Source organism: Peromyscus californicus, unplaced genomic scaffold (genome assembly GCF_007827085.1).
Source record: "Peromyscus californicus insignis strain IS unplaced genomic scaffold, ASM782708v3 Scaffold_11__1_contigs__length_118956290, whole genome shotgun sequence".
In the NCBI taxonomy this organism is placed as follows: domain Eukaryota; kingdom Metazoa; phylum Chordata; class Mammalia; order Rodentia; family Cricetidae; genus Peromyscus; species Peromyscus californicus.
The window spans coordinates 71,528,228-71,600,316 of NW_026294402.1; positions in this window are offsets into that span (position 1 = coordinate 71,528,228).

Below are 72,089 nucleotides of genomic sequence, written 5' to 3' on the forward strand. Positions count from 1 at the left end.
ATAGGAAGCGAGTGGATGCACAAACTGTGAAATGAGACAGCATACACTTCAAAAACCCATTGCCATCTGTAACTATTCTAACTCTGACATTTAAAGCTGTTCAGCCGAGTCAGACTCCATGCAGAAGGGACAGGATGACTTGCATATTCTACCGACTCCGGGACCAGCTGCTCAGAACAGCTGTTAGCGGGAGCTTTTAAAAGGCTCATTTCTGGCAGATTTGTGTGGCTTTTCCCCTTGGAATTGAAAATGTACAAATGAAGAGTTGGATTTTAAATGGCAATCGAATAGATGTCAAATATCAGTATGGGAGAGAGAGAGGGTTGGAGGACTTTGAACTTCTCTTGCCAGTCTGTACTGTCGTTTCACCTGAGAATGCCCTGGGACTGCTTTGTCAAAGAACTCATCTCACCCTTTAAGAAGAGATATGCCAGACAAGCAAGAAATCATTAAAAAGTAAAATGAATGCAGACCATAGGAAAAAATTTCTGTGCCACACACACCTACAGAGGGGGATATTGGGTAAGATTATATCAGCCTTATTAAAACTGATGAAATGTCACAAACTTTGTTATTTTCTAATGTAACTAGGTATCTTATAAAACACAGAAGGTAAATCATATGCAATATACACTAATATTTCAGACAATTACGGTAAATATTTATGAAAGGAAGATAATTCACTGATTGGAATATATATATACAACTGAAGAGAGAATTTTCCAATAGCCTTGAATAACTTAAGGTCAGCAATAATCCAAAGGTAAACACCATTTCAAACACACCTAAAAACACCCCCAAAGGGCCCCCCACTCAAAGGACTCCCTGTGAGTGCTGCTGCCTAGAGACTCCATTGAATGACAACATACAAAGGAGCTGCAGAAAGGTAATTGAAGAGCTTCTTCTGGGAAAGGAGAGTGAATTACAGTGTGTTCCCAAGTTAAACGACTAAACCAGAGCAACAGCAGTGACTTGGAGGGCTAAAGCAGCATTTCTAAGTGCCTTATTTCTAAATAACTAAGTTCCAGTTTTGATAGTGTCCATTTCAGTGCTATAACTACAATAGTCATCAAGCTTCCATTACATATCAAGAACTCTGACAAGCAATAATGTTATAAAAATGACATCACAGAGAGGGAAGAAAGATAAGATTTCAATCACCTTGATAAGAAAACAGTCATCTAATACCTGTATAGGAGGAAATTTTTCTTCAAAACTATGAGTGCAGGTGACATTTTACTTAAGGCCTTAGACAACCTTTGAGATTTTGAAAGAACTGAGAACAGATATTCCAGGGAGGTGAGATAGGGCTTGGTGTATAGACGCATAAATGGAAAGAGATTCTGATTTGTTTTGAGAATGATCCATGATGACCTCAAGATCCTTTTGTAATACGTATGGCCTTGAACTCCTATCTCTGTCTTCCAGGTGCTGGGGACTAGAGCCACGTGGTGCCCTCAAGCTCAATGCACTGTTGAATGCCACGCCTGGGGGAAAGTTTCAATGGTAGTGTGGAGGTACATTGACAGTTTAACTTATTTAAGGAATTACAAGATGAGGCTTGATGACTGAAAGATGATGAAAGCCAAGCATGCTTAGGCTACCTCCAACTCACAGAACTAAAGTATCTGCTTTCAACATTCAAACTCAAACTTAGGTCTCTGTCACCTCTTCTTAGAATAACTTTTGAATTACTTTCTTCTACCATGTGATGTAAACATTTGAAACCCCAAAGGGTATGTTGGGCTTCTTAAGTTATGTTCCTGTTAGTAGTCTAGTCAGGCTGAGTGGGAGAGCACAAATTTTCTGGTCCCCACAATGCTGTAAAGGTCTGATCTGCACATGGAGGCTAAGAATCCCCAGAAATAGGTCACAAACAGATGGAAGACATGTGGCCAGAGCTATTACCTTGGTAACAACTCCCTGGTAATAATTGATACATTTTATAAGATTGAAAAAGAGTCCAGGATGTGAAGACAAATGCAAGGACATTTCAGACAAAATCTAACCATGCAAATCTTCCACACAGCACACTAAAGGGCATAGTGTTTATTCTCCCACCATGAAGGATTATTTGAGGTACCTAGATAGACAACTCAATGATTAGGTCTAAGCTTTGGAAAGAAAATGTTGAAAGCGTGAAGAAAATTTAGTTTGATACTAACATGGAGACTTGATTAAAAAAAAGATAGTGAAAAGGTAAAAACATAGGTCTGAAGGAAAATTGCAGACACAAATGAGAGTTTTAATTGTAAAGGAGAAGTTAAGAGAGTTTTGTTTAAAGAGAGTGAAGAAGATTCTAAGCCCTCACTATGGTGTCTTCTCTCTTGATTATGGAAGGAATGATACCTTTGGATGGGAAATACTGCAAAATTGGAATTTGTCTGAAAGTCAAGGAATAAAAGCATCATATTTAACTATCTCACAGGATTTCCCCATTGATTTAGTGTAGAGAAAGATAATGAAGGAAAAAGAAACATTAGAGAAAAGCAATCCTCTAATACTTTAAAAGGCAATCTGATCACAACTATTTTTAGACTGAGATTTTAGCTAACTGGTCATTTTAATGGATATGCTGTTAAAGCTTTAACTTTATTTTATTTGAAACTAAGGGACTAAATACAGTTAAAGCTTTCCTGACTCTTAGTTAAAAGTATTTTTATTGTTAATTCTAACACCATTGGAAGAGAAAAAATTCTCTGTGATATGGCCCCACTCCGGAGGTAACACTAAGCCCTGCCTATAGATGCATGCCTTAATGAAAAGCAGTTTTCTGATCCAAGGATGGGCAAACTTTATGTAAATGACCAGGTAACAAATATTTTTGGCTTTGTTTCCCATCTAGTTTCTGTTGCAAATACCTATTACTGCTTTTGAGAGGAGAGGCTGTAAGGGAAAGAGTACATCTGTATTTTAATGAAATTTTATTCAAAAGACCATGTGGTCAACTGTCTGTGACCCATAGAGTAGAGTTGCTGACCCTTTCTCTGAGCTGGAAACTTTTTCCATCTATTTCATTGCTAGACATAGCTTTGAGAAGAAAGCATTCATGTAAGAGTATCTAGATTTACACAGTTTAATTTATATATTTTCAGATTAAAGTCTTCCAAAATTGATGGAAAAAACAGGCCATGATTATTTTCCCTTTCTTATGTATTTTTAAATGACTTCACTAAAACTCTTAGATGGACATATTAGACTGAATTTTAATGAGAAATAGAATCTTCTTAAAAGAAATTTCACGAGTGCCAAGAATTTGGGGAGTGACTGCACTTCTGAGAATTCATCAGCTTGTTATTATACTCAAAGCCACCTAGGTATGACACCAATATCTTTCTCATGCCCATTAATGCACACAGGAAACTTGGAATTACTAAAGATGAGTCAAAGGCCATAGAGATTTAGAAACACATAGGTAATGTTTGGTTCCTGACACTCAAATATATCCTCACCTCTTTGCAACAGATGACTGAACTTCTCCAACATCAAACAATGAGGTCTCTGTAAATCAAGACCTGAGATGAACTAATTTTCTACAGTAATATTAAGCTCAAAGGAAAATTGTAATGACAGATATAATCCATGTTTCCCTTGCAAGAGATATTTCTCATTGTGTCTGTAATCTTTACTAAAAGTATCTCTTTGAAAATGCACTCTATGTCTCAAACCAAAGGCAGAGCTGGGGAAGACATTAATGTTTAGTGTTCTAATCCAATCTATATGTTCTCACACAAGCACACTTAGTGTTGGGACTGATAAGTGACATGAACAATTTCACTAGCAATTCTTACTTAATTTCAACAGTCTACTTGCATCCATACTTGAGTGATTTCTGTTTTTGGAGCTTTACATTGAATCAGAATGGCTGTAATGAATCAATATGAAATCATGAGCTTCTCTGTATCCAGTTCAGGTACAAGAAGAAGTACTGCCCTTGATCTGAGATCACAGTGAATTATGTGAGTTATTAAAAAAGAGCGGTTTTCACCCTGTACCGTGAACTATTCTAGACACTCTATATGTTCCAATTCATTCTTTCTCCCGAGAGGAAATTGAGACAAGAAGGGAAGAAAGCAATTCTAAAATTAAAACAAAACAAACAAACAAAAAACAAAAAACAAAATCAAAAGAATCCTTGGGTTCTTTTCTTTAGGAAACAATATCCTATGATTTTTGTTTTTGTTTTGGGTAGGCATCCATTGTCCTGTGACAACATTTTACCATATAGAGCTGGTGAAGTTTATTTTTTAGCCATTCCAGCCAGCTCCAAGGAGTCTCAGCTTTTATGGATACACCTTGCTAACATGCTCTCCTGTTCTTGGCCAGAAACTAAGATTCATTTTTTAATAGTAAAAAGTACCCTTTTGTTAAATGTCAATTTTCCTCATCATAGTCATTTCTGCAATGAGGCAGGATGGATAGGGAACATCAAGCAGGCATGTAGCGGCGAAGATCCCATCTTCCTGTATTCTGATTGATGCCCTCACTGGCTGAGGAGCAAAAGCCCCAGAGCTATCAACAGTGCTGTGAGGCTGATATCATGGAAATAACTCTCCTTTTTTTTATAGGACCTTTTTTTATTGCCATTGTTAGAATAGCAGTGAACCTGGCTTAAGGCCTGAACATATGCGGCCTTGAGCAGGCTGCATTCCTTTTCCTGGATACTTTTGGGGACACTCACACAAGACTAACTTTGTAGAGAAGCCATCCTACCTTTCAGCATAACTGTGTGGTCCTGGCAGGAGCCCCCTCAGAAATCATCTCATTTAGATTCCTTAGCAACCCTTTGAAGGAAAAATCTTCAAAATGGCCAAAATTCTATATATGTACTATAGTAAAGACAATTAAGTGTGTGCCACTTGCTTAGAGAAAGCCCACACTCCTGCTCTGGGGTATGTCATTCTTTCTGAGGGTCTCTTTTCTCTCTTAAGCATCATGCTTAAGCCTGTGTTAAAACATTTTCACTTAAACCCCATTCTGCTACATATTGGTTAATCCTGGAATACTTTTGTGTGTGGAAGCTCCGAATTCTGTTTTGACCTTAGTCGAGATCTCTAGAAGATTAAGGGAATTCTTCAGGCTGTTGAGGGTGACAACGCAGAGCTGAGCCTCCTTCCCTTCTCCCTCTTGACAAATGACAAATTTCTCAGAGGGGAGAAATACAGGAAATGCTTTATCAGTTCATTACAGTGAGATGTTCTCTACTTACAAATGAGGAAATAATCAAGGGCGTTCAGTGCCATTCTTAGTTGTTTACTGACATATATCATTTTCTCTCAAAAAATACGTTAGAAATAATGAGAAAGCTGTACCTATAATCAGGAATAGCTCTATGCTAAGTCAAAGACAAGCAAAATGCCACATCCTTTATCAACCTGGGTTTTCTCAGGATAGCATAAATTTTAGTTCAGAGTCACAATATTTTTTAAGTAATTTCAGATAATAGTAGTCAAAAGAAAGAAACTGTTATGGGTAGAAGGCACATGGAGAAATCAAACTTGCTCCTAAACCTGTTTTATTCTATGAAATTCATGTAAAGATTTGATATGTTTTAAACACTGAATTAGTGAAGTTTAAGGTGACAAAGGACAGATGGCAACTTTGAAGGAAATGATATAGTTATGACATGGATACTATGTTTTGGCTAAATAGTAAGTAAATTAGTAAGTGAGATGATTGCCAAGGACTTGAATAGGCCAGGATTCTCAGTGTAGCAATTGGCTTTCTTCCATCTGGGAAGAAGCCTAAGGCAGTTAGAGGTTCTCAGAGAACCTACTGCCCAGCCCTAGACTCTGAACCAACTTGCAGATGGATAGTCAAGTAAGATCTCATGCTAATACACTTGCTTAGTGTAATTGCCATCTCTGAATGGCGAAAGAGTATAAAGCAATCAAATCAAAGCTCACATGCCCAGGAACAAGCTCCATTGATTTGCTTTCACAATGATGATTTCTAGACCATCAAACATAAGTCCTACCAGCATCTTCCCTTCGTGCCTAGTCTTTTTTGCAAATTACTTAACCCTTATTTCATTCAGCTTTTCTTGTTGTTGTTGAGACAGAGCTAGTTCTGAAAACAAGGAGATTGCAAGACAGTTTAAATATTTTAAAATTATATATATATATATATATATATATATTTAAATATCAAATACAACTTGTAATTTTGATGTAGGTTTGCTCTTGCTTTGTGGTCCAGGCTAGCATTCAACAGTTCATTCAACTGAAAACACCTTTTGAAGTCAGTGACTGTTCTGTTTTTTTTTTTTTTTCTCTTCTTCCTTTTCTTGGTAACATTTTATCCAATCACCTAATGATAGATGCAGGTTGACATCTCCCTAACACACTGATTTCATTTCCTTTTGTTGTGCATTCAGTGGTAGGGATGAAGAGCCATCTGATAGTTCATATTTTCCTGGAAGCCCCATACCTCTTGCCATGTGGCTATTCTAATTTTCCTTCACACCCAAATTTACACTTTTTAAAAACATATTCTCACTAGCTTTTGCCATGATTCATTCTCCTTTTCTCATTCTTTGAAGTAATATTTAACTTCAGTTTTCATCAGAACTTAACAAGGATAGATAGGTTGTAGTTTTACTCAACATTGAGACTGATTCATCTTCAAAATTTTATGAACATAATGACATTATCTTTTAGTTTTTTTGGATTCCTCTTTAGCTACAATTATTTCATGATTAAAATTTATTTTTAACTGAGGTATAAAACATAAATGTTGTATATATTCATGGGGCCTCTTGTGATGCTCTGATAACTGATGTGCTGTTTAAAGTTTGAATCTAATTAACATCCTATAGTATAATTTACCATGTCTTTGTAATGAAGCATTCAAATCAGTTCTTCCAGCTTTTTACAGAACACTATTGATATCTTTAGTGATCTTATTGTAGCTTCAATTATTTAAATATTTTATTATCATTCTACTTCTCCCAAACTTTCACCAATTATGAAATTGATTGATATTCTAGATAAATATCAGAGTGTTCATAATGAAATTATAATGTATAAGTATAATAGTCAAAATTATAATGTCTTTCTCTTACAGACTGTGTGTGGAGATGACAGAAATGCTACTTCCATCCCCAATGCTTGTTACATCTACATTTACATTGTTTTTACAACTACATTTTGTCAATATTCTAGATCTTTTATTTTTCTCTTTTATTGGAAAAAGGTGTAGTCTTAGCCAATTGACTGCATATGTGCATGTGTGTGCACACGTGTGTAATTAGTCTTGGGAATGGCATTGTTAATTTTCTTTCATTTTCTGTTTTAAAACAGTATGTTACAGCCACCTCATATGGTAAATTTCTGGAACTTATCACTGTTATGTGACTGAAGCTTGCATTCTGTGTCTAAAATCCACTGCCCTTAGGAACCATCATTCTATTGTCTAGCTCTAGTCATTGTTTTTAAATGTCACATACAAATAAAATAATGTCTTTACCACTCATTTAGCAACAAATACTCTTCAGAATCATGACATTTCTTTATTCAATTTAACTATTAACTTACTGATAACTGCCATCTGTAATATCCAAATCAAATCATTATATCTACAGAAGGACTTTGAGATTCTCAAACCCTTTGCAAAGTTATTTTCACTCATCTACATGATGCCTATTCAGCTACAGAACTGGTGTTCTGGGAGCAGAAATGTGTCCCTGAGATTGCTAGTTTATTGGCACACACATGTCTCTAAATTCTTTTTTTGACCACAAATAAAAGTCTGGAGAGTTGACAAGAGTAAACGAAGCTTGTATTTTTGAGGAAATTTCCCAGTTGAATAATAAATACATCATTTAGTTTTTAAATTATAATTTTATTTTGCTTACAAAATTATCTATAAACAATGTCAGGCAGTTGTGTATTTAAAATATAAACAGTTATGTATTTTGAATGCTGCTTATTTCCCCTGAGGTTCAGTTTCTTCAATTATTTTAGTGACGGGATGCTGTGGGATGGTCTGTATGTCAAATGTGTTGCTGATTGGTCAATGAATAAATCACTGATTGGTCAGTGGCCAGGCAGGAAGTATAGGCGGGACAAGGAGGAGAATAGAGCTGGGAAGTGGAAGGCTGAGTCAGAGAGACACTGCCAGCCGCCATGATGACAAGCCGCATGTGAAGATGCCGGTAAGCCACGAGCCATGTGGCAAGGTATAGATTAATAGAAATGGATTAATTTAAGCTGTAAGGACAGTTAGCAAGAAGCCTGCCACGGCCATACAGTTTGTAACCAATATAAGTCTCTGTGTTTACTTGATCGGGTTTGAGCGGCTTGGAACTGGTGGGTGAGAGAGATTTGTCCTGACTGTGGGCCAGGCAGGAAAACTCCAGCTACAAATGGCGCCCAACGTGGTGGCAAGAGTTTCCACCTAAAAACTGAGAAAAAAGATTCTAAAACGGAGCTAAAAACAGTTCCTAATTGTCTCTCTCAAATGAGCGGCAGCTGCCGGTTTGAGCTACCGGTGGGTTCCTAGTGTGCGCGCCTGACCTGCAGTATGGCGGGAACGAGGCCTCAGCAAGTGGCACATTAAGCTGCATTGTGGATTTAGCCTTTGCTAGTACAAAACAAAAAAAGAGGTTTCTGGGCTACACGCTGCTTGGATAAAAGCATAGACCCACGATGGCTCCCAGAGCTGGCGGTAAGCATACTGCCGCCATGTTGGGAAGCTGAGGTGGGCGGAGCCAGCAGCCACAGCTGCTGCAGCTTAAAGCAACAGATTCACAATAAGACAGATTCAGATGTAATAGTTTAAAATGTGTGTAAAAGATACGTAGGCTTAAAAGAGACAAAAAAAGGTGATATATACAGTATAGAAACAAATACATAGTTTTAAAAAATAAAGTCTTTAAAGAGACAGTAAAATTAATATAAAAAATAAGCCACGTAGAGATGACTATTACACAGAGAGTCTGGATTGTGTTGTCTTTGGGATTCTTAACTACAGAGAGATATTTGATTGTAAAGGAAGCTGAGTTAAACCAGTATGTATATTTTAAAGATACTTTGACTTCAAAATTTGGATGTAAGGATATGTTGCTTTGGAAAAGAGTCTCTTTTGTTTCCACAGAAAGCAAGAGGCTATGGATTTGTTCCAGATTAAGACACATCAGGTTTGACCAGCCAAGACCACCTGAAGATCTCCGATGACACCATGGCCCAGATGATCCAACATCCAGAACCGTTTCAAGGCAACTGGCTCAGATGATACAGCCTCACGGACTACTCCATGATCCTAAAATTTTCTTTGTTTCCCCAGAAGATACAGCGCCCCCCTCCAGCAGGAAGTAGTAAGAGAAGCTACGCCCAAATTCCCAAATATACCAAGCTGACTTTGGAGATGTGTAAAGGTTAAAACCTTCCTTTTTAAGAAAAGAAAAGGGGAGGTGCTGTGGGATGGTCTGTATGTCAAATGTGTTGCTGATTGGTCAATGAATAAATCACTGATTGGTCAGTGGCCAGGCAGGAAGTATAGGCGGGACAAGGAGGAGAATAGAGCTGGGAAGTGGAAGGCTGAGTCAGGGAGACACTGCCAGCCACCATCAGGATGAGGAAGATGTAAAGTACCGGTAAGCCACGAGCCATGTGGCAAGGTATAGATTAATAGAAATGGATTAATTTAAGCTGTAAGGACAGTTAGCAAGAAGCCTGCCACGGCCATACAGTTTGTAACCAATATAAGTCTCTGTGTTTACTTGATCGGGTTTGAGCGGCTTGGAACTGGCGGGTGAGAGAGATTTGTCCTGACTGTGGGCCAGGCAGGAAAACTCCAGCTACAACGGGACTTTGTTATTTATTTCTAGTAATTAAGTGTTTGATATTTCTTTAGTTTATTTCAGTAAAGAAATCCATTTCTCTTCTTGCCTTGACTTCCTTTCCTTTCCTTCTTCCCTTCCAACTTGTGCCTGGAGGAAAACCCAGAGTTTCACTGTTAGGCAGTCATTTTGCCTCCGTGTGACACGCTCAGTACACCGGGAAGGATTAGATGGAATATCAGAGACCGATTTGTATGAGTGTGTTGTTATTGTTGAGTTTTAGGGTAATAAAAAGACCAAATTAATAAAATAACTACTCATACTGTAATTAAATAGTTCCTACATAAGAAGAAGAATTTATCATAAAAATAACTAAATTACTCATATTTGTAAATATAAGGAAGAAATACTAAAATTTATGGTAGAATTGCAGGCACACCAGGATTTCTTTAGATTTTCATTTCTAAATTGTCTTATGGGAATGACAATGTTTGTAGACCCCACTATTACTTATTTATTCCTGAGATCTCAAAATGTTAACCCCAAACCACAAGTCTCAGTGGTGGGTATAAAGAAAAAGTTCAAACCCAATTTCCATGTGTCTCTGTGTTAGTCCCTCTGTGGACTAACATATGCACTAAAATATTTGATCTTAAGATTATTTTTCTACGTTATATGAGAAACAGCTATTTATTTTTTTTTCAACAGAGAAGATTTTAACAGAGTCACTGTTCTCGGAATTCTCTCAACATCTAAGTGGGATTAACTTCCCTGCATACTGCTTGGCTCATAATGGACTAGTGGATACTATGCCACTGCTTGTCAGGATTCCTGCACCGTATCCCCAGTGTAACCAGCACATCACCTGATTTGCACAAAGGTAGTGTCTAAAAGAATATTACCCCCTGCAAAGTCAGTAATAAGCAAGAAGTTGAAAGACACTTTAAAGTTTGACACATTTGATCTCATTTGAGTCACCCTGTGTACAGTTGGTGTCACTTGGCTCAGTATAGAATTGGAAAATGTGGGATTATGGAAATAAGGTAAAAATTTCCAAGGTCAAATAGGTAGTTGGTAGAAACGCTGATGTTCTTAACCAGTGACTCTCAGTTTTAAGTCCTTTCTAATACAGCAAGGTGTGCTATAATTTAAGTGGGGACACATCCAGCATGGATGTGATTCATATGTTTTTGATCCACCTATTGAAATTGTTTCTATTATTAATTTGTGATTCTCTGTAATTTGGGTAATGTAACGCTTCTTTACCACTCTGTTCAATTCTGCACCCTAGTGTCCAGTCTACTTCTAATTAGGTTGATATTAGCAATGGGAGAATTATCTAGAGGATAGTGTCAAATCTTTTCACTGCTCAGCCAACAGTTTTGACTGATGATACAAAATGTACTTGGCACCCAAAGCTGTGATCGTAATTTGGCATTCCTACCTTATTTCCATTACACAGGTTTTGACACTACCTATTAATTTGTAATCTCAGAATAACATTGTTGCAGTCAAGGATGATTTGAGCACTATGTGCTGTATAAGCCATTTTGGAATGATTATCTATTCTAATTCAATGCTTTTATATTGCAGTTTTCAAAGAGGCTTTGTGTTAAAAATTTACTTAACTATGCAATGTTATCTTATTGTATTGATCTTAATTTTGCATTATTTTGTTACTCTCATAGATTTTTATATTTAATGGTGATATTTTAATTAAAAATGTTCATTGTCTTTTATCTTCACATCAGATGGATGCATCTTGAGTTTTTAAATGTACTTGCTCTACTGTGGGATATTCTGAATATCAACATTGCTTTATGAAAAGGTCTGCATAGAAGCCTGAAGGGGCTGTGTCATTCTTGTAAACAGGTAGGACCTTGATGATTTTGACTTCACTCACTAAATAATTAAGTATATGCCATCATAGACAGGAGATTTGGGGTTTTTGTTGTTGTTGTTGTAGGTTGATTTTTAAAAGAGACATTTTAATTTAGAATAAAAATGGGAAAAATACTAAGTGAGTTAATTAATACAGCAAGAATTCTTAGGGTGAATAGAATGCTCAGTAGTGTTGACTCAGCAAAAGCATAATAATGACATAGAAACTGAGATTAAGAGAGTATTCAGAAATCATGCTTGTGGTCTGTACATGCTTAAAACAAGCAATCAAAACAAACCAAACTGTAAGCAGGCATAGCAGTGCGCATCTATAATCACAGCTGTAAGGAGGCAAAGACACAGGGTTCAGGATTTGTTGTGATACATAATGAATTGCAAGCTAGCTTCAGCTACAGACTGGACCCCTATTTTAAAACAAATAAAAGCCTCAAAGATTCTAGACTGTAGAAAATATTTCCATTACTAGTAAGAATGATTGCAAATTACTTCAAACCCAACTGAAGCTAAAATGTTGAAATAGAGTTTACTCTGAAAAAAGTCAAGGAATGGACATATACAGATGTTACGAATTGATGCCCCAGTGGGTAGCTCCACATCTATGTGACTACGGTCAGTGACAGTTGGATTCAGGGAGTTAATAAAAATATTAAAATGAAGATAGGAGTCAACTGATGAATGGATAATGAAGATAATGTATATACATATACACGCAATGGAATTTTATTCAGCTGCAAAGAAAAATAAATTTTTACGGTAAATGGCTGGGACTGAGAAACATTACTGAGTGATGCGACCTTAACCAAGAAAGACAAATGTCGTCTGTTCTCACTCCTATGTGGATATTCACATCTGAAATTTGGATTTGTGTGTTTAATATGGAGTAACCATAGAATCCAGGAAACTAGAAAGAGACCATGAGTGGAGAGGGGGAAGAAAGACCTCAAGGGAGGAAGATATGATAGAATACAGATAATATAAAGGAGAAAGTGAGGATAATGGAAAGGGATGTTTATGTGGGTCAATGGAAGGTAGAGTAGGGCAGTGAGAGGGTTGGGGGAAGGATAACTAACAGTTTAGAGTGTTTTAAAAAGCTATATGTAAACCTATTATTATTCCATAAGCTTCCTAAGTATATATACATATTCATATCAAACAGTTTAATTAGAATTACCTACACAGGGGATTATGCTCATTCCTGAACCCATACATTGCTAAATAAAAAGCCCAGTGCTAGATATAGGGTACCTTCCTTCAAGTTGTTGGTCATAGGTGTCCCAAAGACTTCTAAAACAATAGAAGATATTGCTGTCATTCTTGGTTCCCCATAAAAGCTATCAAGTAAGACACTCCAGCTGAAGACATCACATATATTGGTCACACAACACAAAGAAATCAAGTTAGTACTTTCCAGGAAGCTTCCTCCTCACTGGATGGCTTTCATAGTACTTGAAGATGTTATACATGACCTTAGATTTGGGGGATTCAACAGTGGTATAACCCATCTTTGAACCCTGTAAACTACAATAATAAATGGCATGGATGTCAGTGGGTGCAATAGTGGCATAAATATTATGTCTTAACTAACCATTTTCTGCTTTGAAATTTATTGCCCTCCCATTGGAAGAAACAAATGCGTGATACTACAAATTTGTTTAAGAACCAATGGTTGGGGAGATCAGGGGCACCTGGGGTGACCTAGCACTACTATTCTGTTAACTAGTCATAGTAACAAACTACTCTCTGGATTTCTATTTCCCTACATGTAGACTGTTGCAAATCTCAGAGAAGTTCTTTGTGCAGAGGATGGTGGTTAATATAGACACTCACAGCTGGTCTAAATTCAGAGAATAAGTAGCTGTCAAGAACTTAGCCTCAAATAGGACATCTGTATCTTCAATACCCAGGGACCTCTGTGGAAAAGGGGCAAAAGATTCTAAGACCCAGAAGTCAGGAAGGACTGGACCAAAATAAAGTCTTTTGAACATGAATGAACCACTGCACTCCTCACAGCAGATACGGTTACCTGCATAGGTCAAGCCACTGAGCATTTTAGTATAGAGTGGGAGGAGCTCATGAGCTCCAACCCTAACTGAATTATGCTGAATGGCTTCTGGAAGAGGGAGAGTCAGTTTTCTTTAAAGATGTGGCTCCTGGTCAGCTGACTAAATTCCAGTGGATGCCTCTGTACCAGAAGTATATGAAAAGACCAAATTGGAGTCCATGGGTTATTAAGTAAAAACATAAACTAAAAGAGGATACAAAGTAGGCTAGGAAGATGGGTTGTGTCTGGGAGGAATAAGGGGAGGAGTTGAGTGACTATGATAAAACTATATCCTTTGAAATTCTCAGAGAATTATAACCTATTTTTAAAAGAAGAAGAAGAAGGAGAGAGAGAGAGATGGGTTGGTGATCCTGGGAGAAGTTGGAGGGAGGTATCCTGTGTGTGAGGGGGGACTGTTGGATATGATCAAAATACATTGTATACATGTACAAAATGTTCAAAGAACAAACAAAAAGTAAACATGAACAAAAATCATCAATATAGTAATAGATAGAGTATATTTTGACCTCAAATTTGTTTATTTATATACGATTCTTTGCAGTGCATTACTATAAGTCTGTCACAAACTCAACTTGCTTCTGAATAAGTGACTAGATGATTCTTATTTTAGAATAGCGAAGAGTATGTTACAAATACTTGCACTCAGAAGTTAACACCGAGACTGTTTAGTTGAAGCCTGCTATCATAGATTGGTTTGAGCTAATAACTGATGGCTGTCACACAACAGAGGCAACAAAAGGAGGAGAGGATGGCTGAGTTTTGCCACATGATCCTTTAACTATTTTAATAATGGACAATTATACAATAGACACAGTTTCTCATAAACCCTAACAAAAAATCAGAGATTATTGGATTATTCATGATGAGTTAGCAGCCCTGAATGTAGTCTTAATTTATTTTGTATAATAGTAATTTGAAACTATGCAATATTTAAAAATTGAAGAACACATATTTTTGTTTTCTAAATCCCAGTCCAATGTACATGTAAATATTGATTCCCTTGCGGATTCACTTATTTTTGCAAAGGACATATAATGATAATGAAATGTGTGTTAACTGCTGTCTTATGTACAAAATTCTCTTCATGCCTTTTGAATTGCTTTGAAAGAATACTTGAAATATGGGTAACAAAAAGAAAACATATATTTTCTTACATTCTGGATGCTGGCAAATTAAAGAACAAGGGCTTGCTATCTGATATATCATCAGAAAAAGCACTGAACTTTCCTTAATAAAGTATTATCTCTTCAATAAGGCAGGATACTCATGTTGGATCATCTTTTAATGGTCCCATCTCTTTAAATTTAATGTTGTCATAGCTATTAAATTTCAAGAAGCATTTTGGAGAAGATAAACATTCAAACCATAGCACTTTGCATTTCTTTAGCTATACTAAACTTTGTTTGTTAAAGTCTTTTAAAAATATATTTGCCTGTGTTCACAGACAGGTATTGTGCAGGGGGTTATCATTCAAGGTCTGAAGTTCTTTTCTATTGAAGAGGAGCTGCTGAACAACTTAAGAGTCTGAAGACAATCAGGACTGGGAGGAGGCTCTGAGGACCACATGTTAGAGGGAAGTTTTAGCATGCTTTGTGAAGTTTACTCTAAAGAAGGGAAGAATTGCAAGCTGCATGACTGCTGTTTTTAAGTCATGAAGATCTCATTATCTTAATTTCATAAGACAGGAAGCAGGAACATGCTATAAGAGATGATGTTTCAGCTTAACATGAGAAAGAACTTCCTGACTCTCTGGTTTGCCCTTTCAATCCTTCCCTACATATTTTCTGTACTGGATAAGTGAACTGATTCCCAAGGCTAGCAGATGGGAACAGAAAGAGGGGAATTCTACATTGATACAATAGCTGGAGTCCTTTCTAATTCTAATACTTTTAACTAGCAAGTTTGAAATATTTGTTCACAATTTATATCAGCAATTTGATACATGGTTGGAATTGTATCAATTCAACTCAGGCTCACCATTGATAATTTTTAGCTCAAAAATCCCACTGGTCTTTTGACACCCAGTTTATTTCACTGGCCTGCCAAGGACACACTGACACCAAGTGAATCAAGCCGCTGTCTCCCACACTCCCTGACAACAATAACTGTTTCTCTCTAAGGAGAAATAATAACTCATATTAAATTCCTTGTATCCAAGAATACACACATTGAATTCTCACAATTAGCATTGCTCCTGTGAGTAATTAATCCTTGTTTTCTTCTTGGTTCCTTTTAAGAAAACTCATTGCTGTCTAGAAAACAATAGAACAAGGAAGGAATGAAAAGTCCTTTCAGAACATCAATATGTACTGAAAGTCTTGTGCCCTCACTCTGTATTTTTTGTTTATAGTGCTGGGGATTTCCTTGGAATTTGACATCTTTCTTCATCTCCATAGGACAATATAATACAAGTTCCTTCAAGAGCAATCTGGAATAGATAATTTAAGCTTCTCCAAGAGGGCCAAATTCTCAGCCCTACTGATAATATAGTAAACATCACAATGGTTTCAGATTTTCTCTTCTTTTTAGCCTAAAGTTCCTGGTTCTAAAGACCTTCAGAAATGTCTCACACTTTTATTTCTTAGGAAGTAGTCTTGAATGCATTGGCACAGGAGACTACTTCCTAAATATAACACCAGCAGCACAGACACTGAGAGCAACAATTAATAAATGGGACCCCTTGAAACTGAGAAGCTTCAGTAAGGCAAAGGACACATAAATAAGACAAAACAACAGCCTACAGAATGGGAAAAGATCTTCACCAACCCTACATCTGACAGAGAGCTGATCTTCAAAATATATAAAGATTCAAGGAACTAGACTTCAAAATACCGGACAACCCAATTTAAAAATGGGCTACAGAGCTAAACAGAGAATTCTCAACTGAAGAATCTCAAATGGCTGAAAAACATTTAAGGAATTGCTCAACATCCTTAGTCATCAGGGAAATGCAAATCAAAATGACTCTGAGATACCATGTTATACCTGTCAGAATGGCTATGATCAAAAACACTGATAACAGCTTATGTTGGAGAAAATGTGGAGCAAGGGGAACACTCCTCCAATGTTGGTGGGAGGGCAAACTTGTACAGCCACTTTGGAAATCAGTATGGCGGTTTCTCGAAAATTGGGAATCAATCTTCCTCAAGACCCAGGTATACCACTCTTGGACACATATCCAAGGTATTCTCAATCATACCACAAGGACACATGCTCAACTATGTTCATAGCAACATTATTTGTAATAAGCAGAACCTGGAAACAACCTAGATGCCCCTCAACTAAAGAATAGATTAAGAAATTGTGGTATATATACACAATGGAGTACTACTCAGCAGTAAAAAAAAAAAAATGACATCATGAAATTTGCAAGCAAATGTCTGGAACTAGAAAATATCATCCTGAGTGAGGTAATCCAGACTCAGAAGGACAAACATGGTATGTACTCACTCATAAGTGGGTACTAGATGTAAAGCAAAGGATAAACAGACTACAGCCCATAGCTCCAAAGAAGCTAGCTAACAAGGAGGACCCTAAGAGGGACACATGGATTGCTTTGGGAAGGGGAAATAGATGAGATCTCCATGAATAAACTGGGGATGGGGGGGTAATGGAGGGTAAGGGGTGGGGGATGAGAACATAAGGGAACTGGATGGTCAAGCTGGAACAGGGATGGAGTGGGAGAGAATAAAAGAGATACCATGATAGAGGGAGACATCATGGAAATAGGGAGAAACCAGGTGCTAAAGAAGTTCACAGGAATCCACAAGGATGACCCCAACTTAGACTACTAGCAGTAGTGGAGAGGGTGCCTGAACTGGCTTACCCCAGTAATCAGATTGGTGAACACCCTAACTGTCATCATAGAGCCTTCATCCAGTAACTGATGGAAGCAGATGCAGAGATCCATAGCCAAGTACAAGGCTGAGCTCCAGGAGTCCAGTCAAAGAGAGAGAAGAGGGATTCTATGAGCAAGGGGCATCAAGATCATTATGGGAAAACCTACAGAGACAACCAAACCAAACTAGTGGGAACTCATGAAATTTAGACTAACACCTCCACGGGACTGTGGAGCCTGCACGGGATTGGACTAGGTCCTCTGCATAAGCAAGACAATTGTGCAGCTTGATCTGCTTAAGCCCCTACCCCCACCACTGGAGCATAACTGGCTTTTTGGAGCCCACTACCTATGATGGGACACCTTGCACAGCCTTGAGGCAGGAGGAGGGGCTTGGGCCTGCCTCTACTGAACGTACCAGGCTCTGCTGACTCCCCATGGGAGGCCTTTCCTTCTTGTAGGAGGGAAAGGGGGTTTGGTTGTGGTGGGAGGCTGGAGGGGCAGGAGGAGGGAAAAGGGGGATCTGTGATTGCTATATAAAATGAATAAAAAATTTCTTAATAAAAAAAGAAAGAAAGAAAATTTCTTAGAAAAAAAATTGTCTTTATTTACTCATTAAGAAAAACCACCCACTTCTCTTCACAAGAACATTTTTAAAAAACTTTTTAAATTTTCATTATATGTGCATGGGTATTTTACCTGCATATATATCTGTGCACCATGTTTATGGCCATCATCATTTCATAATGAATAGGAAAGGGGCTCATCTCTTGTTATAAGCTTATGGAGACCAGAGAATGGAATGTGGTAGTTTGAACATAACTGGCCCCCATAATTTCATAGGAAGTGTGACTATTAGGAAATTTGGCTTTGTTGGAGTAGGTATGGCATTGTTGGAGGAAGGGTGTCACTGTGGGGGTAGACTTTGAGGTTTCCTATGCTCAGGATACCACCCAGTGTTTCAGTCAACTTCCTGCTGCCTGAAAGATGTAGGACTCTCAGCTACTCCAGCATCACATCTCCCTGCAGGCCGCCATGCTCCCCATCATGATGACAGTGGACTGAACCTGTGAAACTGTAAGTGAGCTACCCCAACTAAATGTTTTCTTTGTAAGAGTTGCCATGATCACGGTGTCTCTTCAGAAAGAGAGAGAGAGAGAGAGAGAGAGAGAGAGAGAGAGAGAGAGAGAGAGCCTAGCAGTTGTTCATTAATTTACTTATGTACTGACTCAGTGTTATGGAGAAGGTAGTGGCAGTAAGAATTCTAGGCTAACATCAGTATCAGTACAATGTCTGCTGGGACAGCTAACTTCAGCTACAAACCAAGGATGAATGAAGGGTCCTAAAATGCTTCTCAAACCCATATGTAAGGGGGAAAGTAATGGTGATGACCTGTGAGTGTTCTTGCAATACAGTTTCAGCTTTGCTGAGAGCTTTCCATGCTGGTTCAGTTTGAGGTGGGGTGGGGGGAATAATACCTGGGCGAGGTACACAAGGGAGAACAGGATGATGAAGCAATAGCCACTGAAAGGAGATGGCATTAAAGTTTGCATGAGTTGGATTATTTGTATGTTATATTGTTTTAATGCATTAAAATATTTAATAATTTAATTGACTAGTAATTTGAAACAAAATTATGATCAAATTGTGTCACTTAAGAGAAACTCAATGAATACACATTTGCTTCTCAATATATTATAATTTGATTCTGTGTGAATAAGCTGAAACAGAAAGATAAACAAGTCTATGCAAAGAAGCAAAGCGTGTCAGGTGATCTTAAAGGCAATATACAGGTATGGTTGTGACCTTACTTCTGATATACAGAAAAAGAAAAAAAGAAAAGATCATGATGCATCTATCCTTCATACTTAAACCTCTGGTGTCAATAGACTGATGATCATGATCTCCATCATTAAGAAAGCACCTAACAAAGAGAAACAGCTGTCCTGGGATGTGGATTCACACTACTGTCTTCCTCCTACCCAAGACTGGTATTTTGGGGGGGATCATTATTCTCCAGAATCCTGAATTTCCTGGGGGGAGCCCATGTCATCTCTTGCCTAATCATTATGTCAAAAACTATGTACAGAGCCCAGCAGTTTTAAAAGGCTAGTCAGTACAGGAACTACAAAGAAGAATCCCTTAGTTTGGGGAATGAGGTCATGGCTTAGGGGGCTCTGCCAGCTGTGTAGAGGGAGATGGAAAGAAGTAGAACAACCTTGAGGTCACACAGGCCATCACGCGTAATATGCTTCAGGAGAAAGTACTCAACGGTGGTAACCTTCCACGTCCTTTTTGCAGTGGAAGGACAACCTACTATGGTTCTGCATAATCCTGAAGCAGGTTTATGTAGAGCTGGAAAAGGCTGGAAAAGGCAACACTTACCCAATGAGACTCAAAAGGTCTCAACTAGCTCTATGGCTAGTCCAAGACTGTGCCATTACTAGCCTCATTCATGTGAGATGGTTATTGTGTCCTTATGAGACCTTTCCTAATAAGAAAGGGGAATGGTGTGTTTATACATTACAGCTTTATCTTAATTAAGGATACTTTGGTTGTAGGTAACACCAATTTCCTTCAAATTTGAATAAACAAGGTTACTGAAGAGTAATTGAGCTGTTTCTGAATCCAAGGAGAATATGTGCTAATTCACAGAGAGCGGGGACCTGCAGAGGGAAGCTATGAAAACCAGAAATCTCAGTTTTCTTCTCTTTCTTTACCATACAACTTAATTCCAAGAATTCTCAGCTGAGGTTGCCTGACAACATTCAATTCATCCACCTCCATGGAAGAATAAGTAATCCAATTTAAAAATGAACAAGGGAAATGAATAGACATCTCTCAAAAGAAGGCACAATAATAGCCAAGAGGTACATGAACAAAGCTCAACTTCATTATTAGGGAAATGTAAATTAAAATGAAAATGAGCTATTTATCTCATGGCTACTATAAAAAAATGAAAGAAACAATTTTCAAGAATAAGAATTAAGAACTCTTGAGCCCTTTGGTGGAATGTACATTATTGCAGCCATATGTGGAACGTCCTCAAAAAATCCTTTTTCCTTTGACTTTGTTTGGCAAAGCAACCTCATATAAACTGCATGAACAACACAGCATATTAGCCTCATATACATTATCAACAGTGAATCTGAAACAGAAAAATCAATTTTAAGCCACAAGTTTTTCTGTTTTAGAGAAAGGGGAAGATTTACCGGTTACATCCAAACTGAACAGCTAGGAGTTTATGGGCTGCCATTTGTCATCTCCTTAAGTGTTAATATATGCAGATGCCCAGCTTTAAGCTAAAAATACTGCTGATTGTATTTACAGCATGCTATTCTGTAATACAACATTGAAATCTTTAAATAGAAAACATCTCTAAATTTTTGGTAGATCCAATAAGCATTCAGATTTCAAGCGTCTTAATTTGTCTGATGCACAAAAGAAATCTGAGAAATTAATATTGGAACAGAATTAAATGTCCATGAAGAGAATGCAACTGTTCAAAATCCACTCACAAACTGAGCTTTTTTGCCTTTTCTTTTAGTATTTTAAGGCAAATGTGGCTAAAATAATAGCATCGAAAGTTAATATTCTTTGCTCTTAGCTTCTTTGAAGAATTGGGGGACTCTTCCAAATCACACGTTCTAGTACTGAAGCTAATATTGTAAAAAGTTCCAAAACAATCTATGTTGTGGCTGTCTCTATAGTGTTTGAAGGACAGAAATGAGCAATCTTCAGTGATGCTAGACTTTCAAGCTTGTGTTGAGTAATAGCTCATCCAGAAAAGCTCCTGCTTTTGTTTTTCTGTAAAAGGACTGGGTATCACCCCTATCAGAGCCTTCAGTTTGATGTTGCCACCTTGTACTTATATTGTGCTAACATCTGGTCCCATTAGTAGGATCAAGTAATAAAGTCAATTTTCAACCAGGCCTTCACTGTCTTACAGCTGCTTAGGAAACATTGGGAGCTGCATTAATAGTGTCATAAGAAGCTATCTCATTCTGCATACCCCATTTTTCTACTATCTACACCAGGTGCATTCTCTCTATTGTTATTTATTGAGCCATCTACTATCTCTTTAACATCATAGATTCCTATTACTTTCCCACTATGGCCAAACATATGTGTAAAGCATGAAGGAAAATTTCCACTTCCAGATCCTTTAGCAACCCGTAGTCATTTGTTCCCTGCGTTTTGAACACTTGTGTATTTCTATTAGTTTTTTTTTTTCTTGGTTTTTCAAGACAGGGATTTTCTGTGTAGTTTTCTTGCCTGTCCTGGATCTTGCTCTGGCCTCAAACTCACGGAGATCCGCCTGGCTCTGTCTCCCGAGTGCTGGAATTAAAGGTGTTCATGTCTATAGTCTTTCTACTCTTACTCTTACTCACTCCAATGCAGTGTTTGAAGTCTTACCAAGTGCATTAATGCAAGAAATGGTTTAAAAAATGGTACAACTAGGAAAAGAAAATTCAAAATATCTCTACTTACAAATGACATGATTCTTTAAGAAACCATAAAAACTCAACCAAAAAAACTTAGAGTTGAAAAGTTTAGCAAAGTGGTAGAATCAAAAATTAACACAAAAATCCGTATCTTTCCTATATACCAGTGATAAACATCCTGAAAAAGAAATCAGGGCAACAAACTCACTCATACCAGACAAAACACACATACACACAGGACTAAAAATAACCAAGGGAATGGAAGATCTATACAAATGTAACTTTTAAACACTGAAGAAAGAAATGGAGGAAGACATCAGAAGATGGAAAAACCTCACACATCGTAGAAATTGGTCAGCCTACTACTTAATGACTGACCATTGTAGACTCTGTTCGCTTTTCAAAGACGCTATTTTTAACAGAAAATTTTATTTTCACACTCTTTATTTGGAATCCATTTAACAATTTGCCAATACTTTTTCCAGTTTTCAATACTTCCAAATTTTCCTTCAAGGAGAGTGACATTCTCATGGTTACTCTTATATTATTCAATGGCTCTATGTCCTCATCATGAAGGATCTAGTTCTAGAAACCCATCTCTATTCTTCATTTGAAGATCAGGGCTGCTATGAGAATATGTCTCATATTTTATCTTTGTCGAACACTGTTACATGTTCTCTTAAACCTTCAATGCATTTTCACATCCTTGGGTCCCTACTTATACATCTGCATGTACCTTACTCACAATACCATCCTCTTCCTTTCCCTCTTCCTCCTCTTTCCTACTCCTCCTCCATTTCCTCTTCCTTCACCCCTCTTATGTTTCTTTTTACTAAATGAAACACACAGCTTCCAAAGAAACAGAGACACTAAAGATTCAAGCATTTTGGAGTAAAATATAGTATCTTCTACCTGTAGCTTTTCCTCTTTGTATAAAAGGTACTTGAACAGTTAGGTTTAAATTACTTCCTTATATTTAAAAACATAATGTGTTCTCTAATGTGAAAAAGGTAGAATTTATTTAAAGGATAAAAGACATGCTATATGTCTTAGGTAAATGACATTTAAACAAAGATATACAATATAAACAGAAGGGAGATACCACTGTACTTTTTCTCAAAGTAGATAATTTACACAGGAGAAATATTTGCATAGCTAAGGTATTATATTGCTTTCATATTATATAGATATATAATATATATATATATATATATATATAAACACAACCCTGCTGTCTAAATTTTTAGGGTTGTATTAGTAGAAATTTACAATTCTAATGGGTGAAATAAGTTAGTGTAATCATTTGAAGTGGTTGTCTGCATCCTGGGCAGGACTTAGTTCACCTTCTCATCTTCTTGGCATATGTGAAACATGATATACATTGTCCTTTTTGTAATGAATAGTGCAGTCATTTAGATGTCCACACTGGGAAGTCATCAAGGTTCAATGACTTTAAGGAAAAAGCTGGAGTCCCATACTTTCTTCCTCGTCTTACTTTTTCTTTTGTACTCTTTGACAACTTGACACTTATAATAATACTATTGGAAGCTGAGAGCCCAGAACTTTCCTCACTTTCTTTTGACTAGATTGCTTTTATGAATTTATCATCGTTGCTCTTGATACATAACTCTTCGAAATCACTGTTTTATCTTTTGTTTTGTTTTTGTTTGTTTGTTTTTCCAGAACAATCCCATCCAAGTTTTTTCCCACCTGAGTTGAGTTTATTAGTTTGGCTTTCTCAGAAATTTCCCTTTATCTTCCAGAAATCAGTTCTCAAGAAGGAAACAACATATGCTGATAAGTGGTAGAAGAGTATAATGCATGAAGTATACATCCAATAGTGAGCTAAAGTTATTTCAGGGTCATCAGTGACTTATATCACTGTGCCCTGTCTGATATACACTAACTCAATACACCCCAGCATCTTCTGAGAGTTTTTGTCTTTCTTACTAAGATTATGACATTCTGACTTTCATGTTCTATACTCACCTGACTGCAACCAATCACCTATTTCACTTACACTATCATTCACATCTAGCCTACAGGGATTCTCTTCCAATTCACCATTGCTGATTATTTCAGAACACACCTCCCTAATTATATACAAGGCCAGGCTTCAATCAAATGAAAAAGAAATACTAGCAAATTTATGGTAGTTTCTTTGTAACCAGTTAATCCATGTGAGTTTTCTTCTGTTTCATCAATCTTGGCTTCTAGATGAGGCAGATGGTCTGGAGACCAAATCTGGAGATGGAAACCCTTCAAGCAGCTTTTGTACAGAGTGGTTTTGATCACTCTCACTTTCAAAGTGACTCCTCTTCTCACTCACTGATGTACAGGGTCTCCTATCTCCAGCAGACAGTCCACATTATGTTTCTGCAGATCAACATTTATACTCTCTGGCTTTTTCAGAGAATCTTAACATGACAAACAAATATGGATAGTTTTTTCTTTGTTTTATAATCTTTTAATTGTGATGTCCCAGTCAAGATAAAATGTCTAGATGATAGTACATTAAACCTACATATTTGAACCTCCAATGGATGCTCAAGATATCTTTTTCCCCAATGTGTGTGTTTTGTGCATCAACAGACATTAATAACTTCCAAACATGCTTTTGATATATCCAGGCTGGCCTATTCCAAATCTGCAATAGACATACTCCTGCTGGTGTTGCATGGAGGTTGGAATAAATGTGGAGAATGTGTCTACTTGCTGTTTCCATGGATGCAGCTGATCCACACCCAACCAGGTACTTTCTATTTGCAATGGCAACCACAAAGGGTCTTTCAAGGAACTCTACTTCACTATACTTTATGGCCCAAGCACCGGGGCAATCCAATGCATGGTGTCTGGTTAGGATGGAGGCCCACAGTGGCAAAAGTGCAAAACCTCAGTGAGAAGGGCAGTGATTGCCGCTCAAGTGTAGCTAGAGTTTTCCTGCCTGGCCCACAGTCAGGGCAAATCTCTCTCACCCGCCAGTCCCAAGCTGCTCAAACCCGATCAAGTAAACACAGAGACTTATATTGGTTACAAACTGTATGGCCGTGGCAGGCTTCTTGCTAACTGTTCTTACAGCTTAAATTAATCCATTTCTATTAATCTATACCTTGCCACGTGGCTTGTGGCTTACCGGTACTTTACATCTTCCTTATCCTGATGGCGGCTGGCAGTGTCTCTCCTTCTCAGCCTTCCACTTCCCCGTTTTTTCTCCTCCTTGTCCCGCCTATACTTCCTGCCTGGCCACTGACCAATCAGTGATTTATTTATTGACCAATCAGCAACACATTTGACATACAGACCATCCCACAGCACTCAAGCTCCACTTGCTCATCTGTCTTCTTGTAAACATTGCATGGGCTCCAAAAGGAGCCAGGTCCTTGGAGAGCTCCCCATACCCAGGCCCCAACAACTTCACCTTTCCTATTCTACCCTTTAAGACTGAATTTAGTATCACAGCTCTTTGTAACACCTAGTTTTTCTGAAAAGTGTCCCTTTTCCTGGATTTCAAAACATTGTTTAAATAACATGTACTTCACAGAGTTATTTCGGTAAAATTTTTAAGTCTGGGAAAAACTGCATTTCATCTTTTATCATTAACAGGAGTAATAAATATCTTGCTGTTTGAATGATTCTAGGGGATTGAATATGAGCCCCAGCCCACTTCTTTTACTCAAGCCCTAATACTCAACTGGACAATGTTAAGTAGAGCCTTTAGGAGATAATGATGCCAGGAGGGGAAAGATTTACCTAAGTGACACCAGAGAAGCTCCCACATTTATGTAGTGTGAGGATGCAGGGTGACAAAGGTGAAGCACTCACCAGAAATTGTCCAGGCTTAGGGTACTACCCTGATGTAGATGTCCTCTACCCATTTCATCTCATCATCTGTAAATGTTGGATGTATTGATTGACCCTCAAACATGAGTATAAGCCATTTAATCAACATTGGTTTGACGAGTGCTAAGTGTCCCATAGCCTGAGAACACGCCTATTTTGAAGACAAGAAACAATGCAGACATAATTTTCCATCCATGAATAGCATGACTAATGAACAGAAGGAACAGAACTTCCAGTTTTGTTGTTATTCCATTGATGTACTACAGAGATGGATATTTCATGAGCACAAATGTTCTACATCTTTTCTTTGAAGAAAATTGTTAGGGACATTAAAAATACAAAGCATCAGAGTAATAGCTAGTTTCTGAGCATGGCAGAACTTTAAAAGCATGCTCATCTTTGAGGTTTCAATTAAAAGACTAAAGGAGAAAAATTAAATTTCCTGATTGAATGTATATGCATTATTGATTACACCTGCATCCATTTTTTAATCAAATATTCTAAGAGAATCACAGAACACTTCAAGTCCTGATTGGACTATAATTTAATGCTTCTTCATGCAACAGCAAACGTAATTTTGATTTTAAAATGTTATACAAATTATGTGTTTAAGATCTCAAAGAGCTATCTAAATGTTATCTTCTCCACTGAAGTTAAGAGAGAGAATACAAAAATTAACTTTTCATATTTTGGTGTGTACGTGCTTAATTTGGAAATGGACTTCTGTCCTAAAACTTTCTGATTATGCAATTCTTTAAATTTCTCTTTTATTGCCTGAACACGCAGAGTCTGCAGAAATTTCAACTTAGTTGCACTGTATGTTTGCTACAGAATTACATTGGCTTCATGAAGCAGGAAAAGGACTGTAATGGCTTAACTGAGTTTTTGTATGCAGTCTGCCTGCCTGCCTATCTGTCTCTCTGTCTGTCTCATGTGTGTGTGTACTTTTCAAGTAACACAAATTCACAATGATACACAGGTAAGACCTTGCTCTAAATTCCAATGAGGGACTAGTCTTTAGCTCCCACCTTTCATACACAGCTTTCATGTTCATGGCATCCGTACACATTACCCTTGGGGAAAAGGAAGTCATCAAATGAATGGGAGTCTCTTGTGGGGCGGTTGTTTTTTTTGGTCTTTTAATGGGTTTTGGGTCTGGGATAATTTTCATTGATTAGGGGGGTTGGTTACAAGTTGTTGTCAAGGGTTAGGAAAAAGGCTAAGCAAAGGAGATTAGATTTAAGGTTCTTATAAAAAAAAAAGAAAGAAAGAAAAGAAAAATGTAAATACTTTACATTGGATTGGATTGTTTTATATTGTATACAAATTATATATATTGAAATTGATATTGTTAGAAAATGTTATATATATTTTTCTAATTGTACCGTTCATCTAACAATGTAATGCAATTTTCTGATCCTTGAATGTTATTACCAACTATTAGGATATAAAGAAATGAAAGTTAGTAGTTAGATATTATAATAGAACTTGTAGTTATATTAGGTATGTTTTCAAGATTGAGTAGATATATTTTAGATAGACAGGTTATCTTCAAACCCTTCAGAGATCTACAGAATATGGCATTTAAAATGTTTTAATAACTTAGAAAATTTTTCTTTTTTGTTATGACTATGAGACATGTCGGCTCCTGGCAGTACCAATCTACTTCAGAGAAAATATGGGCACTGAAGAAACTGCATATGGAGTTAATTTTCATTGTGGCAAAAGTTAGCCACTGGACAACAAAGTATCCTCGAATCAACAGGACAAAATGGACAGACAGGACATAAAACAAAGGATTACTGATTCTTGCCAAAACAAGTGTGGTTATGGCTTTATCAAAAGGCATCTTCAGAGGCCAGGACAATATGGCACCATCCCTGAAGTGGCCTTCGCAATTCGAAAAAGGTACAGTGCCCTTTTCTTCGAAGGCAGCTGAACAGGCAGTGGGCCGATGGCCTCTGATGTGCAATGGAACAGCAGCTGAAACAGTTATTCTTGAACAGTAACTAAGCTCACGCCTCTCAATAGTAGACTGGCATTTGATAGAGGGATATGGAGAAGAATGGGATGCTGAGATGAAGCCATATATACACAGCCAAGAAGAATGGACAGCTGAATTAAAAAACCATCAACAATTTCCAGAATTTAAAATCCTGAATCATGACATGACACTAGTGGAATTCAGGTGTTTCTGGTACATGGACTACTCTCACTCAATGTGAGGTTGAACTGTTGACCTTGTGTACATCCTACTTCACAAATGAGTCTGTCAGATATGCTAAGCCTATAGGCTGAAGATGATGCCCCAGCACTTCGGAGAAACCTCAGGTGACTGTCCAGACAGCTGTCTGTTTCTGTCAACTCACAAATTTTTTGGAAGTTGCTTATGTGCACTTCCTGTTTTTATTTTTGTTAGCTAATATTATTTCCTTCTTGGGTCTCTGAGGGAGTTGAAGATTAGTTAGTTATAGTTGAAGGTTAGTTAGTTATAGTTGAAAATTAATTAGGATACATTTTGGACTTACCAAAATAGGATAGATAATGAAATTATTTTCTCTGAATTTGTCAAATACAAATGGACTAGACATTGTTTAGGTATTTATTACTTGTATATATTGTATATAGTTATTGTCCTTTTGTATATAGTTTTTCTTATATTAGTTATAAGCTTTTTCTTTTTTTTCCTTTTTATTAAAATAGAAAAGGGGAAATATGGTGATATTTTATTTGTATTAAAATGTTATTTGTATGTTAATAAATAAAGTTGCCCGGGGGTCAGAGCTATTAGCAAGCCATAGGAAACCAGGGCAGTGGTAGCGTACGCTTGTAATTCCAGCACTTAGTAGGCAGAGCTGGGTAAGTCTCTGTGTGTTCAGGGATACAGCCATTATTGGATACACATGCCTTTAATCTTAATACCAATCATGGAAAACCTGGAGGCCTATACAGACAGGCCGTGAGGAGGCAGTCATGTGGTTGGGTTTACAACCAATGAGAAGGCAGGACAGGAACTCTATATAAAGACTTTAACACAGGGGTAGCTCTGTTTTGGAGAGGTAGGACCACCGCAGGAGGAAGGGTAAGGTTTTAGCTCTTAGCTCTGACCTCTTGGCTTTCTTCTTTGCATTGGTTCTGTGTTTATTATTTAATAAGAAGGTTGGATACATCTACATTTGGCGCCCAACGTGACAAGAATTCATTAAAAACCGCTTGGCTTGGCTTGGCAGCAGGTCCGGTTTCCAGCCTGGGCGGCCCGGCTGCCTAGCTTGGGCCCAGGCCTGACTGACCCACAGCTGGAGCTACTTGCAACTGCTATAAACAACTCAGACCTGCCCTGCTGAACAGGGCCCCTGCCTGTAAAGCCAAGGCTTGACTCGGCTACACTTTCTCTCTCTCTCTCTCTCTCTCTCTCTCTCTCTCTCTCTCTCTCTCTCGCTGGATTCACACCTCGAACACCAGGTGGCTGTGAAATTCCCTGGGATTCTACTGTTCTACCCAGACTTGGTAAGTCAATTAACATATCTATTTAAAAGAGAATTTTTTTCTACATTAAAAAAAAAAATGGGCTTTATGTGTACATTGGAAGAAAATTGGGCTTTGTTTGAAATTTTAGGCACTCTGACAATGGAACAACTATATGAAAAGATTAATATTGATCGAATTATTCAGTTTATTACTTTTCTTATCCTCATTTTACTATTTAAAAAGATCGTCAACTTAAGTGCCAGGATAACAGTCTTAGAAAAACTTGTTAAACCGGTAAAAATGAATTATAGAGAAATTCAAATTCAGACAGAAGAAATAAATAGTGAAGTTGTTTCAAAATTGGATCGTAAGGTTACAGAAAGAAAGCCAGTTTTCACACAATCACCCTTAATTTATCCAGTAGCCGTACAGCAGCTACCTGATGAAGAGAATGAACAAAATACTTGGGTTCCAGTTGAAATGTTAGACTTACGAAGATTTAAGGAGGCAACAGCATCTTATGGCATGCACTCCCCATATGTAAAGCAAATGTTAAACACCTGGTCAACTTGTAATAGGATTATACCAAAGGACTGGCGGGAATTGGCACAGGCTGTTCTTGAACCCGGACAAAATCTCCAGTGGAAAATGTGGTTCAGTAATGAGGCTAAACATATAGAAAGACAATGGAGGGATAGCGGAATACAAGTCTGCCAGGATCAGCTTATTGGCGAAGGCCAATATGCTTCAGTACAAACACAATGTTCATAAGATGTCCAAACCCTACTTCTATGTAAAACGGCAGCTTTGAATGCATGGGACAGAGTTGAAGAACCAGGAAAAAAAACTGAGTCATTTACAAAGGTTATACAGGGCCCCAAAGAATCTTTCACAGATTTCTTACAAAGATTGACTTCAGCAGTACAAAAAATGGTCCCGAATTCAGAGGCTAGTCAGATAATAATTGAATCTTTAGCCTTTGAGAATGCAAATGCAGCGTGCAAAAGAATAATTAGGCCGTTAAAGGCAAGATCTGCACCTTTGGAAGATTGGATTAGAGATACAGTTAATGTAGAGGCTTATGACCATGATGATATGTGGGTAGGAAAAGCAATTTCAAAAGGTTTGAGCAATGTTAGATGTTTTGGATGTGGAAAGCAAGGACATTTGAAAAGGGATTGTAAACAGGTCATTCCTAGAAATAATGTTTATTCAAGGAACACTGGCAACAGAATACCCCTTCCTTCTGGAGTATGCAGAAGGTGTGGTAAGGGAAAACACTGGACCAACGAATGTAGATCAACAAGGGACAGACAGGGTAACCCTCTGCCTCGAGCTTCGGGAAACTCCCAGAGGGGCCTCAGGCAGGCCCCCACAGTAAATCCAGTTCAAACCTTTCCTGCAGTTGTAGAGGAAACCCCTACTCAAAGCAACTAAATAACCAAATGTCTATTGGAATAAATCATGTTAGTCGAGATGATGAAACAGAGAAAATAGGAAATACAGGAAAAAACATAAAGAAAATTTTTTGGCAAACTTCTATTAATGAACAAAGACCAAAACTAACAATAAAAATAAATGGTGTTTTGTTGTCTGGTCTGGTAGACACAGGTGCTAACATTACCATAATTGCACCAGAATTTTGGCATCCAACTTGGCCTCTTCAGGAGGTAAACATTCAACTCTTAGGAATTGGGACATTATCTAGAGTGAAACAAAGTGTAAGATGGCTTGAATGTATAGGTCCAGAAGGACAGAAAGGAAAATTAAAACCATATATGGCTAACATAGCTATGAACCTGTGGGGTCGAGACTTGTTACAACAATGGAATACTCAGATTAATATCCCTCCAATCTCAGAAACAAATCATAAATTAGTACATGTTTCTGAGAGAAATATTAAAAGATATTATTCTAATGAGTGCTCACCAGCCATCCATGTCATACAAGAACAGGGCACAACAACTGATAATCTTCCAAAAACATTAACAGCTCTACCTTTAAAATGGTCAACAGACAAGCCTGTATGGGTTCAGCAATGGCCTTTAACAACAGAGAAACTCCAGGCTTTACAAGAGCTGGTGGAAGAACAGTTAAATGCTCATCATATTGAAGAATCAACCAGCCCTTGGAATTCTCCTGTATTTGTTATAAAAAAAAAATCTGGTAAATGGAGAATGGTAACAGACCTTAGAGCAATTAACAAAGTAATTCAGCCAATGGGCTCTTTACAATCTGGAATTCCTTTACCTACTCTGTTACCAAAAGGCTGGCCTCTCATAGTTATTGATTTAAAAGACTGTTTCTTTTCAATACCCTTACAAGAAAAAGACAGAGAAAGATTTGCTTTCACAGTGCCTACTTATAATAATTCTCAACCGGTTAAAAGATTTCAATGGAGGGTTCTCCCACAGGGAATGTTGAATAGCCCAACTTTGTGCCAATATTTTGTAAAACAGCCATTAGAAGTGGTATGTAAAAAATTTCCTAAATCTATAATTTATCATTATATGGATGACATTTTATTAGCTGATTCAAATGCAGATACTTTAGAAAGAATGTTTGAAAAAGTAAAGAAAATTTTGCCTTGCTGGGGATTACAAATTGCTTTAGAAAAGGTACAAAGAGGAGATTCTATTAATTATTTAGGATATAAAATAGAACTTCAAAAAATTAGACCTCAAAAAGTGCAAATTAGGAGAGATCGACTACAGACTCTTAATGTCTTTCAAAGATTATTTGGAGACATTTCTCATTTAAGAACTATTGTTGGGGTAAAAAATGATGAACTGAATAATTTGTTTAAAACCTTAGAAGGTGATAAGGACTTAAATAGTCCAAGAGAATTATCACCTGAAGCTGAGAAAGAATTGGCCTTGGTAGAAAAGAAAGTACATGAAGGGCACGTAGATCGTATTGATCCAAAGCTGGATTGCATTTTGGTTATTTTACCTTCTAGGCATTCCCCAACAGGAATATTAATGCAAAGGGAAGATATTATATTGGAATGGATATTTTTACCAAATAAACCAAATAAAAAATTAAAAACTTATGTGGAAAAAATCTCTGACTTGATTTGGAAAGGAAAATTGAGACTTCGTCAATTAGCAGGAATAGACCCAGCAGAAATTGTCGTACCTTTAACTAAGGAGGACATTGAAAAATTATGGATAGAAAATGAAGCTTGGCAAAAAGCTTGTAGTAATTTTTTGGGAGAAATTAACAGCAAATATCCCAAAAGCAATAGAATTGATCTTATAAAGAGAGCTGATTGGATCTTGCCTCGAATTGTGAGGAAAAAACCCATATCTGGAGTTTGTACATTTTATACAGATGCCAACAAACAAGGAAAGGCAGGATACAAATCAGAAAATTTAAGTAAAGTGGTTCAAAGTCCTTATAATTCAGTTCAAAAATCAGAATTGTATGCTATTCTGTTGGTATTAATGGATTTTTCAGAACCTCTCAATATAGTAACTGACTCTCAGTATACTGAAAGAGTAGTATTACATATTGAGACTGCAGAATTTATCCACGATGCTTCAGAATTAACTTCATTATTTATTCAATTACAAGATACAATCAGAAAAAGGAGTCATCCTTTATATATAACTCACATCCGATCCCATACTGGTCTGCCAGGCCCTCTAGCACAAGGCAATGATGAGATTGATAAATTATTGATAGGAAATGTGCTGGAGGCCTCAGAATTTCATAAAAAACATCATGTAAATAGTAAAGGTTTAAAAAAGGATTTTTCCATAACCTGGCAACAAGCCAAAGAAATAGTAAAGAAATGTCCTACTTGTTCCTTCTACAATCAAACACCATTACCAGCAGGATGTAACCCAAAGGGTACTCAGAGGAATGAAATCTGGCAGATGGACGTGTTTCACTTTGCAGAATTTGGAAAACTGAAATATGTACACCACACTATCGATACTTATTCAGGATTTCAATGGGCAACTGCTTTGAGTTCTGAAAAAGCTGATTCTGTAATCACTCATTTGCTAGAAGTTATGGCCATTATGGGTATACCTGCACAAATCAAAACTGATAATGCTCCATCATATGTCTCTGTTAAAATGAAACAGTTTTTTGCTTATTATAATATAAACCATGTTACAGGTATACCACATAATCCTACAGGTCAAGCAGTTATAGAAAGATCAAACAGAACTCTAAAGGATATGCTAAATAAACAAAAAGGAGTAACAAAAACCCCCAGAAATAGACTACATAATGCTCTATTAACTTTGAATTTTCTCAATGCCAATGAGAAAGGAACAACAGCTGCAGAGAGACATTGGATAATAGAAAAAACTACAGAATTAAATCAACCTATATACTTTAAGGATGTGCTGACCTCAGAATGGAAACCAGGGTATGTGTTACGTTGGGGACGAGGTTTTGCTTTTATTTCTACAGGAGAAGATAAGCTGTGGGTACCATCAAAATTGATAAAGGTTCGATTTGAACAAGAGAGACCTCTTAATTAGACGAGGTGATAGTTCATCAACTATCGTAAACATCCAATTTAAACTAACTTACACCAGTAACACATGCCTTTTCATTTAATCAGATAACTTGTCAAAAAGGAACATCCCCAAAAAACCTTGGGGAAAGGTTTTTGTTTTTGTCTTTTAGGAGAATGAAGGTTAAGGAATTTGAAGAACACTGGACAAATGAGACAACTGAAGAAAAGGAACAAATCATCTATCCTAAGAAACAGAGTGAAATGGCGTATGGGTATGTTATCTAAAAAAAATTTTATGTCTTCCTAAATGTTTGTTTCTGCTTTTCTTTAAAGATTTAACACTATTTAACTTCTAATAGTCCCAGTTCAATTAAAATTTAAAGCTGACTTTGGAGTTGGAGAATGGCTCTCTCCTTCTTTAAACTCAAGCATGTTGTTAAAAGGAAAATGCAAACTCCCTGTATCATGCCAGAATAAAAGAGCCATCTTCTGCTATGGGACAGGAGAAAAGCCAAATTAATTAAGGGACTATTCTATTACTAATCTCAACTCTTTGATTCTATTCTGATTCTTTAAACTTTTCTTAAAGTATGAATTTTATATCAAAATTTACAAGATCAATATATATATAGATATATATACATTTTAAACTTTAAGATATAAATGGTCATATAGAGTACTAACTAATTCTAAAAAGTCGCATATATAGTCTTTGTGTTCGAGTCTCTTATCAGTTTTTTGCAGGAAATCACGGTTAGGCCTAACATCAACTGAAGTCTCCAGGAAGAAGATGGGGCCCCACAACAACAACAATTCCACGTGGACAATAATAACATCACTAAGCTGACAAACATCATCTACAGATCAGCTTTGAACTACAAAGTGCTCAGAGCAATTTTGAGAAGAGCTAGCTGAGATGATCCAGTCTCAAAGACTACTTGAATAAGGATTTGAGATAAAACCTGAATTTTGGCATTATACACAGACTGGATAACGAAGGATATATTTACCTTTCCTAGAATTTGACAATTAACCTAAAATTTTTCTTTCAGGATAAAGATACCTTCGCCCATACCCAGCAGGAAGCAATTTCAAGAATACGACGCCCACATTCAGAGCTATTAGCAAGCCATAGGAAACCAGGGCAGTGGTAGCGTACGCTTGTAATTCCAGCACTTAGTAGGCAGAGCTGGGTAAGTCTCTGTGTGTTCAGGGATACAGCCATTATTGGATACACATGCCTTTAATCTTAATACCAATCATGGAAAACCTGGAGGCCTATACAGACAGGCCGTGAGGAGGCGGTCATGTGGTTGGGTTTACAACCAATGAGAAGGCAGGACAGGAACTCTATATAAAGACTTTAACACAGGGGTAGCTCTGGTTCGGAGAGGTAGGACCACCGCAGGAGGAAGGGTAAGGTTTTAGCTCTTAGCTCTGACCTCTTGGCTTTCTTCTTTGCATTGGTTCTGTGTTTATTATTTAATAAGAAGGTTGGATACATCTACAGTCTCTCAAGGGAATAAAACCTCCCAGATGGTTTGCATTTTTGCAATATTATTTTCATAGGGACTTAATAATGAATGAAAGTAACTAATTACATAATTATTTGCTGTACCATCACTATTTTTTAAACTTTTTTTCTCAAAATCTCAAAGAAGTCTTCTTCCTTAATTCAGATAACTAATTTTCAAAAAGTTGAGCTCAGCATTGGAGAGATGGCTTAATTGTTAAAAGCACTGGCTACTCCATTGAAGAACTCAGGTTCCATTCTCAGCACCCACATGGCAGTTTACAACCATCTGTAAGTCCAGTTTCAGGGGATCTGACACCTTCTGTTGGTTTCTGCAGGTACCAGGCACACACAGTGTCCAGATATACATGCACTTAAAATAAACTAAAAAACATTAACCTCTTTTTCATGCTCTTGCCTTCTACTTTTAATCTGCTCTTTTATGTCTCTTGGTATTTTAATCATACTTAGTTTAATCATACTTTTTTTTAATCTCCTGATGATCAAATTCTTGCTCTGTTTTATTGAACCTTTTTTGGAATTGCTGTGAGATCATCATGAGATCCACACCCTGAAGTGCAGAAAAATATCGCAGTTCTCCCATTCAGCTCTGTGGATTGCATACCCGTGGGTCATTAAGGCTAGACATTTTTGCACTAATTTCTTGGTTCAGAATCCTCACAGTTCATGACTATTGGGCCATTATAAAATTAATGAATGAATAGATATCTAGCCCATCAGTTTAAGTACTCCCAGACCAACTACTTTTATAACTTGAGCAACATTAATAAACAAGGCACATGGGCGTGGATATTTGGGCACTAGTTACATTAATAGAGAATACTTCCTCAAAGGGGAAAAAACTGTTATTTTGATGTGAATAAGAATTGAGGACACTTTCTTAAAGAGAGTAAAATGGCATTCTATGCTTCAGGAAGGGAAAAATCCCACTTATACCAGGAAGAACTTACTGCTCTCATGTTTGGATGAACGAAAGGGATGGAATGGCTTCAGCCGGCTCATGCTTGCAGCTTGCTCCATCTCAGTGTTTTCTTGAGGTTCATTTGTCTTTAAGAATATCATGTCCTAGAATTCCTTTCTTCCTTTGCACATAGCATCTCAACTGAAAATTATCAATGCTGCTCCTTTCTTATGTCAGGTCATTCTGTCAGTCTTGTACTTAGCTAATGTCTCATTGTTCATTCAAGTCTGAACACGTCTTTTTGTTCCTTTGGAACATTTCAAGACTTATTTCTTAAAATTGTTGTCATAATAGAGACTGTTCAAAATGTATGACTGCGTTCACTTCCACAGCTATTTTCATACTTGGCACCATTTGATTCATAAATATCAAAGTTTTTTTTTTTTCATTTTGCCCTTGGCTTTACCAGATTATAAATCAGTTAAAAATGTGAATGCGTTAACACACAAGGAACAGGGAGACATCCATCACTCGGGTGTCCACCCTTTCTGTGGAAAAATGAACACTGTCATTCTACTGAGTCCTAGCTGTGTTGCTTTCCTTATCTCATTCTTGCCGAACAAAGTGAAACCGTGACACTTGATGTTTATTGCTTTTCCGCTTTTCCTTTGTTTGCCATCTGCTCATTTGTACTTATTCCTAGTTATTAATTTGTATTGTGGGTAAAACATGTTTTGTGATACACAGGGAAGTATCTACTGTGTATTGTTTAGTCTCTACATATTGTCTATAACTCCCTTTTAAGTGCTACTCTTCCTTTAGTCACAACTCACTTATAACACATTAAGGTATTCCATCGTCTTTTTTTTACTTTGCTTCTTCTGGTCTTTTTCTTGCTCTTATGAGTGGCACGTCAATAAATTATTTTGAATATACATGGCTTATGCTCATCGGAAAGAATTCTCTGTATGATTGACATTTTCCATGAGTTACTAGGCAAGCTGAGGCTCACTTTTTCAGTAAATCCTCTCATCAATAAAAAGAGTTTAAAAACAAATGCAAAAGGAAGACAATTTTATTAGAGTTTGGGAGACAAACAATAGACAGACAAGCTGAAAATCTTAGCAACTGACAGAGGATAGGGGGTGGAGAATAAAGTCAAGCCTTTTAAGTGAGCCACGGAGGACAGAGAAATAGACAAAGTCCAGAAAGTCAGAGCAAGTTTGCTTGGGAGGACTGAGCTAGAGATCTGAGTTCAGAGAGCATCCCATCCAAGTTTCTGTGTCCCTAGGCAAAAAGTTTCATTGTGGACACATGGTTAGAAAAAGAAATAGAGACAGCTTATTATGAAAGGAAAAGCACTCTTTACTTTTTTGGGGGGCGGGGGGTTCTTTCAAGACAGGGTTTCTCTGTGTAGTTTTGGTGCCTGTCCTGGATCTTGCTCTGTAGACCAGGCTGGCCTCAAACTCACAGAGATCTGCCTGGCTCTGCCTCCTGAGTGCTGGGATTAAAGGTGTGTGCCACCACTGCTGGAAAAGCACTCTTAAAAATGGGAGTGGCCTAGTAAGCTGAGTAAGGAGTCACAAAGACATTTGTCCATGGTGTGTAAAAACCTTCATAGGACCTTATAGTCCAAAATCCAGGCAGCTCCCTGTGGATCTTTCTTTCTTTTCTCTCTTTGCCTTCTCCTTTCTTTTTCTTTCTTTCTTTCTTTCTTTCTTTCTTTCTTTCTTTCTTTCTTTCTTTCTTTCTTTCTTTCTTTCTTTCTTTCTTCCTTTCTTTCTTTCTTTCATGCTTGCTGTCCCTTAGATGAAGTCTGGGTAAGGAAGAACTTCCATTCTTCCTTTGCAAACTGGACTATTCCATATGTTAATCTTGATATTTCAATTCAGTCCATATTCCGCCACATTACACTTTTACATTAGGACTATTCTAAAAAGCCATGGTCACCTCCATCCTGAGGTTGCCTAGTGGGGTCTGAGTTAGCTAATGACAATGGATAATTTGCTTCATACACTACTTACCCTATTGTATTCTCTTAGTGGATGGCCAGTAACACAACACAGTATAATGCAGTAAGGCAGGCTGTCCCTCAGCTGTGAACATGTGTGTGCTCATGTAACAAGGGCACTGGTGGTTATCTAGTAGAGTTTATCCTCTGGCATGAACAACAAATTGAAAGGCCAGGAAATACAGAAGACCAAAATGCAGAGAAAAGAAAAATAACAGCTATATATTTGGAATAAGAGAGGCCTAAGTTTGGGAGTCCACCAAACAAACACTGCCTGACTCCTGGATCCTCTCCCCTACTGGTTATGACTAGATACCCATCCCTGTGCCTTCCTACCATTTCTCCTTCCAGAGTTTTCTGGGGACAAAAAGTGACCATCTCAGAGAGCATGCCCTTGCTTTACTTGCCTATCCATTTTAACTCTGTTTCACTCAGTGTTTTAGGTTTCATCACAAAATGCTGGCATGTGGGCATGTTCTTTAAAGGCTGGTAACCAGCTATTCCATGCTGTCATAGGTTAATAGTCACAGAGCACCTTGTATTATATCTTAAGTTCTAAAGGGCAGGAAGCATAGCCCACAAACTAGATTGGTTATAAATGGAAGCTGTTGGAACTCCCGGTAGTGTCCCTGGATCGTACTGCAAATATATTCTCTCTATATATGACTGATAGGTACTAAAATTGACAACTACAACAAAAAAGGCTTGTTGTCGCTGGTATGATACAAATACACTATTTTTTAGAATAAATAATATGAAAAAGGTAAATTGAATTCTAATCTGCTTACATATTCTTGTAAAAATTAACACTGTATCATTAGAAGAAGAGGAAACACTGCTTAATACTCTACTTGGAGCCTCAGGAATTATAGGTATGTGTTGATTTTCAGAAGAGTTTAGATTCTACCTATGCACATGAACAAAATTACTACTGCTGCTGACTTCTGAAAATCTGAACAATTTATTATTACAGAATTGAAGAGACTAGCAACTCTAACTACACATTTGAGAACATGATATTCCAAAACCATATGCAGCATTCTACTAACTGCTTTGAAATATATTATTTAGAGATTTTATATGAATTTAATATTGAACTTTTCTCAGAATATATTTAAATTACTTTAAAGCATTAATTATATAACATGAAGAACCAATTTTTCATTTTTTAAAAGAATTATTAGTATTTTAATTTTTTAAGAAAAAATTTATTTGAGAAAATATTTGTTAAATAAATATTTTTATTTATTTGAGAATTTCATATATTTGTACACATATTTGCATCATCCACACACCTCTCTTTTCTGCTTCCAACTCCTTCTCCTGTGTTAACCCCATCATGTTTTTAAAATCATGAGCTCTTCAGTAATTGTGTGTGTGTGTGTGTGTGTGTGTGTGTGTGTGTTAGTGCTCGTGGTTAGGACTAACCGCTTAGGATTAGGGTCTCATCCCTAAACAAAACTGCTCTTCCCAGCTGTCATTGCTAATAGCTGTAGGACTTTGACAAATTTTCATCCTTTTATGTTTTGTTTTGTTTTGAGGGCATGCCAACTAGTATGATCTTTTGCAGGTCTTAGGCAGGCATCTGTACTGTTGAGAGTTCATGGTTGGGGGGTGGTGCATTTTAAGCCCTTTCCTTCCAGTTTCCTCTGGGTTACACTCCATCAAGGTCTCTTCTGGTCCAACAGGTCTGATGTGTATGAGCAGCAGCAAGCTCCTTGCCATTTCTACCATTCTTTCCTGGGTAGCTTTATTTGGGCAGCTGGCAGGAAGTCTTTGTGAGAGGGTTTCCAGCTGGGCTCTCTAATTCACAGCTTTCTTGTCCGCTTTCTTTTTCTTGATGCTGTGAGAAAACACCTAACAGAATCAATTGAAGAGAAAAGGGAGTTATTTTGAGAAGGGATAGGGTCTATTGTGACAGGAAGGAATGGTGGCAGGAATGTCAGGCAGTTAATCATGCTGCATCCACAGTTAAACAGAAAGGGCTAAGCAACCACTCTAGAACATTCTTATCATCTGAACATATGGATCAAAACGTACATAGTTAAGCATTATTGAAAGAAAACACTAGAAAAAAATCAGGGGTAGGGAGATGGTTCAGTAGATAAAGCACTTGCTGCATGATCAGGAATTTAGCTATGCAATATTGTGATGAAAATCCCTCTTACATTCTAAGAGGCTGGACCTCACAGCCAGAGGTATTATTCCACCTTGAGTTCACTCTGATATCTTACTGTGTACTCAGCCTGTTTGTTTAACTCCCATTTAAGAGAACAATGGGACCATCATCCTTACCTGCCTTGAATTTCCCATGTAATCAATGTTTACAACCCAAACCAATGCATAGCTGTAATCTTAATTGATCTACTCTCCCATGCCCCACCCAAGAGTAATACATTCATACTATGATAGTCATTTACTGGAAACAGAAAATAGGCTGAAAGCAGGATTGTGAACTAATAATCACCATACATGATGAAAGCAACATATACATATTTCTTGATAAACAATAGTATTTGTTGTCTGGGTCGCTTAGGGTAAGCAGATGTCAGAGACTGAATCCCCTATAAAATTCTGTTAAATATTTCTGTGGTTTGTCTCTTTCCTTCCCCCATGTGATTCTTCCTTTTCTTTCAACAAAGTGAGAGCAAATGAATCCCATTACACACAGACACAGATACAGGGACAGAGTCACCAAACAGTCTTCAGACAGACACAGATTCAGAATATACAACAGACAGGCAGGAATGAAGAAAGATTCAGGGAGCATCCTAAAATAGAGAATTCAAATCAGGACTGACTCTCAGTTAAATGACACCATGGGGAAGCACTTTGATTTCCTTTCTTAAGGTGACACCAACACATTGGTGACCCTGCCTTTATTATTAATGCATACAAACCACGACCAGAATTTGAATCCCCAGCACCCACATACAAGCCGGGAATGGCAGTCACATCTGTAATCCCACTTCACGGAGGCAGAGGCAGAAATCCATGGATCCCTAGGACTCTCTGGCCAGCTGTGCAAAACAGAGACCTCTAGGTTCAGGGAGAGACCTTGTCTCAAGAAATAAGGTGGAGAATGATAGGGGAAGTTATCTAGCATAGATCTCTGCTTTCTTCACATTCATGCATGTATGGGCTAGCACACTTGCATATACACACACACGTATGTTACTCTAGCCTTAGGCTATTGGAGCTTTGAATCCCATCTGTTTATCTAGTAATATTAGAAATGTCAAAAGCAGCTTTTCTGTCTCTTGGAATTTAAATCAATGTGTGAAAAGGTAAAGTATATGGACTTTATTCTAAGTCCTATCTCTAAGTCTGGATGGAGACCTTTATTCAGAGCTGCCCCAAAGTAGATGTGAAGAATAATCATTGTTTTAATAAGAGAATGCATTTTTATTTCCCAGAAACCTCAGATCAGTGCAGACTCTTACAACTGCTCCAGTTGGAAAGTACTGTGGAGACAGACTGTCAAGCAGCAGGCCCACCTTTCAGAGATAGGACTCAAAAAAAGCACAACTTTTTCCCGTTGATCTCCATTTTGAATATTAGTCAAACCCAGCACACTTTCCCTGGACTGCTGGGTCTTTTCACTCTCTCTGAAGCCCCCCTCACCATCGGTCATGAGGCTGCTAGCCTAACATGCTGGATCCTAACTCAAAAGTCATGGTTTTCGTCCTCACCTCTCTTTCCCCTCTCCTGGCAAGTGTCAAGATTACAACTTGCTGCTCTTGTTACTTTTCTCTCAAACTTTAGTAAAATTGCCCTCAAACTCCAACCAGTGTATTTCTAAATTCTGTTATTAAGGAAACTAAGGAACCCAAAGTTGTACACACACACACACACACACACACACACACACACACACACACACACACATGATTAAGATTTAGAGAATTGATTTTTAAAATCTTTTACTACTATTTTAAAATTGTAACAATGGCTTATATTACCCCTTGTATAGGGGTGTATTCTATTGTGTGAGCCAGAAGAGGTAACAATGGAAAAGCTTGGTTAATTATTCAGTACAACAAGCAAACATATAGGGTTTCCTTTAAAAATATCACTAGTTTGAAATTCAGCATAAAGACCCACATGACTTGTAGAGTGTTTTACACTCATAGTTGATAGGGAAAGCCTTATTTGAATTACAGCAGTTATTTTTTTATGAAGACTTTTTTGGCCTTTATGAATTATCAACATATGCTATCAAAATGGCATTGCATGTCCAGGAATTCCTATGATACACTGGCCTAAGACTAAGCCCCTACATATTCCCCTTTCTCAGAGGGACATGAAAAAAATTTATTCCAGTAAGAAGCCAGACTCTGGACAAAGTTTGGTGTAATAAGGTCTGACCAGCAGAAATCAGAGAACTCTGTCTTAAGCCACTAGATGATTTGTTAGCCCTTTAAAATGTGTAACCAATTTTAAAATTCTGAAGAAAAATAGTGTCTACAAACACAACAGAATGATTTCCTCTATGAATTTACTGCCTAGTACACCATAGAATTATTTATATCATGATGGGTATGAAAGAATAGGGCTAAGCTGAAAAAAAATCAAGAGAACTATCATTTGGAGCAGAGATAAAAATAATAGCTAAACACATGAGCACTAAAGTTTGAAAAATTCTGACTACTTGTTCTTTCTACTCTATGCACAAAAGGTATTACAGAGCTTCTAGATTTTATAGTGCTGTAGCTTGTCCATTAAGGAAAACAGCAACAAATCAAGAACCAAAACAATAGTCAATATTAATAAGAAAACCCAGATGTTTTTGATTAAGGCAGTTTTAACATGTCTGATCAATACAATCAAGAAGTTACATGACAGTCACTGCTGGGGACACTGTAGCATAATCCTTTCTGAGTTCTCTCACAGAAAACTTGCAAATTTCATTTTTCTTTATAGCAGAGTAAAATCGCCCTGTGTAAATGTATTAAATGTTCACTACCCATTCATCTGTTCATAGACATCTAGGCTAATTCCAGTTGCTTTGATTGCCCCAGCACATACATGGGCATGCATGTTTCTCTGTTATATGATATAGAGTTCTTTGGAATTCTATATCATATGTGTGTGGGTATGGTGTAACTGATAGTTGTATTTTTAGTGTTCTTCAGGAGACTCCATGAGACTCCATGTTCATTTCCATAATGGCTACAATTCCATCAAAATTAGTGGCTTACAATCTCATCAAAACTTTTCTTGACGATGGCAATTATGATTCTATCTTATAATAGTTTTAATTTGCATTTCTCTGATGGATAGCAATTTTGAACACTTTTAAAATTATGAATTGACCATTTGTATTTCTTTGAAAATTGTGTTTAAGTTATAGACCTATTTAATTGATTGGAAGTTGTTTTTATTTTGGTGTTTACTTGTGCTTGTTAGTTTTTGTCAATGTGATACAAATTACAGTCACCTTGGAAGAGGGATCCCAATTGCTGAATTGCTTCCATAAGATCAGCTGGTAGAGAAGTCTGTTGGGACATTTTCTTGAATAATATTGCTGTGGGGGGCCTACCCTACTTTGGGCAGTGCCACCTCTGGGGGAGTGGGCCTGAGTTGTGTAAACAAGGCACCAGTGGAAAGCAAGCTCCTAAGTGGTGTACCTTTATGGTCTTTGTTTCAGCTCCTGCATCAAGGTTCCTGAGTTTTAACTCCTGCCTTGGCTTCCTCAGATGGTAGACTGTGACAAGGATGTGTAAGGCAAATTAATTTTTAGTTCCGTGTATATTCTAGATATTAACCCTTGCAGACTGTCTTACCATTCTCTAGGTTCTTCATTCTGTTTTTAGGTTCATTTGCTGTACAGAAACTTTTTAATTTCATGAAATTCCATTTGTCAACTCTTAATGTCGTTTCCGGAATGATTGTGATTCTACTACCTATGTCATGACTTTCTTTTCCTATTTCTATTTGACTTGAATAATCCTTACTTCCTTAGCAATTTTGGAACATAACTTTACTTTTCTTACAGTTATTTACTTTCACATGCTTTGTGAACCCCGTTTAGGGAAGAATCCAAGTCTTCTAACCACCTGGAGGCTGTAGTTAGAACCTCAGGGCCAGGGTGACCTTTGGGATTAATGGAGTAGAATGTCACTGTCCTACAGAGGCCTCTGAACCTAACAAGCAACAACTTCTGTCCCTTCCTGAATTTTGGGACCACTGGTCTCTAGGAGAATTCTTATCCCACTTGAGTCAAAACACTTAACCTTCCCTGCCCTATGGGGTTTCTGGGGATAAAAGCTGGTCCTGTGGTGATCTTTGGTCTTGGCAGAGCCAGAGGCCTGTTCCACGATGCTCTATTATTTTTCGATGTGAGAAAATATGCCCATAACCTTTCTTCCCATGATCGCTTGAGTACATCCTAGAAATTGTGATCTCATTTTTATTTCATTCTGGGAAATTTAAATTTTCCACCTCTATTGCTTCCTTTAAAATTAAACTGACTGACCATTCAAAGTTAAATTGTTCAATATTCAAATACTTGTATGTTATTCGACGTTGATTTCTAGTTTTATTGCCGTGTGATCTAGTAGGATGCCATAATGACTATTATTGGTTGTCAACCTGACTACATCTGGAATTAATGAAGGGCCTACCTATGAGGGATTTCTGATTAATTTAAAGTGGGAAGATCTACTTTTGATCCAAAATCTTTGAGGTAGGAAGACACACCTTTAATCTAAATTTAATCTGAGCCCTACCTTCTGCTGGAAGCCTATATAATGACATGGAGGAAGGAAACTTTTGCTCTTTGCCTGTTTGCTCTTGCCTTGCTAGCAAGTCTTTTCCTTAGCTGGCATTAGAGGCTACTTCTTTGGGATTCCAGCATATACTGAAGACCAACTGAGACAGACAGCCTTGTGGCCTAAGAAACTACTACATTCTTGGACTTTCTGTTCATGGCCAACCATCATTGAATTGGGGGACCACAGCCTGTAAGTCATTCTAATAAATCTCCTTTTTATACATATGTGGAGAGATTCATATAAGTTCTGTTACTCTAGAGAATCCTGACTAATACAGACTTGGGTACCAAAAGTGATTTTAGACCAACAAGGACGAATCCTTTAAGTATTTGGAATAGGCTTGCCAATTTGCCAATACCTACAGTTAAGAAGCCTCTCAAGTTATTGACACCTCACCTGAGAGCTTGGAGAGTACTGAAAGCCCATGGTGTGAACTGATTTACAGATTTAAGGAAATAAATGCATTTTATAATCCCAATTCACACTGGATGGTGGTGGTGTACCCCTTTAATCCCAGCACTCGGGAGGCAGAGCCAGGCGGATCTCTGTGAGTGCAAAGCTACACAGAGAAACCCTGTCTTGAAAAACCAAAATAATAATAATAATAATAATAATAATAATAATAATAATCATCCCGATTCACCAATTGTGAGCAGCAATGGCTTTGTTGACTTTTTATACAAAACTTTTTATAGTTTGTGGAAAAACATGGAATATGATGATGCTGGTTGGTTGGTTACTCTTAGCATCTCTGGATTAATTGACAAAGGATAGGAATGAGCTCCCTGATAGAATTAACCAACTTGTAGCATTTCAGAATACAGTGAAGGACAACACCGTACTTAGTCATAAAATTAATTGGCTACAGATGCACATAAACAGTCTAAAGGTTTCCAAGTGTGTCCTGGAAGAAAATTTTTCCAGCAGCCACAGAGCTCAAGTTGTGAAAGATCAAACTGGAACACTTGTTATTAGTTTGGCTCAATTACAGCAAAAATTCAAGTGGATTTCAGTGGTTAAAGAAAGGGCATTGATTGGTAAAGAATGGGATCCCGTGACTTGGGATGGGGGTGTGTGGGAGGACCCTACTGAAGCTGAGAACTTCGAACCCTCAGATTCTCAAGGGTTTATCTCACCTGAGGAAGTAAATCTCTCTACCCTCAGCCCACCTCTTGAAATATTGCTGTTTGCACCTTTGAGGAAATTAACCCTTCATTGTCTACTAAACAAGCAGTGACTTTCTCTGAAGGAAATGTTTGCCAAGACAATACTGATGTCATTAACAGTTGCCTCTAGACCTATAAACAGACTCAAAGTAAAGTGGGCTCTGAGAGGGGAGGTACAAACTACATTCCATGAGGAGGTGAGCTATACTACCAAAGATGTTAATGAGTTTGCTAATTCATTCAAGCAGAAGTCTGGCTAGTACGTATGAGAATTGATTTTAAGGGTGTGGAATAATGGTAGAAGAAACATAAACCTGGATCAGGCTGAGTTTATTGATATAGGCCCTCTGAGTGGAGATTCTAGGTTTAATATGGAAGCTAGCAGAGTTTAAAATAAGGGAAAAAAATAAGAGGTGCCAAAAATTTGTTTGAATGGTTGGCTAAAGCATGTATCAAAAGATGGCCTACTGAAAAGGAGTTGTTGGTGCCTAATATCCCTTGGCTTAGTGTTGATGAAGGGATTTTAAGGTTCAGGGAAATTGTAATGGTAGAGTGGATATGCTATGTGAAACTTAATCCTCCACAATGGGAAGGCCCAGAAGATATGCCCTTCACTAATCCTATAAGAAGCTAAATAGTAAGAGAGGCACAGCACACTCAAAGGGCTTTTTTGTCCCCCCGCCTTTTTGTGTGTGTGTGTGTGCCAGACTTCAGGGTTGGAGATGCTGCTGCTCAGTTGTATGAATTAAATGCAATGGGTTTAAATGGACCCCAAGGAGCAGGGGCCAGGTAGCAGCACTGAATCATCAAAGGCAGGGTGATTGTAATTATTGGGCAGCACAGACAAAATAATGCCCATCATGGCCTAACCTGTAATGGTCATCACAGGCAAAACGAATTTTATAGTGATATGATTTATATGGACCTTTGGTACTGGCCAATCAATCATGATGTTTCCTGGCATTAAATAGATAAAGCCTACTGGATTTTCGTTTTATCTATATAAGTGGAAAAATTCTTAAACAAATGAAAGAAAGGCTCCTTTGGATGTTGGCAAAGGGAGTCTCTGCCAGTGAATAATTTCCAGACTTGAGCCAGTGTACAGATCCAGAGCACCTTGAATGTAAGGAAAGCCAGGTTCCCCTGAGGAAGGACCTTGTTAAAATACCCAAAAGCTTTACAGTCAGCCTTTCTGCAGTCCTTCCCCAGAGGGACCTATAGACTTTTACATTGGAGGAAAGGAAATAGACTTTCCAGGGTCTATTGGATACTGGTTCTGAACTAACACTGATTCCAGGAGATCCTAAGAAACATTGTGGTCCTCCAGTTAAAGTAGGGACTTATGAAGGTCAGCTGATTAATGGAGTTTTGGCTGAAATATGATACACTGTAGATCCAGTGGGTCCCTGAACTCATCCTCTGGTTATTTCCCCAGTCTCAGAATGTATAATTGGGATAATTCATACACTGGTTCCCTGAACTGTGCAGTGAGGGCTATTATGGTTGAAAAGGCAAATGGAAGCCTTTAGAGTTTCTTCTACCAATAAAAATAGTAAACTAATATCAGTATCACATCCCTGGAGGAATTGCAGAAATTAGTGCCACTACTGAAGACTTGAAAGACACATGGGCGGTGGTTCCTACCACGTCTCCCTTTAATTCTTCTATCTTGCCAGAACAGAAGGTGCTTCAACAGGTCCAGGCTGCTGTGCAGGCTGCTCTACCACTTGGACCATATGATCCAGCAAACTGTATGGTACTTGAGATGTCAATGGCAGATAGGGAGGCTGTTTGGAGCCTTTGGCAAGCCCATACAGGTGAGCCACAGAAGATCTTTGGGATTTTAGAGTAAGGCTCTACCATCATCTGCAGACAACTGTTCTCCCTCAGAAAGAAAGCATTTGCCCTGCTATTGGGCCTTAATGGAAACTGAGTGTTTGACAATGGGTCACTAAGATCTGAACTACCCATCATGAGCTTGGTGTTATCTGACCCAACACATCATAAAGTAGGACATGCACAATAGCAATCTGTTATTAAATGGAAGTGGCATATATGAGATCAGGCCTGAACAGGTCCCAAAGGCACAAACAAGTTACATGAAGAAGTTACCCAAATGCCCAAGGTTTCTACTCCTGTTACAATGCTGTCTGTTGCCAAGCATTCACCTATAGCCTCATGGGGTATTCCCTATGATTGGTAGACTGAGGAGAGAAGACTAAGGCCTGGTTTATTAATGGTTCTGCATGTTTTGCAGGTGCCCTCCAAAAGTGGACAGCTGCAGCATTATAACCCTTTCTTGGACAATCCTGAAAGACAGCAGCAAAGGGAAATCCTCACAGTGGGCAGCACTTTAGGCAGCACACATTGTCACACATTTTGTTTGGAAGGAGAAATGGGCAGATGTGTAATCATTCACTGATTCATGCCCTGTAGCCAGTGGATTGGCTAAATGGTCAGGGACTTGGAAAGAGCATGATTGGAAAATTGGTGAGAAAAACATCTGCATCTGGGGAAGAAGTATGTGCATAGATCTCTCCTAATGTGTGAAGTATGTGAAGATGCTTGTGTCCTACATAAATGCTCATCAAAAGGTGACTTCAGCATAAGAGTAGTTTAATAATCAAGTAGATAGGCTATCCTGTTCTGTGAACAGTCAGCTTCTTTCCCCAGCCATTCCTGTCATTACCTAATGGGTCCATGAACTAAGTGTCTATGGTGGCAGAGATGATAGTTATTCATGGACTCAACAACATGGACCTCCATTCATCAAGGTTGACATGGACTTCCACTCATCAAGGCTGACCTGGCTACAGCTGCTGTTAAGTTAAAGATCTGCCAACAGCAGACACCAATGCAGAGTCCCAGATATGGCACCATTTCCCAGGGGTGAGGGGCAGCCAGAAACCTGATGGCAAGTTGACTACATTGGACTACATTGGGCTTCTGATACCCTTAAGCCAATAAGCTAAGAAAGGAAAAACAGTGTAAAGAAGGGTGAATAATCCAAATTACCATGGGGAAATTGGATTACTTCCCTATAATGAAGGTAAGAAAGTTTATATCTGGAGTGCTGGAGATCTTTAGGATATCTTTTGGTGATTCCATGTACTGTGATTAAAGTCAATGCAAAACTACAACAGCTTAATACAGGCAGGATAACAAAGTGCACACACCAGCAAGAATGAAGGTATGGGTCATTCCTCCAGGAAAAGAGCCAAGACTTGCTGAGGTGCTTACTAGGGTGTAATAGACATAAAATACAGAATGTGTAGTAGAGGAAGATAGTTATAAATACAAACTAAGGCCCATGACTAGTTGCAGAAATCAGAAGCAGGGATTATCATTGGCATGTGTTTCTGCATTCGTGCAGATATTTGTGTTTTCTTTCTTCATTGTCTTTATCATATGATGTAACATCAATTAAGATATCAGTTGTTATCATGTTTAAGTTTGAGACACTAAAAGAATGTCCCTTAAGGGACATTGACATCTATTCTAAATTTTTAATGCATTTGTGGCTATACAAGGTATACCTATATCATGTTAAGTATAATCATGGCCTGGTTATTCTTTTCATTGAGAAATTAAGCATGGTATAGGAGATGTGATTGTATGCCAAGTTGACAAGGGGTGGGCTTGTGATGCCATTCTTTGCTGTCAACTTGACTACACTTGGAATTATATATATTCTATGTATATAAATAAAGTATATATTGTATGCTATGTGGCATATGTGGCTTATTTTAGAAAATAATCTATAATAGAGAAAAATACAAATTTGTTATCTGTTGGATTGATGTTAATGTAGCTATCTCTAAATCCAATTGATCTACTATGTGGTTTATCTCTGAGGTTTCTTTGCTGACTTTTGTTTGGAAGACATATCTAGATATAAAAGCAGGGCACTAAAGACTTCCTTCATTATTGTGTCTGGACCTATTTGGTCTTTTTTGCTTTTTAGGGTTTGCTCTGTAAAACAGAAAGCCTTAAAGGTCAGTGTGTAAATATCGTATTTATGTCCTCTTGATGAAGTGTTCCTTTTCTCAATATGTAGGGGTTCACTTATCTCTTATGAGTAGTTTTATTTTGCACCGAGTTTATCAAATGAAACTGCTATGCTTTCTGTATGTGGCATCCCTTGACTTCATAGTTTATATCTAATCTTTAATTCTCAGTTTGTGAATTATCTTCCCCAGCTACAATATGTGTGTTTCTTGAAGACAGCATAGAATGAGGATGTGTTTCTTTAACATTTTAATTAATTTATTAATTTAATTTCATAATTATATACAATATATTTCAATCATATTCACCCCCACTCCTCATCTTTAGTCCTCCTAGATTCATCTCCACCCCTAACCTGCCTCCCACCTTCATGTATTTTTATCTAGTCTGTCTGTGTCTTCTAAGCTGTGAATTGAGACCATTTGCATTCAAGTTTATTATGGATATGGGTTTACAAGTACTGATGATTTTGTTGTCTGTTGTTCTGGTTGTTTGGTTTGTTGGTAGTTCTTTTCTCCTCTCTTGGTACTACTGGGCATTTGCTGCTTTGATTTGCTGGACAAGATTGGTTCCTTCTTGGTTCTCATGTTTGTTGATCTCATTAAATGCATTCCTTCCTGGGTTCCCATTGATGATTCCCATTATATTTCTTGTATATAGTAAGTACTCCTTAGAGAATTTTCTATAGCAATGGCCTTAACTTGTTTTTGTCTTGAAATATATTTAGTTATCTAATTTTTTCATGTATTTTAATAGATTTTTTTTTCCTTAGGATTGAATCTTGATTGACAATTACTTAAACTCAAGGCTATGAATACATAATTTTTCTGATGTGTCTACCTTTGTATTTCCAAAGTTGATATATTCCTTTACAGTTTTCAGTATTTGTGTTTAGTTTTGTAGTTCTGATATCTTGACTATAATAAGTTCATAAAAATTACATATAAGAAACATTACCTTGTGGTGGTGTTTGCCAAATCTAGTCACTTCATTGTGTAAACCCAACACCGTAATCTCCAAGTCTCATCACTGAGAGGTGTCCCCTTGCTGCTCTTTGCTGTGTTCCCACTGCTGTTCTCTGGAAAATACTGACCTGAACTATAATATGAATAGAATGGTGCAGGGTATGTTTATTTGGACCAGACAGAACATTCTTGGAGTCTGCCCATGTTGTTACACATGTAAATAGCTTCTGTTTTACAGTGTTGAGTAGCATTCCATTTCATGGACAATACAGTCCAGGGGTGGAAGTTTATCATGTTGCTATGAAGTTGTTAAGCATGCACTTATGGTTGTGGCTGTGTGGGTATTTTTAAATTTCTTGAGTAGATAATTCAGATGGAGCATACAATAATAATACAAGGTTGCCAACCTGTTTCCAAGAGTAGCTTGACTTTTCTGTTCCCAATAGTACTGTGCAGTGCAGGTTGCCCTACATTACTACCAGATTTGGGGATTATTGGGTGTCTTCCTCTTCATTTGAATAAGGATAGACTGTCACTCACTGGGGATTTAAATGGCACTTTCTTCATCACAACCGATGTTAAGTATTTCTATGCATTTATTTTCAGTCCATGTATCTTTGGTGATATGTCTTTTGGTAGTTATTTGCACACACTGGATGAATGTCCTTTATTAAATATATGACTTACAAATATTCCTTTCAGTTTCTGGCTTAAAATTAAATGGATTTTTATACATTAAAGTATTACTTTTTTTCTTTTCTTTTTTCCCCTCTCCCTCCTCTCCTCCCCCTCTGTCTCCATTCAGAAAGGGGCAGGCCTCCCATGGGCTTGAACAAAGCATGGCACATCAAGTTGAGGCAAGACCAAGGTCCTCCTCCTGTGTCAAGGCTGGTCAAGGTAATCCAGCGTGGGGAATAGGTTCCCAAAAGCCAGCTCGAGCACCAGGGACAGGTCCTGATCTCATTGCTAGGAGCTCCACAAACAGACCAAGCTACACAAAGGTCACACACATGCAGAAAGGCCTAGGTCGGTCCCATGCAGGCTTCCTAACTGTTGGTTGAAAGTTCATAAGCTCCCACCACCTCAGGTCGGCTGTGTTTGTGGGTTCCCCATTAAGTAAAGTGTTACTTTTAAAGTCTGCCATTCATTGGCAAATGTATCAGTGTCTTCAAATCTTTTCTAATGTTTGATATACATATTCAAAAGGAAACCCAAAAGACACATGAGAATATTATAGTAAGTGACAATTTTTTAAGAGTAGAAAAATAAAAGCAATTTCAATATGTTAGTCAAAAGCTAGAAAAGATATGTGACTTGTGAAACATAAAACATCAACATGACAAAAGATTACAGCATGAAAGGAAAAAGAAATATTTGATAAAATATTAAACATATTTAGTTCTTTAAACATCTTTAGTTCTTTAGTCTCTAAAACATTTTACAAATTTATTTGTAAGAGACAAAGATTATAAGCAGGTGGCCTATAATATGAAGTCATCTCAAAACTGTATTGTAAGATTGTCCAAATTCAACAAAAATTTAATAAAACATAGTTAAAATACAAAATGCCGTTTTCTTCTATCAGACAGAGAAATGGAAACATTCTGGTTGTGTGTTATTTTGGGAAGAACTTGTGGAAAATTCCTCCAACACTGTGGTTCCCCTATTAAATTGGTATTCTCCCATTGAGCTTGGGACTTACAATGTTGGTAAAGTTTATTTTACATGTATCACCTAAATTCATCCTTCCATCATAAGTAAGTGTTATTCGCCTAGAAGTCTCATCTTTTCTGAAGAGGAAAAGAAGAGGGAGGGAATCTGGAGGAGAGGAGAGGTGGGGGTGAGGAGGAGTGGAGGGAGGGGAAACTGTGTGTTGTATGACAGAAGAATATATTTTCAGTAATAAAAAAAATAAAAAATGGAAAAAAAAACCTCAAGCTTAGAAACAAGTCAAATTTTGTCAGATAAAAATAAATAGTAAATGGGATAGATCATTGTAAAAGCTAGAGCATTTGGGTTTAAATTCTGTTACATTTCTACTGATCAGAGTTAACGTACCTTGAAAGCAGTGTTTTAAGCAGTGAAGTATGCCACTACTCCATGCAATGACTGTGAAGGTGCCGCATTTTATTAACTTCTCAGGTGGCTGATGTGCTGTCCTATTTCCACGGGGATTAAAATTGCTACAGAACAATACACAGGGAACATTAAGGACAATTTCTTTCCCTTTCTTTCTTTCTTTCTTTCTTTCTTTCTTTCTTTCTTTCTTTCTTTCTTTCTCATTAAAATCTTGCAGAGGAGTTTCTATTTCTATCTATTTTTGTTTGTTCTAAGGGCATCTCAAATTCTATTATTTAGGAGGTTTGGGTTAATAGTACTCATTTTTGCATTTAAATACCAGTTTGCATGAAAACACTCCATTAGCATGACAAATTGTTATTTTAAAGAACTTACAAGTAAAAAGAGAGATTAATCTTTATATAACTGACTATCTGGTGTTGCACCAGCTTTGGAGGGAGAACACCTTTATAAAATGCTACTTTTACTACAATTTACACTAGACAATGTCTGTTTTCCCCATTTCCCAAGCCACTGAAGGTACCATGGAAGGCACAATTTACATCAGAAGCTTACAATTTGAAGTTCATTTCATTTAACTGGTAAGAGTGTTTTCAATTTCTGTTAAATATAAGTTCTGTCAGACTATGCAACTGAACTTCTGTTGAGTACTAACAATATCAATTGGCTTTTGGACTGTCAGAACTTGAATCAACTCTCTTCCCAGCTTTCCTGTTAGTTGTTCCTTGACTTAGTCACCAGATCTAGATATTGATCTTGGTTTATAACAAAGTGTATTTTTTTCTTGATTTTTAACATTTGTAATAAAATCTTTATGCTGGAAAAGAAATCCAAACAATCCAAACTTTAAATTTATTCCAGAGTGTGTTTTCAGTTGATTGGAACTAAATATTTCTTTGGCGTGTCATGAGGACTCCGAATTGAAATATCAGGATGCTGGGATAGACTGTGTGAAGTGAAGCAGAGGCAATGGAAGTCTAGCACTGTTTAGAATTAACACCAACTGTTCAGAAGTTTCTCTCTCTGCAGCACACGAGAACCTGGACTGCAGCAGCTGTGCTCCGGCCACCTTCCAGACCTTGGAATTCAGTGATGATGACTGTCCTCTGAACTTGAGTTCCCTTCTCTAAAAACTGAAGTGCCACTTAAACACAGAGAAAGTTGTACACATCAAAAGGGATCACCAACAGAGTGCCTAGTTCAGTGCTTGTAACATAGTAAATATTAAATAAAAATTAATTTTTTGACCTATACACTCCTTTGACACCTCTCAGCCTTTACTCCATCCACTATGTTCTGGGGCTTATGGACTCTCAGAGTGCCCTGACTCCCTCTCAAGGAACTACTTGCTTCTTATCTAAAGGAGTGAAAGAGTCACCTTCAAGTATTATCTTATCTATGTCTAGCAGCTTTAATAGTCAGACCCCGTTCAAGGCAGCATACATCCTCCAGAGACCACCCCAACCACAAAGGCGAAGCCCTCTATCCAAATCCCCAAAGCTTCCCCTAGGCCATCATTCAACTTGAATCACAAGTTCTGCCTCACATTGTTTCTTTTACTTTTCCACAAAATATATTTTTTTCAAAAATAAACTATTTGAAATACATTCTTTGAAAACTTAAAATATGTATTTTTTATTATTTCTACTTCAATGTCTTCCTCTAGCTCCCCAAGGGACCTCCAAATATGTCTCCTTCCCAACTTTATGTCCTCTTCTTTTAATTTTTATTAATAATCCAATGAGTGATAAATATCTTTCAGTTAAACTCTAGCTCAGTTTGGTCTCCAGAGAACTCAGCTTGCAATCTGGCACCACTCTGCTTTCATGAGTCTATGATGAATGAGTATTCAGCATATAGGAAGGATGTCTAATTTACTCTGCTATCTCCCTTCTCCTTCCTGAGAATAGAGGACAGGGCTGCAGAATTCACCTGGTGTGCATGAGACTTTGGATTTGATCCTCAGTACACAAAAGCCCAAATTCTAAAACATTCTTAAAATAGATACTATGAAAAAGAAATTAACTTCACTGCTAGATTTTGTTCAGAATTTTATCGAGTCTTTGTAAGTTTCCTTTAATCATAAATAACAAAAATATTTTGTGTTGACTTTTTGATAACTCTCTCTATATATATATAGATGCAATATTATAAGATATATATGTCACCCTGCATCACCACCCTCATCCACAAACTCTTCCCTGCCCACCCTCCCAAGTTCATGACCCCTTCTTTAATTATTATTTAATTATTATTGCTTCACACATTCATACACCTAGACACATATATGTATGTATATATGCATATTGTTTGGAATCCATTTATCATTCCTTTCATGTGCATGTGTCCAGAGATAACCACTTGGGATTGAATATTTTATGTGGACCTCATTCTTAAGAAAATTATTGAATCCTTGAAAAAGCAATTAAAAATTTTAGTTGTATTTATTTAGAGTGGGTGTGTACACATGCCATGTGTGTGGAGAGGACAACTTTCAGGAATCACTTCTTTCTTTCCATCATGTGAATCCTTTTGATTGAACTCAAGTGTCAGGATTTGATATCAGTATCTTTTCCTGATGAGCCATCTTGAAGGCTCTATAGTCATTTTTAGGTATGCTAATGTCTTAGTTTGCTTGTTGTTGCTCTGATAAACGCCATGACAAAAGAAAATTTATGAGGAAAGCTTTTATTTGGCTCACAGTTTACAGTCCATCATTGAGGGAAGTCAAGGCAGGAGCTTAGATGCAGGAACAGTAGCAGACACCATAAAGGAATCTCTATTGGTTTGCTTTGCATGGCTTGCTCAGTTACCTTCTTTATACAACCTAGGACAGCCTGTTGAGGGGTGGCAATGTCCACAGTGGGCTAGTCCCTCCTGCATCAATAATTAATCAAGAAGATGCCCCCACAGACTTGCCTACCATCCATTCACATGGAGGCAATTCCTAGACTGAGGTTTCCTCTTCCCTGATGATTCTAGTTCGTGACAAGTTGACAAAACTAGCCATCACAGTCAAATATTTATTCTTTTTGAAGCCATTTCTCATTGAATTTGACTTTCCTTCAAAGTTCAGCCAAAAAGGAAAATCCCACCAACCAACCAACCAATCAAAAACATTCAGCACATGATAGAAACACAATTCATTCATTTTAATGCTATACAATTATTTGGTCAAAAGAAAACATTCAGCATCACTTTCCTACCATCAATCATTACTACCATTTAATCAAACAAAGCAACTAAATGTATAATGGTTGTCAAAGTTTCAAATATCATATTAGAGGTTTAAAAATTCAATATAAAAATAAGATCTGAAAGTAAGGATTATCACTTTAAAGATTTATTTATTTATTATGCATACAGTGTTCTGTCTGCATGCATGCCTGCACTGCAGGCCAGAAGAGGCCACCAGATCTCTTTATAGATGGTTGTGTGCCTCCATGTAGTTACTGGGAATTGAACTCACCAGGAATTGAACTCAGGACCTCTGGAAGAGCAGCCAGTGCTCTTAACCTCTGAGCCATCTCTCCAGCCCCAGGAGTATCACTTTATATACATATTATTTTACATGATGAAAACAAGACCTAAGCAGTTAACTCATGGAGGGACAGAGATCTGATCTGATTGCTGGAATTGAAGAAGATTTCAGACTTCTTAATGTTTTTCTCCCAATTGTAATAAACTTTATATCACATAAAAATCAAACCTATTTGGGAATATAAATACAATCTAAGTGTCTGAATGTCCTTTAATAGATCACCATAACCATACAAAATAGTGAGTTTCTGCCTAATGTAGCTTATTATTATAAGCAGCCAAACTTAACCACACTGGACACTGAACACAAAATGTTACTGATACAAACACAGGTGCAGCATTAACCCGGGTTGTTAACAATAACTACATCACACAGATGTATAATGTGGCTTTCCTGATGATAAATCAGAAATTATTGGAGCATGCAATAGAGCTGTATTATGGGGAGGAAGTTCAACTGTGTGTTCTCAATAAGTACAACTTGCCAGGAAAGAAATGGAAGCCTAGAATGAGAAAGTGGGTTTTTGTTTGTTTCAGCATGTGTTGACCTTTGGATTCAGAACCAAAAGAAGCCACACAGTGATTTCAGTGGAAAACATTTCATAGACTGCAGTTCAAAATCCCACTGAACATTTTGTCAGAATTAGAATGCTTTGATATGCTTTGTGACATCACTTGGCTAAGAAGAGTCTCAAATGATGGCTTATTTGACATATATCAGGCATATTATCCAACATATGTTTAGCAGTAATAACAAAAGCCATGCAACCATTTCCATTTTATTCCAGTAATCATGCTGATTGAGTGTCATTTTCTCAGCATTATCAATTAGCTATTCATTCTGTTTTCAGCAACTCATTTACAAGATCAGTTCAAGGGATTCCAAAGTAGTGAACAAAAATATTCTTGCTCAGAATTAGTTGGGAAAAAAATAACAATTTAAAACTTGGAAGTTGAGGAAACCATATTGGTAAAGAAAATTTTTATTCATCATGTACATGGGATGGTAGCAGGTGTTCAGAATGGAACTGCTTCTTATTGTCAATTCTCCATGTGGTAGCATAGGCAATAATTACAGCCTATTGGAGACTGGGCTACAGACTTTCTGGCTGTTCATTGCAAGGAACAAGAGCGACAGTGAACTGAATTAATGAAACTTCCCTAAAAGAACAACTGGATATTTCTTTCAGTTTATGGAGACTGCCTGCTATATGCTGAAGCATGTTGTAATTAGCAGACACTTGTTCTATGAGATATTATGCCACATTCACAATGCTTCAGGTCTTCTTGTACCTGAAAACCAAGATGTCCAGTTTCTCCAACTCAAATAATTAATGTGTGTTCTTTCCATCAGAAGGAAATGATTTTATTTCCTATGAAGGTCTATCATTTTAGACCTTCATTTAGGTTAATTCTGAAGATAGATTTTTTTTTAATTTGGCTAAGTATTTGTTCTCAGTTGTATAGAATTTTAGCTTTACTTCTGTTACTTAAAATCATCCTGACATCTGCCAGTGTTGTTACAGTTCACATAGCTGAAACAAAGAACAGCATAGGACTGTTTTATTCTCAAACTTAGCAGAGTTCTGAGTTACTGGGCAAGCCCAATGCCAGTTATTGTAAGACTGCAAAGTTGAATGAGACATGTGCTCTTTGTCTTGAAGTGAATGTCAAGAAACTAATTTTGACTGCACATACAGCATTTTAAAGCACATTGCTCATGCATATCAATGGTGTTCATTGTGATGTAACCTATCCATGTATGCATATGACAGACATTTATCATATTCATCTACCTCTTTTCTACCCTCTTCTCTACCACACCCTTAAATCTGTTGTAATCACTATTCAACTTTCAAGTTGGCTTTTCTAGTTTTCACACGATGAACAAACAGTACTTATCTTTTCATAGCTGGCTTATTATGTTTAATGTGATGTTGTCTGCTTGATGAATAGGATAGCCTCTTATTATACCTGAAAAGTGCTCTATTGTGTATGTATACCCCATTTTCTTTATCCATTGAACTGTCAGTGGGTACCTATCCTGCTTTCATATCTCTTCTATTGTGACTAGTGCCACAGTGATCAGGAACATGCAAGTATCTATATGCTGTGATGATTTCATTTCCTTTGGTCACACCCAAATTTATGTTAGGCAAGTCATTATGTGATGCATATGAATCTGCATTTGCAGGGCTCCCATTGAAGTTGTCAGGTTCTTTTTGCTCCAGGTTAAGAATTGCACTGATGATACATTGTTAGAAATAGAAATAAAGATAAAGATGGTTTATTAAGAAAAGGAAAGCATTCCCAAGGTGGAGTGGGCTAGTGAGCTGGGTAAATGCCTATTTCAAACAGCATTGAGCATTGATGCTCCTGACCCTTCACTTACATAGCACTTGTCTGCTTTTCATTTGCATATTGTGGCTTTTTTTCACATATGTAATCCACTGGGTAAACTGTTCCCAGTCTTTTTTGTTATCAACCTTATTTTACATGTTCGTCATGATTCTACAGTCCCCAGGCCATATACAACACTTCCTTGACGGCTGTGGGCCCAAAACTTTCTGAGGAGCAGAAGGTGTTGTGAGACACTCTTCCTGGGGAGATATAAATGAGCATCTACTCACCTTAGACAGGGAACTGATGATAGACCAAAGTACAAATACCATCCAAGTCCAGTATGGTGAACCAATGAGTTTTGTTGGGGTTGTTTGCTGCAATACTGGCACAGAATCACTCAAAGACAATTGCATTATCAATGTGCATCTCATCATTGGTGGCAGCTAACAAAAGCTAAACCTGGAGCCCACTGGATAACCTGAAGGCAGCTCAACAGGTTGGAGAGTGTTTTATTCTGGTGGCTCAATCGATCTGAGTTTCTTCTAGACAGGTCAGATGGCTCTTATTTCTTCTAGGTAGTTTGGCTAGCCTGTGCTTTTTCATTGCAGCAGGGATCATCTGTGAGTTGCAGCAGGCTTTGCTGTTTATATACACTTGGAAAATGAGGGGCCTAATGAATTTGGTCAGTTTCAGAAACTTCCTGAAGCAGTTTTGAGTTGTTACTTCCTGTCTTAACGAGTTTTACTGCAGGTGGGAGTGTTTCATCTCCTCTTAGAACACTCTGTTGCTTTATCTCCTTGTAAACATCTTGTCTTAAAATACCCTGTTGTTAGATTTCTTTTAATACCCTGTGTCTTAAGCTTTCCTCCAAGATGGAAGTGTTAACCTCAGAGGAAATTGCTACATAACATAACAGTAGGATGTTGAACAATGTATTTTGTTTAAATTTTTTCTTACTGATACGAAGTATAGTTCTTGCCTAAGAAGGGCCACAAACAAGGCACTCTTAGTGCTTTGTCTAGTGGCTGCAATGGAGGAACTGTTTAGATCAAGTGGGCCCGTGAGCACATCTGTGGGGAATTGTGCTGTTTATTGATGTAGGAGAGCCCATCCAATTGTGGGCAGTATCATTCCCTTGGCTGGGCCCCAAACTGCATAACAGTGAAGAAAGCAAGCTAGCAAGGAGGCATCTAGGTAAAGAGGCTGCATTCATTTATCTCTTCATTAATCATTTTACTCTTTGGTTATTATAGGGTCCTTAGGCTGCTCCAAATGACTAGAAGACACCCAATATGCAATTACGGAAAGCAGCTTTATTTTCATGACAGAAAAACCAGCATGCTGGGGTCCAACCAAAATGACTTTGACCTTGGGGGAGGGTAAGGAAGTCCCTTTTAAGCCTGCTTGAGGCACAGCTGTGGTTAAGTGTACTTTGAAGTGATTGGGTATAGACCCTTACTCGTACAGGAATCAATTTATGCTTGGCTCATGACATCTGGTCAGCAACTGTGAGTGTAGTGACAGGGTTCTATCTGTTGTGTCAGGGGTCTGTCTGACTGAAAATAGCAAGACCAATTTCTGCCTGTGGCTGGGTAGGACTTTGATTGGCTACCAGACTGGACATACTTCCTGAGGGTCTGCTTGAAGCCAGACATGAGTCAACACGGGATGGTGGGGTAATATGAGACAGAGATCTTAGCAAACTGGCCCCTGGGAAAAAAACAAACAACTGGCCCTGGTCCCTTAAGTTATAATTTTCTGTTGGGTGATGAAGACTGTGCACATGATGAAAATTTAACCTTTCTTGTCTAGAAACCTCAGTTGAAGAACCTCAAAAGTTACTTGAAAGGACTTGGGAGGAGTACCCCAACAATGGCTCCTACCAGTTTTGCTGTCTGTTTAGATGGGTCATGGTCTTGCTGACCAGACAGCTTTCCTTGGAAACATCCAGGAATTTTCCCCTTATATTTACCGTTCTCTTCACAGAATGTACACAGTTGTAATCCAACTTTTAGGTATCCACAGGTTCTCTGATCAAGAGAATGGGTGACTTAGCTTAAGGCATTCCACCATCTCCTGGGATATAGGTGACCTGAAGTCAAGACCAAAGTGTTGAGTGTCTTTTAATCCTTGTGTCCTCATTGTCTTTAGCCTCCAAATTTGGCTATTGGCTATCCAGATCATTTACATCAGCATGGAAGAAACGCTGGGACATAGGGAACATCTGATTGCCTTCTGCCCTTCACAATGCAGATACAGCTGAGCATCATTCTAAGGTTTGCACTGGGAACTACTACACTTTTCTCTAATATTTAAATAAAACTACTTGGTGACATTATATTAAGCTGTTATCCCTTTTGCTTTTTAAGGCTTAGAAATCCAATTTGTACCAGTCATGGCGAATACATACATCTGAGAGGAAAACCAATAGGAATCCATGGGGAATTAATCACCCTGAGCCTGAGAGTTAGAAGTTAACTTTGTAGCTGGGGACCTGGTTTCAGGACCAGTGAGGGTCAGAGTTCACCTGTAAGAGCCAGCAGTACTATGCTCTGCTCGGTTTTACAGTTTCACAGTTGGCGAGAACCAAGGCCCAAAAGTTTACTAGTAGTTAGGTTAGCATGCTCAATGGAATGCCAGAAATATCTTCCTTGGTGGGAACAAATATTCCTGCCCAGAGAAGGCCAGTGCCCACAAGTTAGCATGATTGGTAAACATCAATTGTTCCTCCTTTTTAATAAAACACAGTCAAGGCATGATTGCCTCTCATACTTGGCATGAATTTCCATCTAGAACAGATTTAGAATGATCAGGGAAACCCCAGGAAGATAGGAAAGAGAAAAAGAGAGAGGGAGAGGAAGGGAGGGAGAAGAGAGAATGAAAGAGCAAGCCGTTGATTTTTGGCCACATGTGTTGGAAGCTTTCATCTGCAGGGGAATCCAAAAATCTTCAGTTGGTACATGATATGAAATGACTACTTCAAAACTAGAAGTACCCACTGTGAAGGTCTGGTATTGCCTTCTTAGTTCAATGTAGAAAATGCAAATGTGGATATAGGAACACCCAGAAAACATGTATATTGTGTCTTAATTTATTTAATAGTTATAAATATGAAGGGAGCATGTCAACAGTCCTAGAGACAATCTATTTTTAACCCCAAATTCAGATTAATCAATGTGTTAAAAACTTAAATCCTATTATAACAAACATTTAGAAATGTATTTTGTTAAAAACCAGTTTTTATCTGGACACATGAAACATCCAAACCAAGATGAAGTTTTGGAATTTCCGTCTTTATTTTATGCCCGTTTCTTGCTTTTGGGTGACCTGTAAGCAAGCATATTAAGTACTCAAGGAAAGCTGAAGGCACAATGCTCCATACAGAGAACAATCCATAATATCCTTGCTTTCAGTTTTGAATGAGTTAGCTTATTGAGTGAGTAGCAAGCAAAAGAAAGAAAGAGGGGGAGGGAGGGAGGGAGGGAGGAAGAGAGAGAGAGAGAGAGAGAGAGAGAGAGAGAGAGAGAGAGAGTAGCAGAGAAACCGCAGAACATCAGCTGAGGCACTCATATGACCCAGTAGAAGTGACTGTCGTAGCCCAGTGAACACGGTCACCTGGAGACCCCGATTAATAAAAAAAAAGATCAGTGACAGAATGACTTCCAATTAGCCATGACCACGAATATTTTTATATTATGAAATAAACAGTGTGTGAGCCTGAAGTGTGAGGATGGTGCCTAACATTCCTGGGTATGAGTTATATCTAGCTGTTGTCAAGGACACAGTGTTTTCATTCACATGATTTGCTTTCCTTCTGTTCTCAAGGGCACCGTATGTTAACTCTTGGGTTCTTTTGCTCTTTTCCATTCTCCTTGTCATAGGGCCAGGGACTGCCTTAGAGTCTTGAAGGACACGTTGAGAAAAATATGCTTAGAGGGGCTACCTCACTTCCAGAGGCAGCGTCTCGTCTCAGTAAGTGTACACAGTACGTGACAATTCTCTAATATAATTTGCATTATAAACAGAGATAAGTCATTGTCCCAGTCCTGTTTGCAGTTCTTGGTGCTTTAGTTTAGTATTTTTTCTTATATATTTATTTTTTGTGGTTTTAAAAATATACTTCATAATTGAAAATTTGCTTTTGTCTTTTAATATAAGTTTTTTTTCCCCCAAGGAAATTGTAATTGAGATTTTACTCTGAATGTTCATTATTTTGAATATATTTTGTAAAATTATGGTAAAAGTCTACTTCTAGACTAGAGATATTGTTTATTTATATAAGTCTAATTAACTTAAAATTCATGGTCCATGTTCCCATGTTTTATATATATATATATATGTATATGTATATATATATAATACTTTGTTCACACACATTGTGTCTTTATTGTCATCAAGTAAAAGACTTAGGACTCCACTGTGGTTGATAAAATTTGTTTTGTACTTACTTCACTAAAAGCTAGAAGATAAAATTTTTCATTGTTATAGCTTTGCTGAATTATTTTCCAATTTCTAGTAGTTTCTATTCTACTATGTGATGTTTATCATAGTGTGAATAAAATGCCAGGTCCGCTGTAATATTTTCAGTCATGTTATAATTATCACACAGTAGTTTTAGCTTATATTTTACTATACAGCATATTCACATATTATACATTTTAAAACATGTAGTTTTGTTAGTATTAGTTTTTCATCTTGTGTATGGGTTTTTCTAGTATTTCTGGGCTCACTTTTTTTTACTGCATTAATTCATTTATATATCTTTTTTATTAAGGAAATTTTTTCATTCATTTTACACACCAATCAAAGATTCTCCTTACTTAGTTTTGACCTTGCTGAGGATAAAACCTATGGCCTTGTGCATGTCTGGTAAGCATATTACCATTAAGCTATACTATGACGTGTATCTACATATTTCAATGATAGTGTATAGTATTAATATAGCATATTACATCTAAGACAATTTCAGCATTTGAATCAAAGCAGTATTTCCTATTATATTTATTATTATAACAGGTTGTTTATTGTATTATAATTTTAATTTTTGGTGTAGTACTTTCTTGCTGCTTCTTGTATTCATTTCATTTCTTCTTTTACTTCTATAAAAACACTGGATTCATTTTTTTGGCCCCTCCCTGCCTAAGCCCTCAAAATGTTTGCAGTAACTTTAAAGGTATGTAGACTATTTTTAATTTTATTTCACATTTCTCATCTTAACAGAATAGCAAGTCAAATTTCTTTCTACCGTTCTATCAGTATCCCGATATTTGTTGGTTGGGTCTGTAATTTTTCCATTCTGCTAGTAGCAATTATTAGTTGATACCATGCTCCTTTATTTAAAATTTGCATTTGTATTCTATGTAGTAACTGGAATAATTTCATTTATTTTTTTCTATTTTTAATTCAAGTGCTGTCAGCTAACTCTTTCCTTAGTTTTACTGTTCTTGACTTACTAAATTTATGTTGATGATGAAGCATTTATGTATCTAAGGATATTATTAAGGATTTGCTTATTTAAGGAAAAGGATTAATTTGTCTTCACGTTTGAACAACAATAGATATGCACTTCACATTATGTATGTCTTTGCCTTAACTTGCTAGACCATTTTTTTGGAATGGCAATGTACCAGATAAATATTGATTCTTCCAACTTCCCTCAAAAATGATAGTCTGACAAAGAAGCACTCATGCTGCCTTACTGACCCTAGCAACTTTCTCTAGAATATAGGTGCTTTAAGCCAACTGAGTCCTCTTCAACTATGTAGCTTCATGCTCGAAGATAAAACACCAGCCAGTTAAAATGCTGCTGCTGAGCACTGGCCTGCCTCTGAGTAACTACACCCAGTACTGCGACCTGCCTGCCTCCCAGTGGTGAATGAAAACTCATTTGTTCATGTCACAGTGCTTTGGATTTTTAGCTGCCTAGAGCTGTAAATCTTTCTGTCACAACATGACCAAGAGTATAGCTGATCCAACATTATATTAGAGTAGGCCCTGCTATTATTGAGAAAAAATATACATGGATGATAGGAATTCTTCTAATTAGTATGAACACCAATACTAGCACTTTCTGTACCTCCCAAGGTAAGATCTGCTTTTCGTTGCATCGATCTGTTTCCATGTCTAGCTCTGAAAACAATCAATGACAATTCCTCATGAATCCCTGTTTCAAATGACCTAGAAGAAAGTCACACAGTTCTAGAGTCTATATTGTTAACAAATACACAGGATGGAGGATGCCCTTGACATTTGCAATACTCTTGATTATTTTGAATAAACAGAATGGTTGGTAATGATATGTTGTCACATTTATTATCCTTGGGTACTATTGCTCACAAAGTTAGACTATAAAACAGAGGGATTTAATTTTATAAACACAATAATCCCTTAATATTTACAAATAATTATTACTCAATTCATACATTTATGGAGTTTTGGTTCATAATCAATGTATCTCATGCTTATATAGACATGTGCCATATTAAACAATTTGGTGAATGATGAATCATATATAAGATGGTATAATTACTGTTAAGATTATACCTCCTAATAATGTCATCACAGTTTCTATAAGTTCATTCTTTGATTTTTGAACCACTTTGAAATTCCCTAATGATACATTTTCAGAGTGTGTACCTACCTATCATTAAACAACACATGAATATATTTCCATTTTATTTAGCAAAATTTTAGTAGTTGTGGCATAGAACATCTGCCAATATTTATTCTAATGATAATATTTTGGAGGATGAACATTAAGTAGATCCCAGTACCAATTTGCCTAAATTGACTTTATGTCTTCAATAATGTGTTGAAAATAGCAAGGTAGATCTGTAAACCCACAAGCCTAGTTCCAGACCTGTAACCCATGAAACCACATTGTTTGTGAGATCTTTGTCAGATAAGTTGCTTCTTCCCTTTCCCATTCCCTCTCCGTATCTCTGTATCCCCAGTTTGTGGCCATCGACACACCCACAGGTCTAGGTCTGACCAGTGGCCTTCTACCCTGCTTTGTTCAAGAGCCACCTTTGACTGGTGAGACACTCCTTTCTTCTACCCTTTACCATCTCTGAACCCACAGGTCTAGCTAGCTTCAGGCTCACAGTTTGGGAGCCATCTTTGCCTGTTTTGGTTGAATAGCTTATGCAAGACTTTATCTGACTTAGCCAGGTCACTCAGTTCTCGCATTGACCCAATACAAGGAAGGCCAGATGGTCATATTACACACATCACTGAAGAAAGAAGTTCACATGCCCAGGACAAATGGTAAAACAAAAAACATAAATGGCAAAGTGAGTTTCTCTCCCATTAAGCTTACTAGTCCTGGTGGGACACGTTGCAGGGCCTTGGACCTGCCTCAACTAAATGTACTTTAGTTTTGCTATCTTCCCATGAGAGGCCTTACTTTCTTGGGGGAGGGAATGGGGTTGGGTTGAGGGGGAAAGGCTGGGGCAGGGAGCGGGAGAAGGGAAGAGACAGGGATCTGTGGTTGGTGTGTAAAATGAATAAAAAATTTCTTAATAAAGAGAAAAAAAATAAACGGTGTCTGATAACTTCTCAGGGAAACCCCAGGGCACAGAATTTATGAAATAATTCAGATAAGATATGAAAATCATGTTATCCTCTGAGAGGATAGCAATAAAAACTTGAGTGGTGTTCACAAAAATGCAAGTATACAACTGAATGAAATGACAAAGTTAATTCAACACTTGAAAATTGAATTCAGCAAAGAGATGGAAACATTGATGCGAACACAAGCTGAAGTGAAGGTAGAATTGAAAAAAAAAGAAAACCCATAATATTCTGCCTAGGAACCCCATGGGAAAACTTCGTAAGTACAAAGAATCGAACAGAAGACAGACAATCAGGGTTCGAAGATAAAGCAAGAACACAGATGAAGCAAACAAAGAACATGAATATTTTTTTTGGAAAAGCACAGAAAAGGAACATTCAGGAAATGTGGGACAGCATCAGAAGACCAACTCTGTGAATTATAGTCATAGATGAGATTAGATGAGATTGAGCATGTTCAAGGTGGTGTGACTGTAGATTACAGTATGTTCTCATGTGTTCCCCTCCACCACTCTTCTTCTCCCATGTCGCCTTTTCCATCTACCTTATTCCCTTCCACCCCACAGAATCTTCCTTTCTATTCCTTATCACATACATTCCATTATACTCTCCCTTTATGATCTCTTCCTGCCTTTTCATGACCCCCCTTCTAATTTGATGACCTGCATACATATAGAAATACACACATTTGCATGTATGTATGTATACATATATATATGTAATTTAGAGGCTGGAGAGATGGCTCAGAGGTTAAGAACACTGGCTGTTCTTCCAGAGGTCCTGAGTTCAATTCCCAGCAACCACATGGTGACTCACAACCATCAGTAATGAGATCTGGTGCCCTCTTCTGGCCTTCAGGGACACATGCAAACAGAATGCTGTATACATAATAAATAAATAAATCTTTAAAAAAAATTTAGTTTAGAACACTGCATTTTTTCAGATGAGTTGGCTAATTTCATTTAATATTATGATTTGTAGTTACAGTCATGTCTTTGTTACTTTTCTATTGACAAAACACCATGGCAAAGGCAACTTACAAAATAAAATTTAATTGGCTTATAGTTTTAAAGGGTTCATGATGGTAAAGTAAAGCCATGGTATCAGGGGCAGCAGTTGAGGGCTCACATCTTGATTCACAAGCAAGAGGCAGAGAAAAACTGGAAATGATATGAGTCTTTTCAAACCTCAAAGCCTAATGCCTCCAACAAGGTCCTATCTCCTAATCCTTCCCAAAAAGTTCCACCAATGGGGACTAAGTATTCAAGCATGAGCCTACAATGCCGTTACCTTTCATACCATCACAATTAATTTATTTGTAAATGTCATTATTTCATTTTCCTTATTATTATAAGAAATTCCATTATATATAAGTATCAATAAGTATCATATTTCTTTATTCATTCATCTACTGAGGAACATATAGACTGATTCCATTAGCTGGCTGTGGTGAATAGTGAAGTAAGAAACATGATGTGTAAATATTTCTGTTGTATGTGGCCTTTCAGGTTTTTGAATATTAACCTAAGAGTGATAAAAGACATATGGTTTACAGCACAGTTCTCTTGTTAGTGTCTTAAGGAATCTCTGAATTTATTTAAATAACAGTTTCATGTTTATAATCTCTCACCACCAATTTATAAAGGTCCCACTTTCCCCACATCCTCACTAACATTTGTTGTCATTTGTTTTTTGTTTTTTGTTTTTTTGATAATAGCCATTCTGATCAGAATGAGATGAAATCACAAATCAATTTTGAATGGCAAACCCCTGATGATTAAAGATATTGAACACTTTATCAAGTGTTTATTTGGCCATTTATATTTCTTAACATATGATTCACTCTGATTACATTCATCCAGACCCTATTTACTCTCCTGCCAATTTCACCAACCTTTACTTCTGCTGATTTAACCAGGTCCATCCACGTGCATAGGGAGGTGGAGCTGTCCACTAGTGCATGCAGTTCTTATAGGGGGCTATAGTGCTGAATCAATGAACCCTCCTTCCTCGGTGCCTATCAACAACCAATATTTCTCCAAAAAGGAGTAGGGTCCCAAGAGCCTCTCCCCCATCCATGACTGAATAGTGGCAGGGCTAGTCTGTGAAAAGAAATACAACTACTACGATTTCATAATTATAATACCTGTGCCATGCCGAAGAGATAGAACTTCATATCACTCTTCCCCATCATCTGTCTCTCATATTCTTTTTTCTCTATTCTGTGATGTTCCCTGAACTTTAGAAGGAGTGATATTAATGTCATTTAAGATAAGAAAGGTTATATGATTAAGGGTGAGAGCAATACTTGTGTATAGGCATAAACATAAAGATTAAGAATATATATAAAGATATATATATATATATATATATAAATGTATAAAGAACTCAAGAAACTAGACAGCAAAATATCAAATAATCTGATTAAAAAATGGACTACAGAGCTAAACAGAGAAATCTCAATGGAAGAATCTCAAATGCTTTAAGGTTTTAAAAGCCCATCATACTCTCTGTTCTCTTTTGTGCCCTTGTTTCTGTGTTGGGTCAATATTCATTTTGCTTTTTCATCAAGTCATTTTTCTTCATTATTGGAGGTTGGTTCAGCTTTCTTCTTTAGTGGAGTGCTATGGTTTCTCCCCTCCTGGGGTTGTACTTTGTACAAGTTTGCTTGAGTAGGAGAGAAAACTGGTAGGCACAATAAGTGAGTTGTGAAAAGACAACGTGTTCCACACCTTGCACTTCTAATATGATCTTAATTTAGTCCATATTCTACCTCTCAGGGCCTGGGATGCCATGGTAACTTACATCTGAAGCACAGTTTCTGCCTCCTTTGGCCTGCCCATTCCAAATTCATCTCACCCCCCACCTACTGGTCCACACATCATCAAATGCTTGGTGCCTGGGGCTCCTAGGACTCCTATGTACTCCCAATCCATTTTTCACCTTTGACCTTGCAGGCTGCATCTGTCACCACTGCAGTGTCTAAGGCACCACAGGCCTGTGTGCATCCAAACTGCCTGGCTGTATGCATGCCTCTACTTAACTAAAGGGGGTAGTACAAAATTACGATACAGGGGTTAAAATAAATCTTATGTGGCAGTAATATTTATAGCACATTATATATAACACAATGTATATAACACATATAATTCATGCATGTATGTGTCTTAAATATATTCACAATAAGAAAAGTCTGACATTGTAACAAGCTTTCTCAAATGTAGTCGGACTTTGTTTTGACATCTCCCCAGTAATGATATGGAGACTTAATATTAATTATGAAAGCTTGGCCTTAGCTTAGGCTTTTTTCCAACTAGCTTTTATAACTTAAATTAACCTGCCTCTGTTAATCTACATTTTGCTATATGTCTTGGTTACCTCTGTTCTGTACTGTATGTCTGACTTCTTCAGAATTCCTGGTGAAATTTCTGTGACTAGACTCCTCCTCCCCTTTCTCTCACTCACAAGAAATGCTACCTGTCCCCTCTGCCTAGCTATTGGTCATTCATTTTTGTTTGTTTATTTGTTTTTCGAGACAGGGTTTCTCTGTGTAGCTTTGCACCTCTCCTGGAACTCACTTGGTAGCCCAGGCTGGCCTCGAACTCACAGAGATCCGCCTGGCTCTGCCTCCCGAGTGCTGGGATTAAAGGTGTGCTTTTTTATTAAGCCAACAGAAGGTGCCTTAGGTAGAGACACATTTTTACAGTGTACACAAATATTCCACATTTTCCTCTTTTTATCAAAATAAAATGGAAAGGGTTTAACTCTAACACAGTAAAACTATATATAATAACAATTATCAGGTATTATTTAAATAAAAAGGAAAGATTTTAACACTAACATAGTAAAAGCATATACAATAAAAACAATTATCAGGTAAGAATTACTTTTACAATGACCAGTCCATATGTATTTCACAAATTCAGAAAATGTATATATCCTATCTTAGTGAGTCCAAAGTTTTATACCTAAACCACTTTCTACCATAACTTCTATACCATCCTAAAAATATGTTTTTGGACCTTAAAACATCTTAAATAACTTAAGCTTATATGTCTCTCAACCTTTATAAGCTTTATATTGTGTTTGTTAAATTTGTCTTTTGGATTTAGCAACAAAGAAAATGGTATAACTATCTAGTCTTCAACTCCCATCAGAGAACTGAAAGGGATATAATATTACTTGAGTAAACCAGAAGTACAGAGCAAACAACTTCCAAAACTACAGAAATAACAGAAACAGCTGGCTGCCTGGACAGTCACACAAGGTTCCTTTGCAATATTGGGGCATCCACCTTTGGCTTACAGGCCTAGAATATTTGACAAACTTTTCTGTGAAGTAGGAACTTTTAAGGACTGTCCTACCTTGTCTTGGCAAAGTTTGGCAGTTGCTTTCTTTTGGGTTCTGTTTGTCCAGGTTGGACAGCATACTTTCAGCATTCAAGGCAATGGTAGTTTCTTGCCAGTGGCTAACTTTACCACAATGGAAGCAAACTCCATATCAAGGTTCTTTGATGCCCATCTCCTTTTCTAAAGTTAATTGGTGCTGCCAGGAGCAGATGTATCTCATTGTCACGAAAAGCCTTAGGTTATTAAAACATCTTTAGGTTTCTAAAGTATTTCAAGGCCACCTATCTATCTAAAAATATATCTCTGTTTAACCTTGAAACATTATAGATGAATACTAACCTGTATTTCTTAATTATACATTACATTTTTAAATGCACTGAATAGGTACACCACCTTAAACAAGAATATAAATATGTTTACAGTATAACAAAAGTAATCTTAAATTTGTATCAATATACAAAATCCATATCAATGTAAAATATTTAAGACTAGTAGTTGCTTCTTAGTCTAAAAATAGATTTAGTAATCTATCATTTTTCCTATCATTTCTATACTATATCTCCCCCCCCTTTTTTTTCCTTCAGAAAGAGATCCCTGAATCTAATCTCCCTTCTTAGTTTCCTCCCTTACAATGACCTATAGCTGAAGTTTTCCTGTGTCCCACCTGGCCCCCGGTCAGGACAAATCTCTCTTACCTGCCAGTCCCACAGCCGCTCAGACCCAAATAAACACATAGATGCTCATATTATTTATGAACTGTATAGCCATTAGCTCAGACTTATTATTGACTAGCTCTTACACTTAAACTAATCCACAGTTCTTATCTATATTTAGCCATGTAGCTTGATACCTTTTCTCAGTTCTGCCTTGTTATCTTGCTTCCTCTGTGTCTGGCTGGCGACTCTTGACTCAGCCCTCCTCTTCCCAGAATTCACCTCTCTGCTTGCCCTACCTATACTTCCTGCCTGACTACTGGCCAATCAGCATTTTATTTATCAACCAAGCAGAGCAACACATATTCACAGTATACAG